The 72,089-nt window shown below is 41.3% G+C and overlaps 1 protein-coding gene across 1 annotated transcript; it reads left to right on the plus strand.

The window, feature by feature from the left end:
• Positions 1–226: 226 nt before the first annotated feature.
• Positions 227–53,378, plus strand: LOC114669693 (uncharacterized). The gene is made up of 6 exons (XM_051926718.1): positions 227–314; positions 9,243–9,464; positions 34,183–34,242; positions 42,794–43,144; positions 50,919–51,050; positions 51,758–53,378. The coding sequence occupies exons 1-6, from the start codon at positions 227–229 to the stop codon at positions 51,832–51,834; spliced, it is 930 nt and encodes a 309-aa protein (XP_051782678.1). The 3' UTR covers positions 51,835–53,378.
• The last annotated feature ends 18,711 nt before the right edge of the window (positions 53,379–72,089 follow it).

Consider the following 72,089-nt stretch of genomic DNA (forward strand, 5'->3'; position numbering starts at 1 on the left):
TTACAGGACAACATTAAGGTCCCTTGGATGCCCTGAGCTGAATTCATTAAAGAAGCAGTTGCAGGAAAAGTCTTCAGCAAGAAATATTAAAAAACCCAAGAAGGCTGAAGTGAATTGTCTTCCACCTTATCCAGCTGGGGAAATAAAACAAAGTCTTGAAAAAGAAAGAGAGGAGCTTTTGAGGGAGGTGAGGAAGAAAGATAATCACAGTGTTATCACCCAAAAAATGGCGAAAACATTTTCTCTTCGAAGGATTGAAGATTTCAAAGCAAGTTGGCCAGCTCTCTTCAATGCCACTGAGGCACTGAAAAAATGTAAGTAATTTATCTTCTAAATTATTTTGCATTGTTATAGTTTCTTTTTTTCTGTGTAATAGTGTAGTTTTAGAGCTTTTTAAAAAAACACCTGTTTGTTATCATTTCAGAATAGTTTGTAATTAGTTCCACTTTATGGTTTGTGTTCTATATGTGCAGATCAGCAAAGAATTCCAAAGAATCACAACAACCCATCTGGTTGCAAAGTTTACATCTTCCCTGGATAAATTCACACCAAGGCTGATAAGCATTTTCCGTAATAAGGGAGGTGCCGTAGAAAAAGGAATCCAGATGATGCTAGATATCTTATGGGGTAAGAAGCATAAGTAAATTCTTTCAGAGATATTTATTAAATGACCTGGTTTGGTTGCTTTTTCACAATGCCTCTTAATACTGATTTAAACAGGAAAATACTCTCCACAAGTGAAGAGAGCTTGTTCTCTGCTGTGTGATAAAGTACCTTGGTGAAAATGTGGAGGATCTTCTCAGAGTACAGTATGTGGTAAGTGGATCAGTTTTAGTGTTTTTCCTCTTCTGTTTGTGGAGATAGAGCCTGTATCTCAATATTGCATTGACTGAGTGGAGTTAAAAAACAAAAACTCTAATCTATACAATGACAACTTTAAGAAACTAATAAATAAAATATATACTACTATAATATGTTAGTAACACTATATTCTTTCACTCAGCAGTTTAAATTACTTTAATTTTTCTTTGCTTTGACAGTATATTGCCCTGTTGCATGTCAAAAATAACACATATGAATGCTGATGCATAAAACATTGAAAACCAAAGAAATGGCCAAGTCAAATTTAGAAAAGGCTTGAAAGAAAAGCAATTGATTTCATTTGTTGGGTGATGCCCTCTACGCTGGATGTCATCCATCCAGATTATAAAACATTAGTAATCTGAAATTTTTTCACGAACACTTTGATATTGTTTGGTACTATCCAGAATTAGTTTCTATTAAATTGTAGGGAACAGTTAAAGTGTTTATTTTTTGGTGGAGTATTCCTTTGAAATATTGATGTATTTGTTATTAGTATTAATTATGGCATTTTATTTTCTTTAGGATGTTGAAGCTGATAGTATTCAGTCTGACTGGAGTCAGTATGCTCTCAAACTAATTGTGGCAAAGCATGAAGGAGCTCCTGATGCAGAACCAGCAGATGTTGGTGTGATTGTTGAGTGAACTGAATCTGAAAATAATTTTGGTGAATTTACAACAGCATGTGCCATGTTACTATGTGTTATATATTCACTGAATCTAAGTTACCCTAAAGAGCTCAGATATAGTCAGTCAGTCATTTCCTAACCCACTATATCCTAACTACAGGGTCACGGGGGTCTGCTGGAGCCAATCCCAGCCAGCACAGGGTGCAAGGCAGGGACTAATGCCGGACAGGGCACCAACCCACCGCAGAGCTCAGATATACTTTAGAAGTATTCCAAAAATTATTTTTGGAATTGAATGGTCTCAAACGTAGCTCAAAAGTTCTTTCTTTAAAAAGCAGGTTAATGTGCTAATGTTAGTGCTTTATTTTTTGCATCAACTTTATTTACTGCAATACTGGAAGACCATATTGTTTTGTATATACAGGGTATGACCATATTTCGGTTAAAAAAAGCATTGTTTACTGGATTTTTTTTTGTATTTACCTACCAATATAGAGGCCCTATTTTACATAAGAATTTGTTAAGGTGGGAGGCACGGTGGCACAGCAGTAGTGCTGCTGCCTCACAGTTAGGAGACCTGGGTTCGCTTCCCAGGTTCTCCCTTCGTGGATTTTGCATGTTCTCCCCGTGTCTGTGTGGGTTTCCTCTGGGCGCTCTGGTTTCCTCCCAGAGTCCAAAGACATGCAGCTTAGGTGCATTGGCGATCCTAAATTGTGCTTGGTGTGTGTACCCTGCGGTGGGCTGGCGACATGCCCGGGGTTTGTTCCTGCCTTGCGCCATGTGTTGGCTGGGATTGGCTCCAGCAGACCCCCATGACCCTGTAGTTAGGATATAGCGTGTTGGATAATGGATGGATGGCCCTACTTTACACAAGATTTTGTTAAGGTTATTAAGTTTACAGCTTCACAGTTAACCTTATTTTGTAAAAGTTACATACTGTGACTAGCAAACATTTAGAAGGAAATGAACAATTTGGATTGTAAAGTAAATTTCAGTGTTAATGAGCCCATAAGATGGCTGTAGGCTTTTGCGAAGAGAAAATAAAGGTAAAATAAAATCTACATTGTAATTACTGTTATTTGTAAAGAAAAATATTGTAATAATGTTTTATACATTAAAATACAAAAACTATACTCTTGTGCTTTTTGTGCTTTTTTCCACTTTTATGACTTCTGTTTGAAAAGGTAAGAATATTGAGTTACGCTTACTCAAAAAAATTATGGCAATCGATTGCGTAAACCTTTTTAAGTTTATTCCAATTAAAATCTTGTGTAACTTATACATACACCATTTGAGTAGGGTTAAATTATGAACACTAGTTGTTTCAACTTAAAAAAGTAATAATTTTGTAAAAGAAAATGTTAGTTAATCCAAAAAAATCTTATCACATTTTTATTTTCACTCAACTCAAAAAGCAATGTTACATTTACATTAATACCTTTGTTGGATTTACTTAAAAGTAATGTTAGTTGAAAGAACTTAAAAAGGTGAATGCAATTGATTGCCATAATTTTTTTAAGTTTATCCAACAAGTTATTTTTTTCAGTGTTTGAAGAAGAAAACAGAAAGGGTTTCAGTTGTATTCGAGCATGGGATCGGCTCAAAACAATAGATATGTAGTGTGTACAGAGAAGTACAAGCAGTCAAAAAGAGTTTTTGCTCTTCTGCTCCATGGAAGGTTTATTTTCACCCTTAGGCCCACCTTAAGACATCTGCATTACGGTGTGACCGGTGTCCCACCCCAGTCAAATTCCCACCTGCCACTGTGCCCAGACCAGAGGGAGTCATGGAGCTTGATGCAAGAAGCCAGAGCCCCGCGGGGAACGGGAGATGAGAAGCGATTGATCGGAATACGGTGAAAATCATGAGGCGTTCTTGTGCATTGCTGCAGGCACTAAAAAATGTTTTGATGCACATCACTCAAAGCTGCAGTTTTATAATTCTGCTTAGGTGAGAAATATGCTCTAATGGGAAAATAAAAACATTTGTTTATTGATTAATTATTTTATATTGACATTGTCATTAGTCTATGCATAGCTCTGCTGTCACAATGATTGTCTAGCACTACTTTTTCATGTTGGTACTCTGCCATATAATCATATAAAATCACAACCAAATAAAATTTCGAAATTTGTTTCGGCAGTTGTAGTACAAAGACTAAAATAAAATAAAATACTATAAAAATAAAAAAATAATAATAAAAAAAACAGCAGTCGGTGCTGTCACTCTTAAGCCACTCAGTGGGGTTCAGATGTAAACGCGCCTCTGTCTTTTCATCTGCAGAAGCAGCGTGTGGCTCCTCCCACTGCAGGGGCGTAACCCTTTCGGGTAGGACTTTCGCACCCAAAACAGCTAGTGGTCCAAAAATAAAACTTAATAAGCGCCCAGTGTGCGTACCATGCCTTTTACGTTTTATTCAAGAAATACAAAATAGAATAAATTCGTAAATTAAAACCATTAAGCATAAATGCCGACAAAATTAATATCCGGCGAGAATCATCTGCTTTACGTATGATGTTGGGCTGTATAAATAAAATGTATTATTTTTTCATTGCCTGATAGCGGTGGGCAGAAACGTACCCATGGATGCATTCTAAATGTGATCCGTAAAAATTAAACACACATGCAGTGCCATATACCAGTGGTTCTCAAACTGTGGGGCGGGCCCCCTTAGGGGGGCGCGAAGATGTAAACAAAAGAAAACAAGAATCGAAAATATGAAAAATACATCTATTGAAACCAAAACAAATTAACTTAAACTACATTCTGATACTAGAAAAATAAAGATAGAGTTAGATAAATGTCGTTAAAAGTAAAGTAGGTATAATAAAATAAGCATCTATGATATATCATTAATTAAAAAAGAACAAATTGGTATTAGTGGGCTCCTTTCAAAAAAACCTTAGGGGGGCGCAATTAAAACTGTTATGAAAACTCGGGTCGCAAATATTTACAGAAACGCTGCCATATACTGTCTTTGAAAATTGTGAAAAATACTGGAGCGTATGGTAAAAAACATAAACTGATACGAATGTGAAGAGTAGAACTGTCAGGTCATTGTAGTTACAACAGTGGACGGAATCTGCGGGGTTTTAACGCAATTTTAAATGGAAGCCTATTTGGCAGACGCTTATAATTGGAGCCGTGTTGCGTGTTATATTTTCATTTTACTTAATTGCCACGCATGTTGTGTGTCCTATATACCAGTTTGAAAATTATTATTATTATTATTATTATTATTATTATTATTATTATTTATGGAAGAAGATGATCCGCTATGGCAACCCCTAACGGGATCAGCGAAAAGAAAAAGAAGAAGAAAATTATTATTGTTATTTATTGTTGTTGTTGGTTTTGATGATGTTGATGCTCGAGTATTATCTATGTTGTAACCTTTCATTTTTGCCCTTCCTCCCTAATATTTATGACTGCTCGGCGCCCCTGCATTGCGTTGTATTGTAATGACCCGGAGGGACGCACATCACAGGTCCTGACCCAGGGTTATGTTGATCATGTCATTTTGTAAAAAATTATTAATTTCTTTAACCTGAGTAAGGTTTCAGTCACAATATCTGTTAATTAAAGGGTCTCTTAAAATTCTCACTAAGCGTGTACTTAAAATGCAGGCGCCATTTAGTTTGCCGATCAATTTAAAACAGCCAAAGGAGTTTCAAAAAGGGGCGAAAGGAGAGAGAGAGAGTGAGAGAAGAAAAGGAAGCGATTGTCCCAGAACAGAGCAGCTATTCAGAAACTTAATAACTAAAGTAGGGCTTTCATATCGACTTTTCTTGTTCTGTGATGCATTATTACTTTAGCTAAGGTATTATCTAATTAGCAGCTCTCGTATGTTGCAAAGAGTGGAGGACACCGTTATCATTTGCTATTGTATACTGTATTTTGATGGTTACTAGTAGTTTTATGTCCCTTGCGATTCCAAAAGAATCAGGGATTTCAAACTAGGCTGACAATCACGATTTGCAGGAGCGTATGGAAAGCCATTTGAATCAAAATCAGAAAAACAGAAAGGTTATTATGAATTAATCACAAATGGGTCACTAAAGTTTTAAAATCTGCAGCCATGTATAAAGATTGATAGGCGATAAAACAGCTTAAAAGAGACCCTTTCCAATAAATAATAAGCGATTTTGAATTGTACTGTCTGAAAATTTTCATTGTTGAAAAAGTGCAACTATAAAATATAAACATCCATAAAAATAAATCCTGCAAACGTCAAATGAAAAATTACGTTATTGAAACTGATCCAAGCAAAATAACAATAAAATATATGAAATCAACAGGCAATTATTTTAGTCATTGAATGCGATCCAATGTTTAGAGTACAATTCGCGTTGTCCAGTGGAGAAGAAAACATTGTTTTTCTGATATACACTCTTAAAAGTAAAGATGCCAGAGCGGTTCTTCAGAGTGATGCCATAGGGAAGCCATTTTTGGTTCACAAAACAACCATTCACGTGAAGGTTCCTGAAAGAACCTTATTAATTTATTTAGATCGTTAACAGGCTCCATACATAGACGGTAAAAGATTTGTGAAATACCAATGGGTTCTGATTTTAAAAGGACTCTTGCTGCATACGTGTTTAGCACAGGCAGGGCTGGATTAACCATTAAGAAAAGTAAGCACATGCTTAGGGCACCAAGGTGTGTGTTGGGGCACCACAGAAATTTTCCATTGCCAGAGTACCATGAACCATATGGTGCAAAACTGCAAACGGTGCAGCCGAACCAAGTTCCACATAAAGGGGCTCCCATATTATATGAAAAACTATACATGTATAAAGTATAAATTATTAAAATAATAATAAAATAGTCATAATAGAGGTTAATGATAAATATTATTCTTGAGACTACAACAAAATTAGAACCTGGTAACTGCCAGACAGTCCACCAAGGCTCATATGATCGCTCGTTCTTGTCTTGGTTATGCCGGTTTTCCCATTCAGTCGTCCACTGAGAGTGAGTGCAGCTCATATACTGTATATGGGGGCACCAAAATCTTTTGTATTGCTTAGGGCCTCTAAAGTTCTTAATCCGGCATTGAGCACAGGCTTACACCAGGTTTTCCTAATCTGTTAGTGTGCTACAGTCAGGCCCGGTCTTAGGTATTATGGGGCCCTAGGCGAAAGGGGGGTCCAGAGCCCCCCTAGAAGCTCTGTGAAATGCGTGAAAATTAGACCAAGGAGTCGATCCGGGGCCCCCCGGACGCCTGGGCCCTAGGCGGTCGCCTACTTCACCTATGCCTAAGGCCGGGCCTGATTGGGACAAATAATGCTGTAGTATATTTAAGTATATATGACAATTGCTCACTCGGACAATTTGTTTTGGGGGCCCTAAGCTATAGCTTGTGTAGCTTATACGTAAATCCTGCACTGGCTACAGTCCACCATACATTAAAGATTTCAATGTTTTTCTCTATATGAGCTGTACAAAAGTCTGAGCACGCTGTCTGTTGCGTCATCACGCTCACAGGTTATGCGTGAGCATGCGCACTATTATTTCTGTATCTGATACGCGGAAAACGCTGTACTGCATGCACCCGCATTTATTCAATTGTTTGTTGACTTTGTGTGCGTCTGTTTGATGTAAGTTACGCTTTGCTGTTTATTTTATTAGAAATTATTTCTAAAAGTAATGATAAAGCTCGTAACGTTGTTTCACCAATAAGTTCAGACAATCCTTTATGTTAAAGTGTGTTCAGTTTAACATTCCAAACTACATAAGTACATTCATAAATGTTGCTTCTTTAGTAATATATAAGTTCTTGAAGAAATCAGACTTGGTAATAGTTGCTTAAATAGTGATTTGTTCGAGTCTGTACAGCGCTAACGTATTTGGTACATTTTATTTAGTGCCTTTTGTCAACGACAGCACGTCATAGCGCTCTGTTAATTTCTGCTGCCATCTACTGGCCCTTTTGGGCATTACCTGTTTTAGCATTCTCTGAGCCTTTAATTTGCGAGTTATGTTATGTAGTACTAGGGTGTTGTACCGTGTTAGCCATTATGAATGTAGAGAAAAGCCAAGCAAAATGACACCTTTTATTGGCTAACTAAAAAGATTACAATATTGTAATCTTTCGAGTTATGTTATTGTATTTGTTCTGTTTCAGAAACCACACATAAATATTTGTCTGCAAATAAACATTTAGTTCTACAAAGCCATTGCAACTATTCCTTCCTTTGTAACGTTCAGCAGTTAGTTGAGATCTTTCTACCTTAATTCTGGTCTGCTTCATCCTTCTTGTCGAGGATTAGGATTTGGTGCCACAGACACTCACCAGTTTGACGCACGCACTGTTTAACAGAGCAACTTTTTCAAAGCACAAAAAACAAGTTTATATGCAGAGATGACTTCTTTGAATGAAATGGTGCTTTGTCAAGCAATTGACCTTTGAGGAACCAAACAGCCAAGCAAGGAACCTCAAAATGGCACTAAAGAACTATTATTTTTAATTCATAGCTAGTATTAGTGTTTATTTTTACTCTGCACTATTGACTGAACTTCCCCGCCCGCTGCGCTGTCAAAGAGAACGTCGTTTGTTATCGTAGTGTTAAAAGATTGTTACTCGCAACCGACCAACATTTTCAAAAATTTGTACGGCACCCGAACCTACATGACATAACGTCCTAAAATGACTCGACACCTGCATTTTTTTGCCAGTACCGACGGTTTTTGAGAAGGAGAACAACTGGAAGAAAACAACACAGACATAAGTAGACAGCAGACTCCACACAAATCTATGGAGAAGTGCGATACCTGGACTAACAGCTTAGACACACTGTCAACGAAATACATAAAAAGACGTGTGATTGGGCTGCACAGTTAGCGCTGCCACCTTCTTGGTCCATCGTGCTGCATTTCAATTCCATGGCAACAGTCTTAGTGCTCTCCGCCGTGTCTCCGCCCACCTGCCGATTCAACGAATAACCACGCCTATCAACCCGTCTCTCCAAAACACAATGCTCGAGACACCGCCCTGCTTACTGCTAACAATACAATTGAATTTTTAGCACTGTTCCAATCTTCAAAGTGCGAACAACATTGCTAACAACAAAGTGACGTATTTGGCGTACTGTCTTACTGCCTCGCTTAGTGAAAACCGTTCAGACCGGTTCTTGAGTCAAAAATCCAATTGTACAAGGCGGACTTTTGTGCGGAAAGCCATATACGATAAAGAGCTTTCTCTGTGAGTGTAAAATTCAGTTCATTGTATTGTGGGTTGACGGCAAAGACGCATGTGAATTAAGTGAACTAATTCAGGTCTCTACGCTGCCTTTTTCATTATTTTTGTGAGTACGGATTCAACACAACAATGCGGAACTGTGGTCCCATCAACACGCAGCCGATCCGATTGCGCCAACTAAGTCCCAGGCGGCAGAAACAACAATGCAGTAGCGCGCCCTTCGCAGATACTGTATTTATTTCTCATTCGCAAGCATTTTTCCTTAATTTTAGCAGTATATCATAGAAGTGTAACCGCACACTAAGCATGTTTGCAAAATGCCACCAAGAGGCACCCAACCACCGACTTGAAGTGCGCACCTTTTGAACAATTGGTTCACGTCAGTTTCGGCTTTTGCGGGGTTGTGGAGATGACAGCCAAACCCCGAGTGTACACATTAGGCATCAAGTAGACACTATCCTATGGACACCATATTTTTCAGATTTTCCGAATAATAAAAAAAACAACAACATTGCATAACAGAAATCATATTCTTTTACTCACCCGAGCAGTTGTCGTTGCCCGTCCAAAGTTGAAGGCAACTCCCAATGGGGACAACCTTTTGAATTACGATTCGAATAAAAGCTTAACTGTCAAAAAGGGGCAATTCCGTACTGACCTTCCCGAACGTCACACTGTGAAAGTGAAAGTTAACTCGGAGAATGCGAGGCGGGCTCAACCAGGAGACCGCACCTCACTTGAACTGCAGCATCGGCTGGAGGCGGAGGGTACTGGTGAGTGGTCGATAGAAGCCTTTATTATTTATCGATTACAGTATATGATGTGCGCGGGGGTGCGGGGCATATAGAACTGAATAACGGGGGATATCGCAATTGCACCGATTTTTTAGTTTTTACTTCTTTTTGGAGAATCATAATATCGAGTTTCGGATCCGCCTGTTGATTACCGTACAAAGTGTAAAATAATAGGGTAAGAATAGTTTGATAGAAAAATAAAGATGAAGCCAGCGGAAAAAAAAAACATGTGGGAAGAAATCAATGAGCGGGAAACGCCCAAAGGAAAGGAACACCTTAGCAGGAAGTTTCAGCTTAAATTAGACAGAGGGCGGACTTTTACTAAATCTTAACAGTAAGGGAACACGAAGTTATTACCGAGCTCATTGTTACAAAGATGTGTTGCGGTAACATTTAACAGCAACTGAGAAACGAGTGAGTTTTTTTCTTTTACCTTCTTTCACCCGAACTGAAATACTTTACAAACCCAAGGGTGACCAGGTGGCTTTAACATGAATATAGTATCCATCCATCAAGCGATATCCTAACTACTCACACACCAAGAACACAATTTAGAAACGTGGGAGGGAACCGGAGCCTCCGTGGGAAACCCACGCGTGCAAACTCCACGCAGGAAGTCTCCTTACTGCGAGGCAGCAGCGCTACCACTGCGCCACCGTGAATATGGTATCATAGGCATCATATTCATAAAACGATAAAAAAAAAAGTGGAAACACAGTGACTTGTCTATAAAAATCCATCCATCCATTATCCAACCCAATATATCCTAACTACAGGGTCACGATGGTCTGCTGGAGCCAATCCCAGCCAGCACAGGGCGCAAGGCAGGAAACAAACCCCGGGCAGGGCGCCAGCGCACCGCAGTGTCTATAATAATTGTAATAGTAAATGGTTTACAATTACAGCAGTTCTGCAAAATTAAAATAATGTTTTAATTGTGAAATGTTATTTCTATTTGGATTTGCATTCATGAACAAAATAAAAATTATAATTAAAATGCTTCCATCACTTCACATTTAAGTACACAATTGAAAAGAAATGTCATTAAAATGTAGCAAATTAGATAATTTATCAATGCATAGAATATCGATCTATATCAATTTTAAACAAAATAATTTTGTCAATCTAATATTTTTAAACATGTATGCAGAGAAACCAACCATACATATTCACTGACTTATATAGAACTCACTCTAATCATTTGGTCCTGCTCTGAAAGGTTAAAATGACTGGCAGCTCATTTAACTGTCAAAAACACAGTCGGGTGCAGAGAACGATGTACCGGTTGTTTCAGTAAAATAAATGCTGTCAACAATTATACTTCTATCATCATTAATATTCAATTGGACTGTTTCATTCTGTTTTTAATGTACCCCTTATCCTCATGTCACATCAAACCAACTCAAGCTAAATAACTCAGTGATGTAACTTTTAACTTAAAATATACCTGCAATTCACAGTTCACTTATATGTATGAGATTAGCAAAATGACTAAACAGTAAAATATACAAGTGAAATCAACACACAATTATTTTAGTTATTGGACGTGATTCAGTGTTTACAGAGTGTAATTCATGTTGTCTGATGGCGAAGAAAACATTGATTTGTTAGGTAGAATGCCCAGAGGGGACTGGGTGGTCTCGTGGCCTGGAACCCCTGCAGATTTTATTTTTTTCTCCAGCCGTCTGGAGTTTTTTTTTGTTTTTTCTGTCCACCCTGGCCATCAGACCTTACTCCTTTTCTATGTTAACTAATATTGTCATATTTTAATTTCTTACTTTCTCTTTTATTTTTCTTTTCTTCATTATGTAAAGCACTTTGAGCTACTTTTTGTATGAAAATGTGCTATATAAATAAATGTTGTTGTTGATTTTCTGATATACACTCTTAAAAATAAGTTACCAGAGTGGTTCTTCCGAATGATGCCATAAGGGAATTATTTTTGGTTCCCAAAAGACTCATCCACATGAATGTTCCAGAAAGAATCTTTTATTTATTTAGATCCATAATAGGTTTTATAAGTGACCATGAATAGATGATAACAGATTTTTGAAATACCATTGATTCCAGATTTGAAAATAACTATTCATCAACACTGGCTATGTCCAGGTTTTCTTCATATATTAATGTCCTGCTAGGTAACCCACCGTAAAGGTTTCAGTGTTTTCTACATGTTTAGAAGTTTTTTCAAAGCACAAAGGATCACATTCATATCCAGAGAACCCTTCCCAGAATAAAATGGCTCTAGGTCAAGCAATCGTTCAACAAAGAACCACACAACCCAGTAAAGAACTACAAAGTTCCATTAAAGAACAAAGGATCTGCTAAAGTTTTGTCAGTCATATTGACAATAACTCTGCATAAACCACTTCAATAAGCACAAAACGCATTCAGAACACACTGAAAAAATATTTTGCAAAGGATTGTGGGTTATCAGGAAGAAGTTGAAACTTTCCCGAAAAGGGAGTGGCCCTTATGCAAATATATTAACTTTATGCAAATGTAGAATTCTGTACATTGAGTTTACAGGAATTTAGTCTTGCACATTGAAACAATTGATATTGACAGCTAAAACAATGATTAAATGTAAACATACATGTATTTAAACATGCAATATCATTATTTTAACCATTTATTGTATTACTTCCATCCATCCATTATTTAACCCGCTATATCCTAACTACAGGGTCACGGGGGTCTGCTGGAGCCAATCCCAGCCAACACAGGGCGCAAGGCAGGAAACAAACCGCAGGCAGGTCGCCAGCCCACCGCAGTTTATTGTATTACTTTATTATTGTTATTATTATTATTATTATTATTACTGTGTAAGTAGACAGTTAATGTAGTATATCCATCCATCCATCCATTTTCCAACCCGCTATAGTCCTAACTACAGGGTCACGGGGGTCTGCTGGAGCCAATCCCAGCCAACACAGGGCACAAGGCAGGAACCAATCCCGAGCAGGGTGCCAACCCACTGCAGGACACACACAAACACACCCACACACCAAGCACACACTAGGGGCCAATTTAGAATCGCCAGTCCACCTAACCTGCATGTCTTTGGACTGTGGGAGAAAACCGGAGCGCCCGGAGGAAACCCACGCAGACACGGGGAGAACATGCAAACTCCACGCAGGGAGGACCCGGGAAGCGAACCCAGGTCCCCAGGTCACCCAACTGCGAGGCAGCAGCGCTACCCACTGCGCCACCGTGCCGCCCTAATGTAGTATAGCTTTACTGTATTTTTTTTTTTACAATTTACATTTTGTCACTTCTTAATTATTTTTTTTTTGTGGCCCATCACTTGTACACTTTAATGACTCCTCCATGGGTAGTCTGCCACTGTACTGATATCCCGCTATCTCTTGTACCTTCTTTCCATGTTCTTGATATCCTGATGGAATCTTTCACCCTGCTCTTCACTTGCTGTTTCAGGGTTTTCTGGGAAAAATTCAAAATTTAAATCCAAAAAAAAAAACGATGAAACTTGTTTTGCAGCCCACTTCTTTAAGCTTAACTGATACATGTTTCATAATTTAATAATTAGGGTCTATATTGTTGCCTATAAACCTAGAAATTACTTCTTTGAATGATACTCGAGCCTCAAATTGCAGGTTGTTCATTGCACCACCAAATTTAGTAGAATTCAGAAATCAGTTTTCTAATATCAGGCCCTTTTTTAAATTTAACCCCAGGCAAACCTGGAAGTGTTTGGCACAAATCCATAAAGGAGGCTCCATCTTTACATGGGCCTGTTTCATTAAATGAAGCTCATTGGGAAGCAGTGGTAGTAGCAGCACTTGATCTGGATCCACCAAATAAGTTCAGATGATGCTTTTGGCACCAAGCTGTAGCTTTCTCCTGCCAGACATTTGTTCTGAACTCAATGTCAATTCTTAGGTCTGCGATCCCACTCACAGAAAAAAAAAAATATGGGAATTATGTCTGCTTCTAATGGCTTCACACGCTGCTACCTGCTGCCATGACTCATCACTGTGTTCAATTCCAGCTGTATTCTTACCTTACTATTGAGTGAAATAACTGTTTTGCTTTAAACATAGATTTTAATATTAAAAAATATTAAATTCAAGGAAATCATCATCCATCCATCCATCCATTATCCAACCCGCTATATCCTAACTACAGGGTCATGGGGGTCTGCTGGAGCCAATCCTAGCCAGCACAGGGCGCAAGGCAGGAAACAAACCCCGGGCAGGGTGCCAGCCCACCGCAGAGGAAATCCATCCAGTTTCCAACCCACTGAATCCGAACACAGGGTCACGGGGGTCTGCTGGAGCCAATCCCAGCCAACTCAGGGCACAAGGCAGGAACCAATCCCGGGCAGGGTGCCAACCCACCGCAGACAGAGGAAATCATCATTCAAATAAAATACTAATAATGAATTGTAATTTGAAAACAGTAAAAAAACTACATTTGACAAGTAAAAATTATGTTTTTTGAAACCCTTTTAAATGATGGAAAAGGTTTAGTTTTTGAATTCAGTGCCGAAAAATGTATAAAAGTTAAACGAAATAATCAAAATGATATTTTTAATTTAGCGCTGCTAAGTCCATTTTGTGGCCTGGAGACCAAAACTGCACCCAGGACTCCAGATGAGGCCTCACCAGTGTGTTATAAAGATTGAGCAGACCTTCCTTGGCCTTGTACTCCACACATTAAGGCACTATATAACCTGACATTCTGTGAGCCTTCTTGATGACTTCTGAACACTGTCTGGCAGTTGATAGTCCACTATGACTCCTAAATCCTTCTCATAAGGTGGACTCTCAATTTTCAGACCTCCCATATGCATATTCAGACTTAACATTTTTACTACCCATGTGCAGCACTTTACATTTACTGGAATTAAATGTCATTGTCCAGCCACAAATCTGCCCAAGCCTGTCTGCTGTCCCAGTCCTTCTATGATGAGTTAACTGATTCTCGATTTTCTACCAATCCACCCAGCTTTGTAGCGGTTACTACCTTTTATTTTCCATGTATCTGTTTCTGCCGCCTTGTTCCTCTTGAAAATATAGGTTATGGCAATTTAGTAATTGTAGGCTGTCACTTTGAGGGGAGAAGGGGGTCAAGCTGTTCCTGTGGGTCGTTATATTAAGGCACTGTTTGTGACGTAAGAGGGGAGACTTTTGACAAGAAAGTAGCCATGCTTTTTGAGAAGGAGTAGAGGAGGATCCTAGAGAGGAAAATCAAAGGTGTGGTCCAACAAGCAAGCAACTCCGACAATAATATCCAACTGCAGAGCCAGAACACCATATGTCACCGTGGGTCTACGCCAGTAGTTCTAGACCAGCTGTTATACAACGGAAGTTAAGGTTAGGGGTAAGTATGGTTAGCGTGTAGGATATATGGTAAAGGTTAGGGGTTAGTTTTGTTAAGGTTAGGGTATGGTGTGGTTAGCATGTCAATCAATTTGAATTGCGACAACCTACAAACACTTATTACCAAACTGTTGGTCTAGACATACGGTGATGTCACTTCCCGCCTGAAACTGTTGGCATAGACCTGCGGTGATGTATGGTGCTCTGGCTCTGCAGGTTGATACATCTCCTGACGTGTGGACTGGGTAGTGTGCTCGCGACTGCAAGTGCTGGTTAACCATCGGAGATTATCTGTCTGTACAGCACTGCCTTTTTTTTTCTCTTTTGACTTTCTCTTTTAATTGATGCCATGACTCCCGGGTGAGGCGGACATTGGCTTCAAGGACAGGTCTCGGCTCCTAACTGGCGAGAGTGCTCCATTACAACATAAAGGGAAAGTTCAGTGACTGTTTCTTTTTGTCATATAATCTGGAGTCAACTCTCGAATACCCACACGGGTGGGCTCAAGCACAGGGAATGGGGTACTTGTTAAACAGGGACTGGGAAAAAGGGAGGTGTGTGTATGTTTATAATATATACAGTTAGGTCCATAAATATTTGGACAGAGACAACTTTTTTTCTAATTTTGGTTCTGTACATTACCACAATGAATTTTAAATGAAACAACTCAGATGCAGTTGAAGTGCAGACTTTCAGCTTTAATTCAGTGGGGTGAACAAAATGATTGCATAAAAATGTGAGGCAACTAAAGCATTAGTTTAACACAATTTGTTTAACCAAAATGAGAAAAAAGTTGTCTCTGTCCAAATATCTATGGACCTAACTGTAAATATATACTGTATATGTATGTCTTGATTATATTCATGTCTTGTCTGTATTGTTTTCCTTTTCTTTTTCTTTTTTTTCTGCATAAGCTCAGTTTCATTATAGTGGAAGTTGTTCTGTTGTAGTCCCATTTAAATTATTATTTGTTTATTCATTCAAGGTTTATTATGTGGGATGTTCTAAGGGGCAATAAGTACAGAGTTATGTCTGGATTTATCCAATATAGGCACTATTTGCTTCGTTGAATGGTCTGGGTTGTTTTTTCTCTGTTTAAAAGGGACACCATCTAAAAAGGGATCGAATTAGGGCTAAGGTTCCATCTTTTTCCGAATCTATTAGAAGCAAACTCTTACTAAGGGTAGGAGTTTTGTTTATGTGTCATAGACTTTGCATAGTAATTAGGGGAACTCGCTATAGCTTGGTATCATCTGCAAAGTTAACCAGCTTGTTATTTATATTCCTGTCCAAATCATTCAGTCAGTCAGTCATTTCCCAACCTGCTATACAGGGGTCTGCTTGTGCCAATCCCAGCCAGCACAGGGTGCAAGGCAGGAACAAATCCCGGGCAGGGCGTCTGCTCACCGCAGGGCACACACACATACATCAAGCACACAATAGGGACAATTTAGAATCACCAATGCACCTAACCTACATGTCTTTGGACTGTGAGAGTAAACCCATGCAGACACGTGGAGAACAATGTAAACTCCACGTAGGGAGGACCCGGGAAGCGAACTCGGGTCTCCATACTGCAAGGCAGCAGCGCTACCACTGTGCCATCGTGCCGCCCAAATCATTCATATATATTAAAAACACGCAGACACATTAACATAGACAAAAACTCCACAAGGAAATAAATATGTTTCAGTGCAATGACATCCCATCCAGTGTTGGTTTCTCCCTTGCATGTGACAGTGCCAGGATGATCTCCAGGGTCCTGCCACACTGCAATGGAGAACAAAAGGTTGACAAACATGGATGGATGGGTACTTTTGATGATAACACTTGAACTGTTTTCCTCCCTAATGTCAGCCTCATTCTGCATCTCTAACCTCACTGGGCCACCTGGGAAAGCTTTTAACCCTAATGCTGATGATGCCCCTGGCTCAGGTTCTTGAATCACAGGTTGGGGTGCTGCATATGATTTCAGGGATGACAAGCGTCATCTACAGGCTCCTAGTTTAAAACACTGCTGGATTCTGATTAATCTTGGGAGAAGAGCAATTGTGCCGAAAATCATCCAGTCTGTCTGAGCTATTTTCAGTTGTCCAAAGAACCATTCACATGAAGCTTCCAGAGAGATCCTTTACTTATTTAGATCTATAAATCACCACAAATAGATGATAACAGATTTGTGAAATTTTAATGTGTTCATGATTTCAAAAATGTTTGTGAAGTGCCATCTTTTGGAATGACAGAGACATGGCAACCGGTAGGACACATAGATACACAGACACTTTACTTTTTATTAAGGTGAATAATCAGTGGGTGGCACTACTGCCACAAACTACACTATTTAGCAGCGATTTACACCGCATGGTTAAGGAATGTATAAACATAATTATTATAAACATTATCCATCCATCCATCCATTTTCCAACCCGCTGAATTCGAACACAGGGTCACGGGGGTCTGCTGGAGCCAATCCCAACCAACACAGGGCACAAGGCAGGAACCAATCCTGGGCAGGGTGCCAACCCACCACAGGTCAATATAAACATTATTAATAAATTAAATATTCTTGGTTTAACATGCTTTATAAGAATTGTATAAACAATTATCAGAAATGTAATAACCTTACCTATTTGATTTTTATTTGTTTCACTTTAACAGAGTTTACTCACCTAGACAAGACGCTGGTATAAAACAAAGGGTTTTTATTTTAAACAACATGCATCCAAACAGTGATTCCAAGCGTGATTCTTTGTTCATCATTTCCGCTGCTCCTCCCAAGAAATTGTTGCCTGTCTTTTCTTCTGGCTCTGACTTGCCTAGACAAGACAGTTTGGTCTCTTTAATTGAAGACCCAGGAGTAGTTCCGGTACCAGGGCTTCACCCATTTGGAAGCACTTCTGGGCCATACAGAAGTCCTAAACAGCAGGGAGCGCAACTCTCTGCAGCCCCACCTAGTGGCACCCACATATCCCAGCAGGGTTGCATTACCAGACTACAATTCCCAGAATTCCTTGTGGGTGTCCGAATGGGTACCGACAGCCAGGGATGCTGGATTTAGTGCATACAACCTTGAGACAGAGCCTCCTCTGATCCCTCTATTATATTGGCATCCTGGTCAGTTAAGGAACTGCCATGAATCTTGGCATGGAGGCCAGCCCATACATGCCTTCCATTACAATGTAAATGAAGTCTACACCTAAAAATTGCTGGAAACATCGTGTGGTGTGACAGGGCCTTAATGTGTTGTATGAATGCAGAAACCAGGCATGCTTGGCTACCCACAGTGGCTCACTTTGATTTTATACAACAGGGGTTTCATGTTAAATCTTGGCACCCCGCCCGTGGCTGCAGGTTTTCATCTCAACCAATTTCTTCCTTAATTTGGACTCCTACATTAATTAAGCAAGCTGTCTCTGCCCAGTTCATGTTTTGTGGATCAATTCATAAATTACAAACTGATTATACTAATTAATTTTTTGATTGAAGCAGAGGTTTCGATGCATAATAACTCTTTGTTGTTTTTAAGTGTTTTTTTTTTTTAAATATAATTTACTAGCTATTTTTTCATTATTTATTAATAAGTAACATAAGTGAGCAGCACTCCTTAGCAGTCAATGTCACATGTTCATGTGTCTGCTATGCTTGTTTTTAATTATTAGTGAATTAAAAAGAAATGACAGTTAAGACTTTATGGATTTGGCAAAAATACAACTATTTCTTAGTTTCTAATAAATGTAAATCTAACTCTTTTCTGAGTACAAGATATGAAAAGAAATAAAAAGATTCAGCTAATCAAACAATGAGAAGGTACAAATGACTGACTGATTGTGGAACTGGTTGGAACAAAAACCTGTGGGCACAGGGGATGCCAGCATTGAACTAGTGAACCACTGGCATATTACACCTGTCCTCTATGAAGCACATTCAAATGTCTTATAAAAGTACAGCACTGTGCTCCCCCTGTTTCTTCAATGTAAGAACAGAATGATGAAGTGACTGCCTTAAGGTTTTGTAGAACCTCAGTGGCAGAGACTAAATTGGTATTTGGACACTACACCACTAGAAGGACCCAGTGCCTTTAGACCAGGCATCATGTAACCTAACGCTAACAATACAGGAAGTTCAGTTGCAGCTGCTAAGAATGAGAAGATAATAAAAAAGCACCACTTGCTCTCTAGCACCATCTATACGGTGGGTTAATATTTTATTGTAGTTTAGCAGGACCATTTATACTCCCAGAATTCTTGCTAATAAAATAGGTTGCTAACTTTCTGCCTCACCAAGCTTTAGCATCTCAAGTAAGGCCTTGTGCCACAGGGCCTATAAAAAGTCTCCACTTCTCTTCTTCTTCTTCTTTCGGCTGCTCCCGTTAGGGGTTGCCACAGTGGATCGTATTTTTTCATATCTTTCTCTACATCTTGTTCTGTTACACCCATCACCTGCATGTCCTCTCTCATCACATCCATAAACTTTCTCTTAGGCCAGCGTTTCTCAACCTTTAAGTATTTGCTACCTGAGTTTTCATAAGTTTTAATCGCGCCCCCTAAAATTTTTTTGAAACCCTAATAAAATTTATTCCTATATTTTTTGCTGCCGATACACCGCTACAAGTGTAAAATTTTCCTATGAATAGCTAAATTACGCCACATATGGCAACATTCGCGCCCCCTTTTTAGTTACTTCAGGGCGCGCCCCACAGTTTGAGAACCGCTGTCTTAGGCCTTCCTCTTTTCCTCTTCCCTGGCATCTCTATCCTTAACATCCTTCTCTCATTATACCCATCATCTCTCCTCTGCACATGTCCAGACCAACACACTCTCGCCTCACTGACTTTGTCTCCCAACTGTCCACCCTGAGGTGACCCTCTAATGTCCTCAGTTCTAATCCTGTCCATCCTCGTCACACCCAATGCAAACCTTAGCATCTTTAACTCTGTCACCTCCAGCTCTGTCTCCTGTGCCACCGTCTCCAGCCCGTATAACACAGCTGGTCTCACTACCATCCGTAGACCTTCCCTTTCACTCTTGCTAATATCCGTCTGTCACAAATCACTCCTGACACTCCTCTCCACCCTGCCTGCACTCTCTTCTTCACTTCTTTTCCACAATCCCCATTACTCTGTACTGTTGACCCCAAGTATTTAAACTCATCCACCTTCGCCAACTCTACTCCCTGCATCCTCACCATTCCACTGACCTCCCTCTCATTCACACACATGTATTCTGTCTTGTTCCTATTGACCTTCATTCCTCTCCTCTCCTCTCATATCTCCACCTTTCCAGGGTCTCCTCAACCTGCTCCCTACTATTGCTACAGATCACAATGTCATCAGCAAACATCATAGTTCACGGGGACTCCTGTCTAATCTCGTCTGTCAACCTGTCCATCACCATTGCAAATAAGAAAGGGCTCAGAGCCGATCCCTGATGTAATCTCATCTCCACCTTGAATGCATCCATCACTCCTACCGCAGACTACTGTCACACTTCCCTCGTCCATTTTCACATTTTCTTGTTATACAACCAATCCAACTGAATTTGATTTGAAATATAAAACACTAGGAGCAGCACGGTGGCACAGTGCTAGCACCACTACCTCAAAGTAAGGAGACCAGGGTTCACATCCCAGGTCCTCCCTGCGTGGAGTTTGCATTTTTTCCCCATGTCTGTGTGGGCTTCCTCTGAGTGGTCCGGTTTCCAAAGACTTGCAGATTAGATGGATTGGTGATGCTAGATTGGCCCTGGTGTGTGGTTGGTGTGTGTGTGTGTGTGTGTATGTGTTCACCCTGTAATGGACTGGCGCCCTTTCCAGGGTTTGTTCCTGCCTTGCACCCTGTGCTAACTGGAATAGGTTTCAGCACCCCACAACAAACCTGTTCAGGAATAAGCAGGTTAGAAAATGATTAATATTATGGCACTGAGCAACAGAAAAAGACACATAAATGTGAAAATGAAAACAGATCTTTGCAAAGTGATCTACATTTAAACAAATATAAAATACAACATTATTGATCACATAAGTATTCACCTCCTTCAAGTCAGCATTTAGGGCATGGCAGCCATGACAAACTTAATTCTGTGTGCTCAGGTCTTTTTCTCTCAGTTCTGCCTTTCCTCCCCATTCAAACCTGCTCAAGCTCTCTGAGGTGTCATGGTGATCTGAGAACAGCCATTGTCAAGGCACACAGGCACACTCTACACAATAGTGCAAAGAAGAGTGGAGGCAGTTATTGGGGTCCAACTCCATTTTCATGCCCACAGTTTTGTCATGGGATGTCCAACAAACTCATATAGATGTCCACAAATGTTTTGCCATGTAGTGTTTGTGATAGGTGAATGGGGGATTTGATTTTTGTGTAGGTTGTGACGCTATAGCCTCACCATGACTCCAACGCAGCACAGTACAACCTGACAGAAGCAAGCGAGTGGAAACAAATAACTGTTTAGACAGTTTACAGTGGGAAAAAATAGCAATGTTTTGGCCTAAACGAGAAGGTTGTTTCTTAATTTTTCTGAGTTACCACTGTTACTTCCAGCCATGGGCCTCGTGCCTGTTATTCCATTTTTAATGGCCACAGTCTCGAATGGCTGGGAATCCAAACACATGGACATGGGGGAGTCTACTTTATTTATTAGTGGCTTTGTATTTTTATTTTATTAGGAGTAACCTGGAGGTTAGGTGGAATTATGTTTGGTTATGTTAGTTGGTGATTGATTATGTTTAGTTGTGTTTGTTGATGCTTTATTTTTGTTGGAAGTGTGAAGTTCCCCCCGCAGGACCAAAATGGTGTCTCCCTGTGTGTGTGTGCATTCATTACGGGAGCACTGAGTCGTTTATAAGGATGGCTGTAGCCACAACTGGGGGTTGATTTGATTGATCGTATAGATTGAGAGAGATGGAGTTAGTGTGTGTGTGTGTGTGTGTGACTTGCACCAGACCAGGGACATGCGGTCTGGGGAGGCAGGTGAGTCAGAGCCTCACCTGTCATCATGAAAAGTAAACAAAATACTAATAATGACAACATAAGATAAATGTGTCCACTGGTCTATGCTATAAATTTGTTTTCTGTATGATTCCAATAATTTTGATAATTTTTATAATCAAAATCGCTGAATTGGTGCATTTCCTGTTCAAATAAAGTGGAGAAACGCGAGGTGCGGCAGCGACAAGCCTCACCTCACCTCGGACTGCGCTCTCCCTCACACACGGGGTTGATGCGTTCAATTGGCACATGCCTGTCACTGTCTCTCTGTATGTCGCCAATACAATGTTTGTAGACACGTCATTTATACACCCTGACTTTCCAAATTCTGGCTAATATCTTTAATGAATAATAATAATTCTTTGCATTTATGTAGCACTTTTCTCACTACTCAAAGCGCTCAGCAATTGCAGATTAAGGGCCTTGCTCAAGGGCCCAACAGAGCAGAGTCCCTTTTGGCATTTATGGGATTCGAACTGGCAACCTTCCGATTGCCAGTGCAGTGCCCTAGCCTCAGAACCACCACTCTGCAATGACTGTGACATATTTAGTCTTTCAGATCGGACATAAAACTGCAGTGAAAAGGCACAAGTTGAGGCAGACAGTACCGTACCGCCCTGGCTTGCACCCAATCTGCCTACAGTCCTGTCACCCAGAACTGGATTAAACATGTTCAGAAATGAATAGACAGATGTAACTGCAATGTGTCAGGCTTAGTCTGTAACTGGAGATTCCAGTTATTATATTGTATTGTATTGTATCCATCAATCCATCCATTTTCCAACCCACTGAATCCGAACACAGGGTCACGGGGGTTCCACTGGAGCCAATCCCAGCCAACACAGGGCACAAGGCAGGAACCAATCCCAGGCAGGCTGCGAACCCACCGCATATTGTATTGTATTTATTTATTTATTTGCTTGCTTATTTATTTATTTATTTATTTATTTACTTATTTATTTATTTATGTATTAGTGTTGAATAAGCAAAAACGTTGTTCTGTAGTTAGATAGAAGTGCCAAGCCTCTGTTGTAAATCTCACACGTGAGATCCATACACAGAGCATGGATAAATCTCATTGTGAGTATGCTACAGGTGGCTGATGATAGCCCTTTAGGGGTCCTGCACATAGTCCCCTCTGTAGCGCACCTTAATGTCTTTAAGTACAAAACATGTCTGTAAAAATGTGAGTCTGTTCACAAACCTACAGGGTGTATTTTAAGAAGGACAGTGAAACGCTGATCAATTAAAGATGATAACATCAATGCTTGTTCAGGCAAGAAAGAAATACATAAACATCAATGAAGAAGGTGTCAGCAGGTCTGAACTTCACAAAGAATAACAATGTGCAAATCATATGGGATACTTATCCAAAGTTTGGTAAAAGTTCAAATATTCTTCATCTGTTTAATCAGATAATTAAGTGAACAGATTTGTCAACATATCCTGCAATGTTACCGGTTGTGACCTCTGCGGTGGTAGGCTTGTTAGGCATGCCCGAACCCAGAATAAAGTGCATTTAAAATTGAAGCCAGGAAGCACCTCTTTACTTAAAGAGATGTGAGAATCGGGAACAAACTACCAAGACATGAAGTTGAAGCAGAAACCTTCAGATCCTTTAAAAAGAATCTGGATGAGAAGTTGGGGCAGCTTAGCTATTAGCTATGCAAACAAGCTTGATATACTGAATGGTCTCCTCTCGTTTGTCAAGTTTCTTATGTTTCTATGAATAATACCAGGGTGACTAAGGTGAAATAAAATAAGATGACTTGCAAAGAAAACAAATACATACACTATGGTCAGTGCTATATTAAAAAAAATGCATCTCCTTCTTGCTATCTTGTGTTTTTGCATATTTTATGTATCTTTAGTCCAAAAATAATATTTGAGTCTTGGAACCAGAGTGAACAAATAATACACTTTTTAAATCATCATGTTCTTTATTAAAGGGACAAAGTTAACACCCCATCACCTAAGTGAAAAACTCATCGCCCTGAAAGTTTCAATACATGGTTACATCACCTTTAGCAGCATCTACCCGCTTCCAATTATTTGATTTCCGCTTGTCACATCACCTACTTTTCTTTTCAGAATGGCTTTCATTCAGTCAGAATGCTGGGTTTGCAAGTGTCAGCTGCTCATTTCAGCATCTCCATTGGGTTCAAGTCAGGAGTTTGACTTGGCCACTCCATTCTGTTGTTGACTTGCTTTACTATGTTGTGTCTTTGTCTTGCTGTATAACCCAGAGGTGCTTCAGCTTCAGAACAATGACTGAATGTGAAGAATATTCTGGCAAAATGTGCAATTAATGGTTGCTTCAATCATAACAAGTCTTCCAAAGTACCCCCGTCCTGATCACACCAGCACCCCCATGTTTAACTGTTGGCCTGTGTTATTCACAGAGGCCAACTTTTGTCTCACCTGCCATTATTTCATTCTGAGGTATTACTGTGCACTGATGTTCCTGTCAGATATCAGATTTTTCCATGTTACTCCTCTCCCATTTTAATTCTTGTCTCTTTCTGTTGATGGAGTCCTGAACACTGACATGTGCTGAGGCTGCAGAGGCCTGCTGTGACTTCTTGAATGAGTTATCACTTTGCCCTTGGGGTCATTTTGGCAGGCTGGCCTTTTCTGGGACTGTTCCAAATGTTCTCCATTTGACATAATGGCTGTCAGTTGTGAAGTCTTAGAAATGGCTTTGTAAGTCTTCCTGACTGAACAGTTTCAAAATAATTTTTGCTCATGAAATTTCTTTCGATCAAGACCTAGTGTTCTTCTTGTGGTGACAGCTTCATTCTCACGGTCAGGGTCAATATATGAGGAGGTTTAGACACAATGTTAATGGCTGTGCTTAGTCAATGGAATCAATTATCAATGAACTTTGCTTAGTTGTTTGAGTTAATAAGTAGGGGGCAATTACTTTTTCACACATAACTTTGTTTGCTCGGGATTCTTTAATCTAATATTACATTTTGTCTAAACTCTAACAGTAACCTAACTCTGATTTACCCAAGTTGTTACTGTTAAACTTCCCAATGCCAAAAAATTAATGTTTCTTCTCACTCTCTCACTCCAACACTCCACTCCCAACTTCTTGCTTCCCTGACAAGTTGAGGAGATCCTCTTTTGAACCACTTTCGATCAACCAAAGGTTCACTTTCTGGGCTCTGCTTGTCCTATAAAAGTCATAGGTTCATACAGCAGAGCGCCCTCTGGTGGCCTACAAACCTGGGTCTTCCAGACTTGCAGGAGCCCTCTGTGTAATCTCGTTGTGCATTTCCCATTGCTCTTCCATGACTTTGACCTCATTGCCAAGAAAGGTTAGTAATGGCTTTCTCTACAGGGTGCCACCAAAACCAAATTTGAGGTGCATAACAGCAGATGTCCGCCTCACTACTTTTATGTTTAGCTCTTGGAATTCTAAGCAGACACACATTTGAAGATCTAAGGTTACGATTTGGAGTTTAAGGTGCAAGACATTCTGAAATATAAGATGGAGCAGATTATTTAAGGCTTTGTAGACCATAAGCAGAATTTTAAAATCAATTCTGAATGACACAGGTAACCAGTGTAGTGACATCAAAACTGGAGAAATGTGCTCGGATTTTCTTTTCCTAGTTAAGATTCTAGCAGCTCCATTCTGCACCCGTTGCAATTGATGTGTGTCTTTTTTGGGTAGTCCTGAGAGGAGTGCGTTACAGTAATCTAGTCGACTGAAAACAAACGCGTGAACTAATTTCTCAGCATCGTTCAGTGATATAAGAGGTCTAACATTTGCTCTATTTCTTAAGTGAAAAAATGCTGTCCTAGTAATCTGATTAACATGCGATTTAAAATTCATATCACAGTCACCAGTTACCCCTAAATTCTTTACCACCGTCTTGAGTTTTAATCCTAATGCATCAAGTTTATTTCTAATAACCTCATTATATCCATTATTGCCAATCACTAAAATTTCAGTTTTCTCTATATTTAGTTTGTGAAAATTACTACTCATCTATTATGAAACACAAGCGAGACATTGTGTCAGTGAATCAACAGAGTCGAGGTTATCAGGCGCTATTGATAAATACAGTTGTGTGTCATCGGCATTGCTCTGGTAGCTCACCTTATGCCCTGAGATAATCTGAAGTAACAGAAGCATGTAAATCGAAAAGAGCAGCGGACCCAGAATAGAGCCTTGTGGAACACCATATAGAATTTCAGGGGTCTTTGAAGTATAATTACCACAACTAACAAAGAATTTTCTACCTGCCAGGTAGGACTCAAACCAATTTAAGACCCTGCTAGAGAGGCCCACCCATTGACTAAGGTGATTTTTATGAATATTGTGATCAATGGTATCAAATGTGGCATTCAGATCTAAGAGGATAAGGACTGATAAATGGCCTCTGTCTGCATTTATCTGCAAGTCATTGACTACTTTAACGAGTGCAGTTTCTGTACTGTGATTTGTTCTGAAACCCGACTGAAACGTATCAAGAAAAGTATGTTTATTGAGGTGATCATTTAACTGCATAATTACTGCCTTCTCTCAATTTTACTTAAGAAAGGCAGTGTAGAAATACAGTACTGTGCAAAAGTTTTAGGCAGGTGTGAAAAAATGCTGTAAACAAAGAATGCTTTCAGAAATATAAATAATGATTGTTTATTGGTATCAATTTACAAAATGCAAAGTGAACGAACAAAAGACAAATCTAAATCAAATTAATATTTGGTGTTCCTACCTTTTGCCTTCAAACCAGCATCAATTCTTACAGGTCCACCTGCACAAAGTCAGGGATTTTGTAGGATTCTAGTCAGGTGTCTGATTAACCAATTCTACCAAACAGGTGCTAATGATCATCATTGTCACACGTAGGTTGAAACACAGTCATTAACTGAAACAGAAACAGCTGTGTAGGAGGCTTAAAACTGGGTGAGGAACAGCCAAACTCTGCTACCAAGGGGAGGTTATGGAAGACAGTTTCATGTCATGGCAAGATTGAGCTCAGCAACAAGACACAAGGTAGTTCTATTGCATCAGCAAGGTCTCTCCCAGACAAAGATTCAAAGCAGACTAGGGGTTCAAGATGTGCTGTTCAAGCTCTTTTAAAGAAGCACAAAGAAACGGGCAACGTTGAGGATCGTAGACGCAGTGGTCGGCCAAAGAAACTTAGTGCAGCAGATGAAAGACACATCAAGCTTATTACCCTTCGAAATCAGAAGATGTCCAGCAGTGCCATCAGCTCAGAACTGGCAGAAACCAGTGGGACCCAGGTACACCCATCTACTGTCTGGAGAAGTCTGGCCAGAAGTGGTCTTCATGGAAGAGTTGCAGCCAAAAAGCCATACCTCCGACGTGGAAACAAGGCCAAGCGACTCAAGTATGCATGAAAACATAGGAACTGGTGTGCAGAAAAATGGCAGCAGGTGCTCTGGACTGATGAGTCAAAATTTGAAATATTTGGCTGTAGCAGAAGGCAGTTTGTTCGAGGGGCTGGAGAGCGGTACAATAATGAGTGTATGCAGGCAACAGTGAAGCATGGTGGAGGTTCCTTGAACATTTGGGGCTGCATTTCTGCAAATGGAGTTGGAGATTTGGTCAGGATTAATGGTGTTCTCAATGCTGAGAAATACAGGCAGATACTTATCCATCATGCAATACCATCAGGGAGGCGTATGATTGGCCCCAAATTTATTCTGCAGCAGGACAACGACCACAAACATACAGCCAAAGTCATTAAGAACTATCTTCAGTGTAAAGAAGAACAAGAAGTCCTGGAAGTGATGGTATGGCCCCCACAGAGCCCTGATCTCAACATCATCGAGTGTGTCTGGGATTACATGAAGAGACTGAAGGATGTGAGGAGCACATTTTGCAGCACGTTTTGCACCTGTTGACCGCATTCTTTAATTAAAACAGTAAAACAGCGTGTACGTTCCATTCTTCTTTATTTTCTGGTTGGTAACACCAAAGGCTATGCATAGGTGGCTTATTAAAAAGCAGACATCTTCAACTTCTGTCCCTCCACAAGCTGCTGGCTCCACGGTTGAGCCCAGCACCGCTGCTACCAACACGGAGCACAGCGCACCCACGTCGGGAACTGAAACTCCAAAAGATGTAGCTAAGCCTACACAATCCTCCAGCTCTGCGCCCGTGTCGGGTACTCCAAACCTCTGCCTTCAACAAAATATACAGTCCGGTCTGCCTGACTTAAATATGGATAGCCCATCCCAGCCCATTTTAATTAATTATCCCAAGCGCGCATTCGGAAAGACACTCAGATGTTTTAGTGCAAGCTGGTATCAGTCTCGACCATGGCTTGAATATTCTGTTGTCCATGATGCCAGCTTTTGCTTTGCCTGCCGCAAATTTAGTGTTTCCAATTCAGACCGCGAGGACATATTCACCAAACACGGCTACACTAATTGGAAAAAAGCTCTAGAAAAAGACGATTTCGGCTTCCACAAACACACGTCTAGTATCCCGCACGTCAGAGCCATGTCTGCATCACAGCACTCATCATTGGTGTGTCTTCAGCTGCATGCGAAAGCTCTTTCTCTACTTTGAACCGCATTCTCACGCCACTCCGCCGAACAATGCTACATTCAAGGAAGAGAAATGTAGTCATTCTGGCACATGAGAAAAACGTCACAGAAAATCTAGACATGAATGAATTTATTTCAGAATTTGCCAAGAGAAACCGCAGACTGGTCCTGTAGATAATATCCTGGTTAAACACTGGAAACTGATGTCCTATAGCCTCCCATGACTACAATAAACCACGTTTCTGTTCATGCTCTCATATGTTGTATACATTTGACTTTATTGATATTTACCTTGTAGATGTAGTTCTATATTTGTTCACAAAAAATAATAATACAAGTTCCATTGCCTCTGTTAATTTTATTGAACAATAGGTTACGATTTATGCCACAATTTTTGCTTTCATATGTTATATAAAACTATGTTGTTATTATTATTTGACCCCACCTACAGAAACGGGGATGGATGGATGGATATTTTTTGCCCCCCCAGACAAGCCAAATGCCCACCCACACATGACGTTCTGGTCACACCTCTGCTGTAGGTCTAAAATTTTCAAAAGCAGAGGAGTCAAGATTATTTGTCTTGAGCAGGGGTTTAAGTACAGCAGTGTTTAAGGGGCATATGGCAGTCCTGATGTCTCTCTATTATATAAAAAATCTATGGATGAGACGAGACTTTTTTAAAAGATTTTTTCAATTCCCACGAGAAGAGACTTTGTCCATGAGAAATTTTTCAAATCCCACCCTCCTCTCAACCATATTCAACCACACACACAGAAGTATCAGCTCTCATTCGTGTGAATGCTTTTGACAGACACAGATCCTGCTCTCTTACCTGTTATAAATTTTAACGTTTTCATCACTTTAAGTTTCCAATTAAAGAAGATGTATTATGTCCAAACCTTATTGAAGAAATTCATCATTGAATTTCAACAGAAAAAAAGAGTACACGGGCAATCCTAGCACCGAAAAATGAAAAAGTCAAACGAATTAAAGCCAAAAATATCGATCGGTTACACAGTGTGATGGACGGCCAGCAGCTCAACCCAGCCGACACACCCAGAACACTTGATGGCACTGTCCCTGTAGCTTAGTGGTGCCCCGGATTCCCGCAGGGCACTATGGGAGATGGAATTCAGTTGCACAGCCCTGCTGGGTACTGTGGGTGCCACCAGGTGATGCTGCAGGGAGACAGGGGGATTTCTACTTCCCAAATAGCCCGGAAGTACTCCCAAGTCATGGGGATGGAAGGACAGAAGTACTTCCAGGCTGAAGAAAAATGCAATTCTCCATCTGACCAGGTCAAGGACTATAAAAAGGACTGGTGGAGACCCAGCAATAGAGCTGGAGATGGGAGTAAGTGAAACACAGCTTGCTGGGAGGAGAGGAAATTTATCAAATTGATTTGTGGTGTGTTTGGTGGATGTGGTGCCTTGGAGGCACTATATTGAAAAAAAGATTAAAAATCTGCTTAGTGCTTTTAAACTTGTGTCTGGAGCATCTATCTGTTGGGTTTCACGGGGCAACAGTGCCCCTATCATCTACAACGGCAAATTGGTTAAATGCATAGCAATAAACTATGCTGAAACTGTAGGTGGTGATCGTGCGGAAGATGAAAACAACAACTTACAATATCCAGAAGAATTACTGTAGAAAGAAGGATGTATCCAAGAAGGGTAATGTAGTACATCTTCCGTGGATAACATTAGAATTTGAAAAAGCCATTTTATTTAATAGAGAGAGAAATGAAATTCAATCACAGCCAGTTACTGTATATGTTGCATTGTCACTATGAAAGTCCAAACACAGAATCAAAATTCAATGCAATATTTAATTAATTTTAATTAAATTTAATTTAAAAAAATTGTTTTAACTGAAGTATTACAGTAAAAGTGTAAGTTTAAAAAGTATTTGCATGTTAATTTCAAAGCCAAACAGAATGAAAATGTATTACGCAATGAATAACTGTAACGCAACATGAAACATAATTTACTTTCAAATTGTAAAGTGTTAATTATGGTTAATTACTTGTGGTAATGTAGAATAGTTATTTCTATTATACATATGTAACAATTCCAATGAAAATAACAATCTGTTTAAATTGTACATCTGAAGCCCCATAAGCGAGTGGCAGAACCACAAAGAGGCTAGCGTGTAGCGGAGGCATGGGGGTTGGCAAGCGAAGCGAGCAGAGGGCAAAGCAAAAGGACAAAGGTCCAAGTCTTTAGCATCTTGGTGCTTCCTGTCTTGCTTTATGGTTGTGAGACATGGACGCTATCCAGTGAGCTGAGATGAAGACTGGACTCCTTGAGTGCTGTGTCTCTTCAGAGAATCCTTGGGTACCACTGGTTCGACTTTGAGTCGAATGAGCAGTTGCTAATGGAGTCCTGAATGAGGCACATTATTTGCATTGTGAGGGAGCGTCAGTTTTGGCACTACGACCAAGTGGTGCGATTCCCAGAGGGTGATCCAGCTCGCAGCATCCTTATTGTTGGGGACCTAAGTGGCTGGACCAGGCCATGGGGTCACCCACGTAACACCTGGCTGCAGCAGATAGATGGTCATTTCTGGAGGTTGGAACTGGACTGCGTGTCTACCTGGGGAGTTGCCAGCTGGGATCCTAAGCTGTTTCGTCATGTGGTGGGTCCAGCAACGCACTGTACCAGTGCATGCTTCCTAACTTGACTTGACTGGAAACTTTCCTTTCTTGCCAGGCTAACTGCCACCTGCTATGCATTAAGATTCTTACAGGCTGCTACCATTCAAATGTCTAGCCACATCTGAAGTGATTAGACACGCCCACTCTCAGACTACCATCTTTCAGTTACTCCTGCCTGTGCAGTACTTTCTGCAATCAATTCAAATATTTTCTTTCCTCAGTAATGGATAGTGACTGATTTTGTATACTTTAATATGTTTATAAGTTTATTTTCAGGGATTCCCTAACCACAATTTTGGTTTTCAGCCTTTAAATGGGTTCCTGGGGTTAAATAAAGGGGTCTTGGCCTCATCCTTATTGCCATGCTCTTCACCAACCAATCACACAAGTATGTGTTTGGGAAGGCAGCAGAACAGACAGGCAAAAATAGTTAATTTATACTGTGCCATACTATGTGAAGAGCAAACCAGGACTCTACAAGTCCAAGAACTCCTTCAATGAAAAAACTAAAAATCTAAGATCCCAGATCTCTGCATCACAGTACAAACCAAATACTAGTTTAGCAGACGCTGCCTCACATTGTATTCAACACTTTAGTAATTTTAAATCTGTAACTGAGCAGGAAGTCTCAGGTTTAATTTCTAAAATGAAGCCCACTACTTGTTCCCTAGATCCAGTGCCAACAAAACTAGTAAAAAGTGCAATGGATGTTCTTGCAGTGCCTACTCTAAACATTATCAATAGTTCATTATTGCATGGCACAGTACCTGATACACTAAAAGTGTCAGTCATTAAACCATTACTTAAAAAGTCAGACCTAGACCCACATACAGTATACTAAATAATTATAGGCCTATTTCAAATTTACCCTTTCTCTCTAAAATGTTAGAAAAAGTAGTCGCCAGTCAGCTTCAGACACACCTTACGCATTACAATTTATTTGAGAAATTACAGTCTGGTTTCCGCACTGGTCATAGTGCAGAAATGGCACTAACACGGGTTGTAAATGACATTCTGATATACTCTGTATGAAGGAAACTCCACTGTAATTATGTTGTTGGACTTAAGTGTAGCATTTGACACCATCGACCATTCTATTTTACTGCACAGGCTAGAAAATGATATTGGGCTTACAGGCACTGTGCTCACTTGGTTTAGTTCTTACTTATCAAATCGATTCCAATATGTACAGAAATGTGCTGACAGTACTCCATCATTATACACAGAAGTGAGAAATGGTGTCCTGCAGGGCTCAGTACTGGTGGCTCTGAGGCTAAGGATCTGCGTTGGTATCCCAAAGGTTGCCGGTTCAAATCCCCGTCACTGCCAAAAGAGATCCTACTCTACTGGGCCCTTGAGCAAGGCCCTTAACCTTCAATTGCTCCTGGGGCGCTGTACAATGGCTGACCCTGCGCTCTGGCCCCAAGGGGTATGTGAAAAACCAAGTAATTTCCTTTGGGATTAATAAAGTATAATAAAATAAAAAAAATGAATAAAAAATAAATTAAGGTGCTTTCTAAATAAACAGCATTCATGCATTAATTTCTAGTAGGATTGACTACTGCAATGCGGTGTTCACTGGATGTTCAAACTGTTCTTTATACAGCCTCCAGTTAATCCAAAATGCTGCTGCAAGAATTATTACAAGAACAAGAAAATATGAACACATAACTCCAGTTCTTAAATCCTTACACTGGCTCCCAGTTAAGTTTAGGGCAGATTTCAAAATCCTCCTTTTAACATATAAAGCATTAAATGGCTGAGGTCCGGCTTACTTGTCTGAACTTTTCATGACTTACAAACCAAAGCGCATATTAAGATCTCAAGATGCCGGTCTGCTTATGATTCCAAGGATTAATAAAATAACAGTGGGAGGTCGAGCTTTTAGTTACAGGGCCCCTAACTGTGGAATGGTCTGCCTGCTACTTTAAGAGATGCCCCTTCGGTCGCAGCTTTCAAATCCCGGCTGAAGACTCACTACTTCAGTTTAGCACACCCCGACTAGAGCTGCTGATTAACTGTACAGACTGCATCTCTGTTGTTAGTCATTAGCACTTAAACATCAGTAACATGACAGCTATAATTTGTTACTAACCCTCACCTATTCTGTTTCTCTTCTCGGTACTCAAATGTGGCACTTGGTGACACGGCACACCTGCCAAGATGTTTTGCCTGCCTAAGGTAAAGTCATCCATGATGGAGGATCGCAGAAATCGTGGGGTAGAGGGGTCCTTTCATTGGTTTGGCTGGCCCAGCACTGTTTCAGCTGTGGAATGGCCAAATCGGGGAGGCAGCTTGATGACTGAGGTCTCCAGGACTCTAAACAAATTCCAATTCATATTATGGGATATCATCTACTGTTAAATTCTGCTCCTTACTTGTAAAATTTTTATTTTTATACTGTATTGAGGATTTGTTCTGTGTATTGTATTGTATTGACCCCCTTCTTTTTGACACCCACTGCATGCCCAGCCTACCTGGAAAGGGGTCTCTTTATGAACTATCTTTCCCAAGGTTTCTTCCATTTTTACCTACAAGGTTTTTTTTTTGGGAGTTTTTTCTTGTCCTCTTAGAGAGTCAAGGCTGGGGGGCTGTCAAGAGGCAGGGCCTGTTAAAGCCCACTATGGCACTTCTTGTGTGATTTTGGACTATGCAAAAATAAATTGTATTGTATTGTACAAGCGCAGAATGATGTGCTTGCCTGCATCTGGTTAATTCTTTGTAGAAGGGACTCATTTCAGAGGTTGGGATTGAATTTGCAGCATACTTTTAGACACAAATGAATTTTCATAAAGTCCAAGAGTATTAAACTTCTTCTCTGACTGATATGTTTGTGACTTTTGCAAATATTAACAAATTGATTTACTGTGAGTGTTCACAATCCATTGCCTTGTATTGAGGTTAAGTGTGCAGGATTTCACTGCAGGCCCTACTTAAAAGTTTAGTCTTCTCCTGGCCTTCACACTTTGATGATGGTTCTACTTCAAGCTTCAATGGCTGACTTGTGCTGTCCTGACAGCATCTCTCAGATTTTACAGGCCAGCCATGTCACAATTGAGGATACCCAATGAATCTCAACTGTTGTTACTTTCAGGGACAGTTTTACTTGACAAATGCCTAAAAACTTCACCAGTAGATTACTGATTGTCTCTTCAACTTCTCTTATGTCTTTTTCAGGTTATAAAATCATGCCATCCACATTTCTGCTTGGATTGTTCTTGCTGATGTCTGGTCAAGGTGAGCAAAAAAAAAAAAAAAAAAAGACTTCCTTAACACTTTTACTTGAAGAGGGAAAATGTGTGTGGGGGTTTAAATAAACTGTTCAAAAATTAAAGGAACACATTTTAATCAGAGTATAGCATCAAGTCAATGAAACTTCTGAGATATTGATCTGGTCAGTTAAGTAGCAGAGGGGGTTGTTAATCAGTTTAAGCTGCTCTGGTGTTAATGAAATTAACAACAAGTGCACTAGCGGGGCAAGAATGAGACGACCCCCAAAGCAGGAATGGTTAAACAGGTGAAGGCCACTGGCATTTTTCTTTCCTCGTCTGTTTCTTCACTCGTTTTGCATTTGTCTACAGTCAGTATCACTAGTAGAAGCATGAGGCGATACCTGGACCCTAAAGAGGTGGCACAGGAAGTCCAACTTCTCCAGGATGGCACATCAATACATGCCATTGCCAGAAGGTTTTCTGTGTCTCCCAGCACAGTTTCAAAGGCATGGAGGAGCTGGACAGGGCCCCTCGTAGAAGGTCCTTAATCTATCAGCAGGACCCACCGGTATCTGCTCCTTTGGCCAAGGCGGAACAGGATTAGCACTGCCAGAGCCTACAAAATGACCTCCAGCAGGCAGGCCACTGGTGTGAATTTCTCTGACCAAACAATCAGAAACAGACTTCATGAGGGTGGCCTGAGGGCCCAACATCCTCTAGTGGGCCCTATGCTCACTGCCCAGCACCATGGAGCTCGATTGGCATTTTCCATAGAATACCAGAATTGGCAGGTCCACCACTGATGGGCACCATGCACTTTTCATATATGAAAGCAGGTTCACCCTGAGCACATGTGACAGATGTGAAAGGGTCTGGAGAAGCCTGTAACATCATTCAGCATGACCGGTTTGGTGGTGGGTCAGTTATGGTATATCTGGGGAGGCACATCCATTGAGGGATGCACAGACCTCTACATGCTTGACAACAGCACCTTGACTGCCATTAGGTATAGGGATGAAATCCTTGGACCCATTGTCAGACCTTATGCTGATACAGTGGGTCCTGGGTTCCTCCTGGTGCACGACAATGCCCGGCCTTATGTGATGAGGTGAGAGGATGAATGAATGGATTCCATTGACTGGCCCCCCCACACTCACTTGCCTGACCTCAATCCAATAGAACACCTCTGTGTGGGACATTGTTTTGTTCCATCCGACGCCGCCAGGTTGCACCTCCGACTGTCCAGGACCTCAGTGATTCCCTGGTCCAGATCTGGGAGGAGATCCCCCAGGACACCATCCGGTGTCTCATTAGGAGCATGGATACAAACTGAGTATGATTTGGAGTTGCTGCAATGAAATTTCAGCAAAATGGATGAGCCTGCATGCCGCATCATTTTTTCACTTTTGGGTGTCTTTGAATTCAGCCCTCTTTAGGTTGATCATTTTCATCAAACAATGTGGCATCATTTCGTTCCTCACATCACCATATCAATCCATAGCAGTAGAGATATTCAGCAGGACTTTTTTTCAATTGAGATCTGATGTGTTTCCAAAGTGTTCCTTTAATTTGTTTGAGCAGTATACATGTGCATAGTGGGCAGTAGCAGGTGAAAAGACCCAATGGAGCATGAGTGGAAATGACACAGGAACCATGTCATTTTATATAGCACCTTTCCATATTTGAATGAACTTCATTACAACACGTATTGCAGTTCAGGTTCTTTAAAGGCCTTTGTAACTGACTAAGACTGTACCTGAGTGACAGGTCTGAAATGAACATGGGGACAGGCTAAAGGGCAGGGAGTCATCAAGACCATTTACATATTATCTATCTATCTATCTATCTATCTATCTATCTATCTATCTATCTATCTATCTATCTATCTATCTATCTATCTATCTATCTATCTATCTATCTATCTATCTATCTATCTATCTATCTATCTATCTATCTTTTTTCCATGGGTAAATGATGTTTACATACCCAGCTGTCCAAATGATCTAAAAGAAAATGTGATTCATCACAATTACTAGATGCTAAAAAGTCACTTAAGAGCTGGAAAGCAGCAGGCCCTGATGGCTACCTTGTCGAATTTTGTATGAAATTCTCGACTCATCTAGCTCCCATCTTATTAGCAACATTTACAGAAGCTAGAAACAATCAAATTCTGCCTCAAACTTTTCGCCAACCATTAATCACTGTCTTTCCTAAACAAAACAAGGACTTGTTACAATGTGCATCATTCAGACCAATTTAACTTCTGAATAATGATAAGATACTCTCCAAAGTCCTTGCTAGAAGGATGGAGAAAGTGCTGCCTACGGTAATATCACAAGATCAGACTGGATTTATTAAAGGCTGACACTTAGCTTCCAATCTCCGATGCCTGTTTAATGTAATATATTCACCTGCAAAGATAGATAGATAGATAGATAGATAGATAGATAGATAGATAGATAGATAGATAGATAGATAGATAGATAGATAGATAGATAGATAGATAGATAGATAGATAGATAGATAGATAGATAGATAGATAGATAGATAGATAGATAGATAGATAGATAGATAGATAGATAGATAGATACTTTATTAATCCCAGGGGGAAATTCACAAAGTCAAACACCCCAGAGATATTATTATCATTGGATGCAGAAAAAGCATTTGATATGATTGAATGGAACTCCCTTTTTATAGTATTAGCGAAATTTGGGTTTGGCCCGAAGATTTGTGCATGGATCAAACTACTGAATACCAATCTAGAAGTTTCAGTTTGTATTAACAACATTTGCTCAGACTACTTTAAACTAGAATGTGGTACCAGACAAGGATGCGCCTTGTCACCACTGCTGTTTGCAATCACCATTGAACCACTGGCAGTTCACTGTCAAAATGCTTATCAGATAAAGGGGATTATCAGAGAAGGACTAGAACAGAAAGTTTCCCTAAATGCAGATGATATGGTGCTGCATATATCAGACCCACAAAATACTGTGACTGCAGTCCTAACAGCACTTACAGAATTTCAAAAGATCTCTGGTCTCAGAATTAATTTGAATAAAAGTGTGATCTTTCCAATGAATTCTCAAGCACACAATATTAGATTGGACACCTTCCCTTTTATCATTGTAGATCAGTTTAAATATCTAGGGGTAAACATCACAAGTAAACATAAAGCTCTTTATTAACAAAATTTTGCTGTCTGTATGGCTAGCTGGAAGAATTAATGTTGTTAAGATGAATATCCTTCCTAAGCTTCTATTTTTATTTGAAAACATTCCAATATACATTGACCTAATACAGAAGGTGGCATGGCTCTACCTAACTTTCAGTTTTATTACTGGGCAGCAAACGTACAAGCTATAAAAACCTGGACACAAATAGATGAACGTACACAGGCTTGGTCCGTAATAGAAATAAAATCCTGCAGTACTTCTTTATATTCCCTGCTTTGTGCCCCAATAAATGCAAGTTATTGCCAATATACTAATAACCCAATTGTGCTTCACTCACTCAGAATATGAACCAATGTAGGAAGCATTTTAAAATGGAGAATCTTTTATCTGTGGCACCTCTGTATGAGAACCACCTTTTTCAACCCTCGCAAACATATGCAGTTTTTAACATCTGGAAAACATTTGGGATTAAATTGCTTAGAGATCTTTATATAGACAATATCTTTGCATCCTATGAAGAATTACAATCCAAATTTAACTTTTCAGCAACACATTTCTTTCACTATCTTCAAATTAGAAGCTTTGTCAAAAAGAACCTGCCCAATTTTCCTCATCTCCCACCTTCCTGTATGCTTGAAAAAATATTGCTCGGTCTCGAGGACTCAGACAACATTTCTGCAATATATAAAAACTAGCCAACCCGCGCCGTAACATACGCCGCATAATTATGTATTGATGGGTGAACACTTGCTGAATGACACAGTTGTCCAAATGGGGTAGGTTTGTGGATACCACTGTGAGTGAATGAAAAGATGGACCTCTGGAAAGAGCAACATACAATTGTCGGTGACTGAAAGCGGGATCGTCTGTGACGATGGAGGCCACGCTGGTGAAAGTTAATTCGTCGGTAAGTTTCAGCACTTGTTCATTAAGGTATAGCGAATCTTCGTTGTTGACGCTTAATATAGCTTGCGTACTGAGTTGTTCTGGAGTCACAGTTGAGAAACACTTTTTTAATGTCTTTTAAGCACAGGGAAAAAAATTAACATGTGAAACATCCGTAATGTAATAAGCCACCAAGAAAAGTAACATTGCAACAATGCACGCTACGATCTGATCGCTGTAAACAGAAGTGAAAACAAAATCGAGGCCGGTGCATTCTTTAACTGCCTTATAGCGCAATGGTAGTGCTGCTGTTTTGCAGTAAGGAGACTGTGGAAGATTTTGAGTTCGCTTCCCGGTTTCTCCCTGTGTGGATAGCGCTTTGAATACTGAAAACACCGGTATATCAATGTAATGAAGTATTATTATTCTTATGCGTCCAGCGCTCGCTCTCTCTCATGCGCCTGTATGCGTGTGTGTGTCGCTCGCTCTCTCTCGCTCGCTGCACGTGTTCCTGCAGGCATACCAGTAAGTGAATGAAAAGATGGAACTCTGGAGAGAGCAACATACAACTGTCCGTGACTGAAAACTGGTTTTGGCAGATACATGCACATCTTTTTGAAAGTTTGGCCCTGTGCCTTATGAATTGTCATCGCAAAGGCAAATCTAACAGAAAATTGTCTTCGTGTTAAAGTAAAAGACAAATTATCCGTGACAACCTGTTTTACACGCTGCATACCAACCCGCGGCGTAGTATACGCCGCATAATCACGCCGCTTTTTTAATGTTTTTCAAGCAGAGGGAAAAAATGAACATTTGCAAAATCCGTAACGCCGCTTTCAGTAAGTACAATGCACAAGCGTTTAATTTGTCAGTCACTTTTTGCCAGCCGTCTTTTCTGGTTTGGGCTGCTTTTGCAGTGTTACCGCTTGTGCATAATAAATCTTTAAATCCTTCGAGTAACTAATTAACTAACTAACACCCACCCACCCAGCTTGTGAGAAAAAAATGTGTCCGTTCTTTCATCATTTTGTTGCAGCCTATCAAAGACTTGCTGATCATGTTTTCTAGACTCAATATACAGTGGAACCTCGGTTCACAACCATAATTTGTTCCAAACCTCTGGTCGTAAACCGATTTGGTCGTGAACCGAAGCAATTTCCCCCATAGGATTGCATGTAAATACAATTAATCCATTCCAGACCATACGAACTGTATGTAAATATATATATTTTAAAGATTTTTAAGCACAAATATAGTTAATTATTACACCATAGAATGCACAGTGTAATAGTAAAAACATTGAATAACACTGACATAAACACCCAGGCTCCCTGCTCAGCTGCATGGCATGTGCAGTGCATGCACAGGCTATCTCTCTCAGCAGCACGCGAGCCTCCCCAGCCCCCCCTCTCTCTCTCAGCAGCACGCGAGCCCCCTCCCCCTCTCTCAGCAGCACACGAGTCTCCCCAGCCCCCCCTCTCTCTCTCTCAGCCTCCCCAGCCCCCCCTCTCTCTCAGCAGCACGCGAGCCTCCCCAGCCCCCCCCCCCCTCTGTCTCTCAGAAGCACGCAAGCTCCCTCTCTCTCTGTAACATTGCAGCAGTTGTATAAACACTTTTTTTTAAAATGAGTTTTAAGCACAGGGGGGAAAAAAGGAACATTTCATCAAATCCGAACTTTATTTAAAAGCCAAGCAAGATAGTAACATTGCAGGAGTTCACCATTTTTAATCAGGCGACTGACAGTAGTGGAGTCAGGCACAGAGAAGGTCAGCTGCTGAGAAAGCGTCTCGACTGTTGCAGGGCGGTGAAGCAGGTGAGACACTAATGAAAAAGAGGCACAGGGTTTATTGGTTTATAAAGACTGCTTCATTGTGTTTTAACCTCAGTTTTAAAGGATTGCACGGCTCTCTCTCTCGCGCTGCCTCTGTGTGTGTGTGTGTGCCTCTGTCTCTCTCTGGCGCTGCCTCTGTGTGAACCAAGGTTCCACTGAGGTTGACTAATGAAAAGTCAACGTGTCTCAGAGCTGCAAGTGGACTGTGGCACAGACAAACAGAAATGACGGCATGTTTTCCGAGGCGTTGCGTCCGAGTTGGTGGGCGTGGCTCTGATTTTTTCGTCGTATCCAATGGTCTAAGAGTTGGAGGGCATGGCTCCTTCCTGCGTGCGCCATTGGCGTCTTACTTGTCGGCGGTTTAGTGAATCCACGCCCCTTCCGGCGTGCTTTCCATGGGTGGCTACTTGTCTCCCGGCTTAGTGAATTATATATATAGATATTTTACAGTCCCTCCCTTTCAAAGATCCAAGAGGACAATGGGAAAAGGATCTCTCACTCAACATACTGTATCAGAAAAGGAGTGGAAGGTAGCAATGCAGAGAATTCACTCGAGCTCCATATGCGCAAAGCATAGAATTATTCAACTCAGTTATATATCAAGCAAATCTGTCTCGCTTGAAATTGTCCAAAATGTTTCCAGGGCGAGATCCAACCTGCGAACGCTGCAATCAAGCTCCAGCCTCACTGGATCACATGTTTTGGCCCTGCACCAAATTAACATCATTCTGGACAAACATTTTTAAGTGCCTTTCAGACAGCCTTGGTGTCACAATCCCTCCTAATCCACTAACAGCTGTGTTTGGTGGGCTCACAGTGGGGCTTAAAGTGGAGAAGGACAAACAAACTGTGATTGCCTTCACTACACTATTGGCACGCAGACTTATTTTGCTAAACTGGAAGAATCCTAACTCTCCTCTTTTAAGTCAGTGGGTAACTGATGTTTTATTTTATTTGAACCTGGAAAAAATCAAATTCTCAGTCAGAGGATCTGTGCAGAACTGTTTCAAAACCTGGCAGGATCTAATCAATGACATTTTAGAATAAGCTCTTAAAGCACTGAGGAAGCAGATTCTCTTCCCATTTCTTTTTCTTCTCCATTTATCTTTATCCGCTTATTAAACTCATCAATTTATTTATTTTTACTATTTTTAAGTTTTTTTCCGTTGGCCACGCTCTCTTTCTCAGGGGTGGGGGCTGATTTGTTTTCAATCCTTTTTTTTTTTTTTGTAAAAATTGATCTGTTTGTATGGAATGATTACAATAAAATCAATAAAAGAAAAAAGACCAGGCCACCTTTCACTGGTGGACAGGGGGTCAGTATGGGCACTCTGACCGGTCTGTGTCTACGCACTAAGCTGCAATGCATTGTATGTTCTGACACATTTTTCTCATGCCAGACGTTTGTGCTACAGTAGCTCTTCTGCGGGACTGAACCAGATGGGTTAGTCTTTGGTACCCACGAACATCAATGACCCTTGGGTGTCCATGACCATGTCAGTGGTCCACTGGTTGTCCTAGCTTGGACCAATTTTGGTGGGTACTAACCACTGCATACCAAGAACACCCCACAAGACCTGCCATTTTGGAGATGCCCTGATCCAGTCATCCAGCCATCACAGTTTGACCCTTGTCAAAGTTCCTTACTCTTCCCCATTTTTCCTGCTTCCAACACATCACCTTCAAGAACTAACTGTTCACTTGCTGTCTAATTATTCCCACCCTCAAAGGTATTCACCATGGAAATGGTTTGAATATTCTGTGGCTGATTCTTATCTGTCTATCTGTCTGTCCGCAGGATTCTGAAGATCTCTAGTACAATTTTTCTCACATTGAAACTGGCAAAACACCAAGGCAGTCAAAGTTGCCATAGTTAGTTTTTAAGGCAAAATATACATTACAGAGATAATTTAAAATAATTGTAACTGTACCATGCAATGGGGGTGTTTATTAAACTGTAATAAACTGTACTTTTAAACCTTAACAATCTTGTTACACATTTTTACTGTTATAATGCCTGGCAAAAGAAGGCCCACTGCTAGTCTTGCTCTGTCCTCCTCCTTATTGTGCTACTGCCATCAGTGTATCTGATTGCCCCTTCACACTGTCATACTTGCTGTCAACCCTCAACTCCTACATGGGGTTATTTATCCTCTCTCTGAAAGTCTCTACCTGTTGCCTTGAATGTTCTCGAGGCTAGAAAAATTCGAGGCCTCCCTCCATATTCCCTTCTAATGTGTTATTGTCACTCAAGCACTTAGTCACACCAGTCTGAAGAGCAGTCTGTCAGCTTTGATATGACCCTGTTTTAAGGCAAATTAAAAATACACTGGGAAGACCCGGTCAAATGAGTGCTTTACAAAAAAATGTTCTTAGCACCAAGTCCACATTGAATGTCACCTGAAAATGTCACCTAGAACTTCCAGCCTCAAAACTTTAATGTGTTCCTGTGTGATTTCACAGGCATTTTCTGCACAATGCAAGAAAACATTTTGTCTGGCATCCAGAAGTGTCTTGACAAAGCAGTTGATTGTGATAGAGATTAGAGGAAATGTCTGGGGTAACTAGTAGAAGAAATTGCACAGGAGGAAAGGAGTTGAAACAGGGCAGAGGGGCCATAGGTAAGATAGTCCAAGGGTCCCAGGTGAGCCATCAAAGCTGATTTTTCTTTTTTGTTCCAGAGTTGGACTCAGTTGATAAAGTGGCAGAGGTCACGGCCATGGAGGGCTCCACTGTCATTCTGAACTGCAGTGTTCCAGTGAAGGGCAGCATGTCAATTTCAGTGGAGATACTTGACTGGCTCTTCAACAACACCACAGTGGTCCACAGGCACGAGAAAGGCGCTGATGATCACGAGTATCAACATGAGCACTTCAGGGGAAGAACAGAGTTGTTTACGAAGGAGCTGCCAAGTGGAAACTTTTCATTGCTTTTGAAGGATGTCAAGCTGAATGACACTGGACTCTACACATGTCAGGCTTATATGTCTACTGGGTCCTCGACAAATGATTGTCAACTTCAAGTCATCAAACGTAAGACTCACTTGCTTAGTGTTTCATGGCCTATTTTATGTGAGATTATGGGTTGGGGTGTGCAAGGTTGTTAAGAACAACCAGATTTATTTGGGGAAAACAGTTGAAAAATAAAACAAGCAGCAAGGCGACTGACTAACCACCAGAGGAGACCAAGCCCAAAATTTGGGCGAGGCTGGAAGTGTGGTAGATAAAGAGCCGCAGATTAGCTGCTGGCAAAGAAAGGGCTGTGAATGAATAAGGGACCCAGTGGAAGTGCAGTAAAGTTACTGGGATGAAGGATCCATGTGCCTGTAGAAGAGTCTGAATCCCGTAATATAGGAAGTTCCTTCCTGATTGAAGCATGGAACGTTGCGATTGTGGTAATGCGTGAGCCCAGTGGAAGGAACTGGAGATGTGTCAGCTGTGCTTGGCTCTAGAAATCCTGCAGACAAGAAAAATGATGCTGCAGATAATGGAGGTCATCATTTTTCATCTTTCCATTTTAGTGACCATCTGGTTGTTCTGTGGGAGTGATGGTAAAGGTAATAGTGGCTGCAGTAAAACCTCCAAAAATCTCTTGGATAGACTCTGGGATTGTGTGGAGGTCTAGTCCAGTGGTTCTCAATCTGTGGGGCAGAAAGATGTGAAAAAAAGAGAACAAGAATCAAAAATATGAAAAATACATCTATTGAAACCAAAACAAATTAACTTAAACTACATTCTGATACTAGAAATATACATATAGAGTTAGATAAATGTCGATGAAAGTTAAGTAGGTATAATAAAATATGCATCGATGATATATCATTAATTAAAAAAGAACAAACTGGTATTAGTGGGCTCCTTTCAAAAAAACATTAGGGGGGCGCAATTAAAACTGTTATGAAAACTCGGGTCGCAAATACTTAAAGGTTGAGAGACGCTGGTCTAGTCAATGGCTTATTTTTATTTTTGTGCTTCGCTTTTCTTTATGAGAACTGTTTTCTTTCAATAGCTTTCAAAAAGAAAGAGGTAAAAGAATCGGATTCTCATTTATTTATTTGTTTGTTTGTTTAATCATTTATTTATTTGTTTACCTTTTTGCACTTTAATATTTTTGATGGTGTCATTGCATTTTGAACAGTTTTTATCGATTATTGATTGTTTGACTCACGACCGGAATTGTTTTGACACTAGATGGATTTATTTACTTATTTTTATATATTCTGTGCCTATTTCTCTCTACCACTCTGGTTTTAGCCCTTTTCATGAAATACAATATTCCTGGAATGTAAATATGCTGGGGTTCAAGGAGAACTGGACATTATAGCTTCTTTGTTCCCTGCCTTGCCTGTCTGATTCTGCTTTTTCATTATTTAAGAAAATTAATGACATGCAATGGTAAATGGTTTTCAATAATCTGTTAAAGGCAAGATGTTTGTGGTTACACTCAACCTTTAAAGGACATTTTTGTGAAGTGGCTTAACTTTAGTAGACAGCCACATTTTGGCTTGTGCAGGCCAGGAAGCCTGCCTTTTGAATTAAGGGCCAGGCCATCTGAGGTGAGGCTTTCCTCTGTGGGCCAAACTTGCTGGAGTCCTGTGACGATGCAGGTCCTACACCATGTACCCATCACTCTTATGGGAGCTTCTTGAACCCAACACCATCAGAAATGTAACTGGATGACCTGGACAATGAGGACACTAAACAAAGCAAAGGGATGGTGCTAAAGGTGCAGAAGTGCTTTAATTACAAAACATTCAAACAGTGTCCAATTAAAGTGCAGTTCATCAAAACATCAATAAATAAATAATCCAAAAAAACAAAAAGTGGAGGTTAAAAATAATTCAATCCCAAAATAAATAAATCCATAAAAACTAGGTTAAAAAAACAATGGCTGGAAACAGTCTCTTTTATAAAAACCCAGTGCCTTCTTCCTGCTACTTGGCAGCTCCCCTGCTTCTCCCATCGGGCTTTGCAACAGGGAAGTCGGCCTACCTGCAGCTGCAGCTCACCTTCCCTTGCTGATCTGGTAGCCTTCCGTCCCCTGGCTCTGTATAGCTGTCGCCAGACGGAGGCTCAGGTTCCCTAGTGACAAGGGCGCTCATGCTGGGGCTCACACTCCTAAGCCTTCCTGATTCCCACTGCCTACCGTGGCTTTATGCGGCGAGCCAAACACTTTCTGGATCACTCCAGCTCCTGAGATCACTCAGCTGGAGCAACGCTTCCTGTTGCCCCCACCGAGTGTCGGGCAAACACTCATTCCAGGGCTCTTCTACCAGCTGCCTGCCTCTGCTCAAGTGAGCCTACTCTCGCTCACACCAACTCTGCACCTCTCCAACATTCTTCTCTCTTAATCACTGTTCTCTCCCTTTTTCTGATCTCTCCCTCCACACTCACGCTCCTCCTTTTTATAATGGGGACGTGGCACAAGTGCGGTGAGTAGCAGCTCCCGGCATCAATTACGGACACGAACGCTCCCACACCTATGCACTTTAGTGCGGAAACGCCCATGCAAGTATCACACCTGGGAACTGCTCTGGCCACACTACCACACCCCCTCTTTAAGCTGCGAGTACGGCGATTATTTATTTAAAATAGCAAACAGCCGTGGACCTCACTTTATCACAAGTCCTGATCTGTCTTTGGTGTATTTTGAAGTTCTTTTTGCTATTTTGGTATTACCAAAGGGGTGGCACGGTGGCACAGTGGTAGCGCTGCTGCCTCGCAGTTAGGAGACCTGGGTTTGCTTCCCGGGTCCTCCCTGCGTGGAGTTTGCATGTTCTCCCCGTGTCTGCGTGTGTTTCCTCCCACAGTCCAAAGGCATGCAAGTTAGGTGCATTGGCGATTCTAAATTGACCCTAGTGTGTGCTTGGTGTGTGCGTGTGTGCCCTGAGGTGGGCTGGCGCCCTGCCTGGGGTTTGTTTCCTGCCTTGCACCCTGTGTTGGCTGGGATTGGCTCCAGCAGACCTCCTGTAGTTAGGATATAGCAGGTTGGATATAGCATGGATGGTATTGCCAAATTACAACATATAGTCACACACACACTTATTCTTTGGGAAAGTATGCACAATCTTTGAAAGTCTGCTGGGTACTCAACAAAATAATGGTGACCTTATACTATTGCACCTATAGCATAATTAAATGCAAGTTCTGAAGCCACACCCTCTAGTGGTGGATCACCGGGTCATAGCAACCATTATCTAAAATGGAAGTCCCAACTAAATAAAAGGTGGGGTTACAGAAAATTCAAAACAAACCAAAAAGTATATAAATACAGCTTAAACAGAAGTTTTATTATCAAATAATATAAAATATGAATGTCATTTCAAATGTTAAGTAAAACTAATAAAGACCCTAAGAAAAATTATTAAAGCTCAAAATTAATTTAAAGTACAAATATAGTCAGTGCTAATTTATAAAAATATTTCTTTAGCAAAAGTTCATGTACCTTTTTTCATATTTGCACCAAATGTTAAATATGTTTTGTTTTTCCTTTATGGTATAATTCTGTCATTTAAAATGTCATGTTTATTAATTATTTTTTAATTATGTTCATTGTGTTTTATATACTGACCCCAAGTGGGGAGGACTCTAATGTATCAGATATGGGAAATGCCCCAGCCGTTAGAAAAACCTGAGAGGCCTCAGTCTACTGCCAAGACATTCATTTTCACACTTATGCTGTTCAGCCCTCATTATTGGATTTGGTATTTGTCACAAGCCGTCTACTAAAGCAGATGGCCCGCTAGTAGTTCGGGACCGACCAGTACTGAGGGAGTAATAAGAGAGGCAGATGTACAATAAAAGGTAGGTTTTTATTCCACAGTAGGAACAAAAAAAAAACAACAACAGTTGTTGGTGTAAAAATTCACACATTGTTTTTGTCATTGAGCCAGGGGTGGTACAGTTTCCTTCTCACTTTTTGTGAGAATTTAAGCTTTGGCTCCTTTTGACACGTGCAGGTCACCAAGCCTGTTTCTTCAATTTTGGAGACAGGCTTGATAGGCCTACCATGTGTGGGGAGTACAGATCTGTGCCCGTATTTGTCTCAGAATTACTCCTAGGTATAAAACTAAAAGTTGGAGTAGGAAAAGATTTCGTCATACTTCAGAACAGGTTACGAGAAGTACTTATGAAGCATCTTATACACTCTCCCAGTGAGGACTAGGAGGTCATGTTTGAGAATGAATGACATCACAATTTTACAGCATCTGAGCCACAAATTGACAATCATGGTAACATTTTATAGTTTTCTTATACTAACACCATGGGCCCTTTCACACCTAAGCATTTTTCTTGTGTGTTAGCACTTGACCAGAATGCAACGAAACTTCTTGAAAAGTTATTTGGTATTACAGTAATCCCTCCTCCATCGCGGGGGTTGCGATCCAGAGCCACCCGCGAAATAAGAAAATCCGCGAAGTAGAAACCATATGTTTATATGGTTATTTTTATATTGTCATGCTTGGGTCACAGATTTGCGCAGAAACACAGGAGGTTGTAGAGAGACAGGAACGTTATTCAAACACTGCAAACAAACATTTGTCTCTTTTTCAAAAGTTTAAACTGTGCTCCATGACAAGACAGAGATGACAGTTCCATCTCACAATTAAAAGAATGCAAACATATCTTCCTCTTCAAAGGAGTGCGTGTCAGGAGCACAGAATGTCACATAGATAGAGAAAACAATCTCTAGCAAACAAATCAATAGTGCTGTTTGGCTTTTAAGTATGCGAAGCACCGTGGCACAAAGCTGTTGAAGGCGGCAGCTCACACCCCCTCCGTCAGGAGCAGAGAGAGAGAGAGAGAGATAGAGAGAGACAGAGTTTGTTTTTCAGTCAAAAATCAATACGTGCCCTTCGAGCTTTTAAGTATGCGAAGCACTGTGCAGCATGTCGCTTCAGGAAGCAGCTGCACAGAAGATAGCAACGTGAAGATAATCTTTCAGCATTTTTAGATGAGCGTCCGTATCGTCTAGGTGTGCGAACAGCCCCCCTGCTCAATCCCCCTACGTCAGGATCAGAGAAAGTCAGTGCAAGAGAGAGAGAAAAGTAAGTTGGGTAGCTTCTCAGCCATCTGCCAATAGCGTCCCTTGTATGAAATCAACTGGGCAAACCAACTGAGGAAGCATGTACCAGAAATTAAAAGACCCATTGTCCACAGAAATCCGCGAACCAGCAAAAAATCCGCGATATATATTTAAATATGCTTACATATAAAATCCGCGATGGAGTGAAGCCGCGAAAGGCGAAGCGCGATATAGCGAGGGATCACTGTATGTTCAATAACACTGTTCACAATGAGCAGTTTAGAAAACTCCTGCATGCAGAAGTTTTTTGAGCATTTACATCCCCACACTTGTTGTATTGAAATCAATAGTAATCAAGTCAAAAGTCAAAGTCAAAGTGAACTTTATTGTCATCTCAACCATATAAAAGTATACAGATAAATGAAATTGAGAAGCTCAGGGTCCACAGTGTAACAACATGACGTGCAATAAATAAATTAAAAATAGAATTAAAATTAATTTAAAAATTTAAAAATTAAAAATTAAAACACAAACAAGACAAGACATTGTGCAAAGATAGGACAAAGAAGTAGCATCAATATTGATGTGTAAGATATGTAATATAATAAATAAATAATAAATAGATATAGATAATACAGAAATTATCAGTGTATGATAATAATTGTTTAAGACGTGTGTAAACAATGACAGGTCAGAATGTTTCACAGCAGAAGGATAACAAGAGTGTCAAAATACTTAAAGGTCAGTATGAGATTTCCAGTTCTTCTCTACCTGCAGTGTTTTGGATTCACATCCTCCTCTTGCCTGAGCAGCTCATTGAAAAAATAATGCTGGTGCTGTCATGCACATGAAAACATTTAGTCGTCTAGTAGCAGGAACTGAAGAACAAGCACACACATAACTTGCAATACGGTGACAAGAATTCAATTCAATTCAAAAGTTCTAGGTATGCAATTAGTTGTAATCAGGTTAAAGTTCAGTACAAGTGTTCTAACATAAAGGTAGAGTGTTAGTGAAGATCTGGCATTTCTTCCCTACAGAGCCAGCGGTATGCGGTTTTCATGTTCTTTCCTCGTGTATCTGTGTATTGATTGTTATTACTGAGTGTGTTTAATGGACTTTAATTACCTTGTTGCAAAAAACAGACATAAGAGTCATAAAAAGGTTTGGGGCAGCCACCCATATATTTGGTATCCTGGCTGCAAAGTTGCAAAATGTATAACAGCACTGATGTGCACTAAACCGAGTCCAAAACTGAACTGAGGGAACAAGGAAAAGGTGGAGGCTTTTAAAGGGGAAGACAGGAAGTGAAGTCAGATGGGTCGGGCTAATAAGGGTCTTCAGCCATGCTTCTGACGACACCTGCTCATCAGGACTGTGATTTCCAGCATTAAGAGCGTTAAAGTCCGAGAAGACATTCTGCAAACATAACAATCGTCTCACAGTACAACAGCGTCTCACAACCTACAACATTCATATGATGTCATTGATATCTTCCTTGCAAAATGTTTCTTTGAAAGTGCTAGAGAAATGCTTGGAAATCACTTCATTTTTCATCGTTATTCAGTGTTTCTAAAACATTCTGCATTTCATTGGATGTGTGTGCCAATCTCTGCACAAAATGCCATCTTTTGGCAGCTCCTAAGTGAGTAAGAACAGCTCACAAGCTCTTTCAAATCCTGATGAAGTTAGAAGTAGTTTTCTAAATTAGGAGAATTGATAAAATGCTTTTGTTTTTTTTGAATCAAGACCCTCCGCCTCTTTATTCTTTAAGAATATCTATGGTTTGATCCTTAAGTCAGATATGTTTTCTTTTTATTTAATCTTTTATTATCCTTCTGTACATTTTTTGATATGTTTTTTTTACATTTTATTTTTATTATAGGTGTATTGTTTTGTTGCACAATGTTAATTATGTATTTATTAGTCCTTTATGTTAAGTACCTCACCCTCTTATTTAGAGTCTAAGTTGCTGGGACCACTTGATACTTTAGCTGTAAGACCACCCCAGGCCTGTCAAATTCTAACTATGCCATAGGTTGGCTGCAGTGGCAGTTTATGTTCTTAGGTTCACTTTTTGAATACCTCCTTGTAGTGATTTTTTTTTTTTTTTTGATATTTTCACTCTAGTTTTTGGTTTTGTTCTTGGATTTCACACTTGAATTTATTTACTCAGGTGTGTCTGTTTAGAAATGTCACCTTTTGTGAATCATTTTTGCTTTTTGTCTTGTTTTTACTTTTTTTTTAAATAAATTCTTTAAATGTAAAGGAACATCCATCCATTACCCAACCCACTATATCCTAACTACAGGGTCACGGGGGTCTGCTGGAGCCAATCCCAGCCAACAATGGGCGCAAAGGCAGGAAACAAACCCCAGGCAGGGCACCAGCCCATCGCAGGGCACACACACCAAGCACACACAAGGGACAATTTAGAATCACCAATGTACCTCACCTGCATGTCTTTGGACTGTGGGAGGAAACCCACGCAGACACGGGGAGAACATGCAAACTCCACACAGGGAGGACCCGGGAAGCGAACCTCAGGTCTCCTAACTGCGAGGCAGCAGCGCTACCCACTGCGCCACCATGTAAAGGAACATTAGTTTGTTATTGTTTTTCCACTAAGCCTGTTTCTTGACTTTGAAGTAAGGCTGAATTTGATTTCTAGGCCTCAGTGAAGCCTCGTTTTGTGAAAAAGCCACTATTTTGAGTTTTCTGGAGCCCCACAGATTACAACATTGTGAACTGACAGACTTTATTTGTATTTTTTTTTCACAGGTTCTGAAACAGAGAGAACAGAATCCCCACAAACTATGTTGAGCCAGACAATGGATAGTATGGCAAGGGGGCATATGTACCCCATTGTGGCAGGGCTGCTCTTTCTGTTAGTAGTCATCCTAATCTGGACATGTAAGTATGTCTGTTTAGACTTGAATCCCACCTGACTCATGACTCACGCAGGGACCTTTAGGGGCTGTAGACTCTGAACTGAAGCAGTAACTGGTGCCCACTATGGACATAGGGGAGGAAGGTGGTATTGCAAATGGGATAGGGAAGGCCACCATTCTGAAGTTCTAGCATTGGAGGTGCACTCCTAAATATTGTAGAAGAAAGATGTTCTCCTGAGCACCTTGTACTCTAAGTATTTGGTGACTAAAAACTTTCATTTCAGCAATGCTTGCAAGCTCTGGCTATGAACTGACAAAAATATATTGTGCAAGGGCTCAACAAAATCAGTTTCTATATGATTCAAACTGTTTTCTTGGTTAACTTCCTCAAAGTAAATGAGACAGGGTGAAGAAGTCACAAGGTCGCAGGGGGTACGTAACATTTGTCTTTTGGCCAATATTGGAGACTGTAAGAAAATGCTTAGTTAGAGATATAAGAAAAAGCTTAGCTTTTATATATTGTTTTAAGGAACTAACCATTGTTGTTGTTTTGCAGTACTTGTGTAATAAAATCACAAGACAAAGCGCTATAAAAACTTTGGGATACCCTGGCCGGGGGGCAGATGAAGGGCGGTGTCCTAGGACTGCGCTTCTCTGTCATTTTACCTTTGCCTGATGTGTTTGAATAAAAGATTTTTACTAACTTTAAATATATCTCTCTGTCTTCAGTCACGAGAAACGACACCAAAGAAAAAGTGTCCACAGTTTTCTGGCGCCCGAACGTGGGACAGGAGAGGACTGGCTGACTCCTCGAGCGGGACCACCTCAGTGATCCGTCTTACCAGCGGACTGCTGTCAATCTGAGCTCCGGCAGCAGAGTAAGCAGCTCCGGCAAAACTTAGGACTGCCCTGTCCTGAGAGGGCTCCTGCGAGAGGAGCCTCCGGTCTCCTCTTTGGCTACATCCACGGTGACTGAACGGATTTCCAGACAGAGTTTAAACACTTCCAGGCTGGGGTAAGTTTCGGGGATTTCCAACCGCCTGGGAGGACGAGTTTCCTGTTGGCCGTCTAGTCATACTCATATCTCAACGGGTTGCTTAAGGTGATGGAGACTTGACCCAAGCAGTTTGACGCATACGAAAGGTCTGACGAAGGGATACTGGCCTCACCCATATCCTAGACTCGGCTGGACGTATTGATGTAGTATTCTGCTGAACCGAAGCGGACACGAAGTCACCTGAGCTGGAATCCGGGGATGTGAGAGGACAGGCTAACGGAACGTGTAATGGGGTGGATGGAAATATAAATAGAAAAGGGCACAGATCTTGCAGGTTTACTGTTAGGACGGGATAAATAAATCTACATACAAATAGGGAAATACCGTGTTCTCCTGGGAACTGGGACAGGACCGATAGCTAGTGTCTCCCCTTGGGACTAAAAGAAGGGAAGGTGAGGGAACAGTGAGTGGCACACTTAATACCTCGCTAATTCATACGCACAAGGGATTAGACGAATCAGTACATAGTTGGAAAATTAATACAGGACTCAGGAAGAACAAGGGGACATAATGGGAACTTATAACAGTAAGCCTGCTAGTTGACGCTCTGAGGGCCCGAAATCATTTATGTTGGAAGGATTATTTTCGGAGGATCAGCAGATGCCACATAAAAATGGGTCCCCTAGAAGCTCATTGAAAAGAATACAGGTTTAGATTTCAAGAAAGCATGCAAAAAGTGGAATAAGCACAGTGGGGTTAGATGAGTGAGAAACAGGAAATTAGAAAAATATTATGTAGAAATGCACAAGGATGTTGTATGTAGAAATGTACGAGGATGTTGTAACAAAGGTCCGTGTTATGTATGACAGATGGCAGTTGGTTATTAAAGCCTGTATTTATTATAAGGCAGTACAGAAATGAATTATTGGCCGCGGAAAGTTAAAACCAGAAAGGAAAAAGAATAGTTATTTATAGCATCACAGAAAGTGCAGATTTGGGACTGCAGTCGAATGAGAAGTGGAAGAAGAGCGAAAAAAAAAAAAAGACCCGTTATATCCCGTACCTGCTCCCCCACCTTTCCTACACTATCCACATCCACAGCCCCCACCTTCTCCTCCAGCGCCCACCGCACCAGAATTAAAAGATGATCCCTCGGGGTCTGGTTTCTTTGAAGAATATCATTATGATCCCTCATTACACACTGATACGGGGGATGACAAAAGTAACGTAATTTTTCACGATCCTAGAACCTCCATTTCACAACGCACTAGAAGTCAAACCCTATTCCATCAGCCCCCTAATCAAAACACCACCTTTCAATCCCCCTTAAAGTCCCCCAAACCCCCAGGCCCCTTATTCGAATGCCCCCTGATTGAGATCCCAAACCCCCCTCGACATGATTCAATGCAACCTGCAGGAGCCAATTACCCCACTACTGTAATGATACATCGTAACTGGGACATTCAAGAGCTGAAGGACGTTGTGTCCGAATTGCCTGATCCCAAAGTCATCGGTGGGTTAAAAAAAAAAAAAAAAAAAATTCATAGAACTATTGCAGCAGCTGTTGATATGTATAAGCCCAATGCCGCACAATGGACTCAGGTGCTGCGGAGAAAGCTTCTCACCACATGGGCAACTGTAAATCATGGACAGCATAACGGAAACCTGTGGCAGTGGAACGAGGCGTTGCCTCAGGGCTGAGATGAAGGTCCCTTTATTACGCAATGGGAACGTGTTAAAAATAATATTAAGGACAAGTATAAGAAAGGCACAGACTGGTCTCTTATCTCGGCTGCTAAACAGAAAAAGAAGGATGAGACAGTAGACGAATGGGCACATCGTGTTCAAGATTTAATAACAAATCACTCTGGCTTAGACAATCCAGACAATTGCAGTAAAGCTGCAGTTCCCCTTTTCGTGTCTGATCTGCGAAGTGACATTCAAAATAAAGTACGCACCTCCTGTATTGGATGGGAGGCTGCCACGTTTGAGGAAGTAAAACGTCACGCAGCGCATGCTGAACGACAAAGAAAGCAGAAAGAGTCAGACACCCAGACAAAGCTGATTGCAGCACAAATGAACTATTACACTGGTGGGGCCACTCCCGGCAGAAGTCGTGGACGTGGAGGATTTTTCCGGGGACAAGGGCGTGGACGGGGACGAGGTCGCGGATATATGTTACCTAATCCAAGTGGATCACCCACTCAGTTGCCTCCCCGTCCAGATCCAAATGCTACACCTTATGCTTGTTCCAGGTGTGGTGAAATGGGACACTTCCACCGCAATTGCATTATTGACTTTAATGGTGAATGGCACTGAAACTGTTTTCCTCGTGGACACAGGAGCCACGCGCTCAACCCTTTCGCTGAAGGAGGTTCCTGCCTCTCAAGAGACTGTTACTCTGCTTACTGCTTCCGGACAACCACATGTTTTACTGGTTTCAAAGCCTCTTCGAGTTCAGCTGCATTCCAGTGGTTCCATTTTAACACACCGATTTCTTTTAAAACAGCTCTGTCCAGTTAACCTTTTAGGAAGGGATCTCATGACAAAACTTTCTCTCTCTATTTCTATGACTGAAAAAGGCTTTTTCTGTTAAACCCCCAAGTTGTTGTGTCAAATCACCCCCCATCCTAAACCCTCCTTTGCAGCATGGACTTTAAATATTTCCCCACACACCATTCTCCTCAAAGCCCTACACTCCTTTCCCTCCTGTCTTTTTCCCCATTTACAGGTCCCTGACACCTTACATTGCACTGCCCAATATTTTCCTACAGAAGTAGACACCCCCTGGCTAGAATCTTTCCTTACTTCAGGTACTTGCCCTGAAACCCTTCACATCCCCTGCATTTTTATTTCATCCACAAAGGCAGCTGCGTCTGTCCATCTCACATGCTCACAGAATATTTTCTATCTAGGCGGCTAAGTGCCTCATATTTCCTTAGCCAAATCACACACTGTTAAATGGGTGGAAATAGGACCATGGGTAGAACAATGTCTTAATAGAACAGACTGGTTACCTGTTGCTCCGGGTATTTTTGATACTTCAGACCATTTGATAACTAAAGTGGTGCTTCAAACTGATTTTTTAGTAAATCGTGCTTTGTGCCGTCCTTCCTCTTTTGCTTTTTCATTGCAAACCACTTCCCCTTCTTGGTTATCTATGCTCCCTGATTCACTGTGGTCACAGGGAAAGAATGATTATGGAAGGATAGCCCATTGTGAGCCTCTGGTGATCTACCCAGAATCCTCCTTCCGCCCGCACCGTGCCCAGTATCCTCTGTCTCCCGAAGCAGAGGCTGGCATTTCCGCCGTACATTCTGATCTCGTACAACACGGTGCCATTATTCCAATTAAATACTCTCCAGTTAATTCCCCTATTTTACCTGTAAAAAAGGCTGATGGTTCATGGCGTTTCGTACAAGATTTGCGACAAGTCAATTCTGCCGTCTTCCCTAGGGCTCCTATCGTCCCTAATCCTTCCACTATTCTTTCTACAATCCCTCCCTCTGCTCGTTATTTTTCAGTGATTGATTTAGCCAATGCTTTCTTTTCCATCCCTGTACACCCTGATTTTCAATTTTGGTTTTCTTTTACTTTTCAAAACCGCCGCTGGACATGGACCGTCATGCCTCAGGGATACACTGAAGCCCCTTGTGTATATGGACAAGCCCTTGCTCAAAATTTAGTAGGCTTTTGGCCGGACAGAGGTAGTATATTAATACAGTATGTAGATGATATAATGCTATGTAGCAATAATAAAGAGGACTGTGCACGAGATACCCAGAAGTTATTGTTGTATCTGGGGGACAATGGCCATAAAGTTTCTAAAGCTAAGCTGCAGTTAATTCAAACAACCGTAAAGTACCTAGGTCATGACATTACGTATGGAACAAGAGCTCTCTCTAGTGATCGCATTAACACCATTCAAAATCTTCCCAGACCTGTCACAAAACAGCAGGTCATGTCTGTATTGGGCATTCTAGGGTACTGCAGACAATGGGTTTTAAATTTTACTGAAAGAGCACAGCCGTTGCAACAATTGGCTAATACACCTGGCGTTCCTCTTTCGGGCCAGGTCCAATGGAATGAACAGGCTGAGAAGGCTCTCCGTGACTTAAAAAACTGCTCTTCTTTCTGCGCCTGCGCTTGGTTTACCTGATCATTCTCGTCCATTCACTTTGTTCGTGGACGAAAAGCAGGGATTCATGAATGCAGTATTAACGCAACTGCATGGGGATAAACAGAGACCGGTGGCCTATTTTTCTAAAAAACTGGATCCAGTAGCCGCAGTGCTTCCTCCGTGCCTTCGTGCTGTGGCTGCAACAACAGAAGCTGTATTAGCAAGCACGGATGTAGTTCTCATGAGCCCCCTTACAGTACAAGTACCTCATGCTGTACATTCCATATTAATACAGGCTAAAACCTCGCATCTCACCACTGCTAGGGCAATACACTATCAGAATGTACTCTGTACTTTGTCAAATGTTACAATAGAAAGATGCTCTACTTTAAATCCTGCCACCCTCCTTCCAACCGAAAATGAAGGTGAGCCACATAATTGTCATGATGAAATAGCAAAGGTTGTAAAACCTAGAGTAGATCTACAGGAAACACCCTTCGAAATTGGAGAAATAATTTTTGTGGATGGATGCTCTTTAAGATTAGAAAACGGAGCACCCTCGACCAGTTACGCAGTGGTCCAAGGGGACCGCCTGCTGGAAGCAAATCGAATTCCATCAAACTTAAGTGCACAAGCAGCTGAACTCATAGCACTCACTCGAGCATGTCAGCTGTCCGAAGGAAAGATCGTAACAATTTATACGGATTCCAGGTATGCTTTTGGAGTCTGCCATGATCATGGAAACTAAGGGGATTTAAGACCAGTACTGGCAAACCCATCCAACATCAGAAATTGATCGAATCTCTTTTAGAAGCCATAACCAAACCATCGAAGCTAGCAATTGTTAAATGTCAAGCCCACACAGGAAAACAGGATCCTGTTAGCAAAGGAAATGAATTAGCTGACCACTTTGCTAAAAAGGCTGCATATAATAACACACCAATTTCTTTATTCCAACAGAGAAATGACCAGGGCCCTGATAACCAAATTATTTCTTTACAGAGTGCAGCCACGGACACCGAAAAAAGAAAATGGTCCAAAGAAGGATCCCTTTCTGATGGAGTCTGGACTCATAAACACACTAACAAACCTTTTCTCCCAAAAGCCTCTTTCCCAGGAATGGCAAAAATAGCCCATGGCCTCGATCACGCAGGTAGAGATGCCATGGTTCGAGATGTTGAAAAACATTGGGAAGCTGTAGGTTTCTCTACATATGCAGAGCAATTTTGCAGACGCTGTGCATTATGTCAGAAGTTTAATGTAGGAAAGGGCACCCAGGTAAGTCCCGCCGTTACCCCTAACCCAATGGGTCCGTTTGAACATCTCCAAATGGATTTCATTGAACTAACACCGTCTAAAGGTTACCGTTATTGTCTAGTAATTGTTGATGTGTTCTCCCGATGGGTAGAAGCTTTCCCTTCAAAACACAACGATGCCAAAACAGTAGCTAAAGCACTAATTAAAGAGATTATTCCAAGATGGGGTATCCCTCAAAAGTTGCAAACAGATAATGGCACTCACTTTGTGAATTCCATTATAAATGAATTAACTACCTGGCTCCAAATTAATGTGAACCATTATTGTAAATACCATCCCCAAAGCAGAGGCATCGTAGAACGATGCAATGGCACCTTAAAAGCTAAGCTCGCAAAAATTTGTGAACAAACTAATTTATCATGGCTGGATGCACTACCCTTGGCTTTAATGGGACTAAGGGGACGGACACACCGACAATTGGGACTATCGCCGTTTGAAATTCTGACCGGACGTCCCATGCCCGTTGGCATGGTTGTAAGTAATGTGAGTTTGCATACTGTGGACAATGATCTTCTCTCTAGTCTTTCAGGTCTCCGAACCTCGTTGAAGGAAGTCCACCAGCAGGTTAATCAGGCCTGGAGGACCAGCCCACCTTCTAAGGATTCACCAATTCCCTTGGGCACCTGGATCCTGGTTCGAGACACTCGGAGGAAACACTGGCATCAGCCTAGGTAGAGAGGACCATTCCAAGTTCTTCTGTCCACGCCACATGCTGTGAAAGTTGAAGGATTGCCTGCCTGGATTCACGCTTCACACTGCAAAAGATGGCATCCCTAACATTCATACTCATTTTGATTACAGTTTTACTGTTCTTCCTTCCATTATCCATTTTACGAGTGACATTGACTTTCCAGGTGGGGAAGACTGCCTCATTCCAGGTTGACTTTTGTGTAATTGTCCCCTGTAGTGGCAAACAAGAACAATGGGAAGAGTTTGACAAAATATGTCTGTGTGAGCTACCCTTATTATGACTATGATTCAAGTTTTGATTCATCTGACTCTGAATGTGCCTTCTGGAGTGATGTGTTTGCAAATACAGGACCACACGACTGGGGTTATGAACCCTGGCAGGCCACACAGTATGGCCTAAAGACTCGATTTTCTATTATAAAAGGACACGTCCCTCATGACTGTGCTGAGAACCATTGTAACCCTTTGATTATTACTTTAAAAAATCCCTCTTTGCATGATTCAGGAACTTATGTTTTAGCTGCATATGCAAGTGGTTCCGATCCACTAGGATTTTTTTCAAATTAAGGTTACTAATAATTCCCATGCTACTAAAACTTGCCAGCTTTCTTCTACCTTTCCTCCTGATTCACAACAAACTCTTGTTAAAATAATGAATGTTTCTACTCTTTCATCCTCCTTTTCTATTGTGTCCAAATATTTCACTGCTTCCATGGCTAAGGCTTATATGTTACACGAGGAGCGAATGCTCCAATTCTCTTCCACCTCTACTTCTACTCCTTCCCCTTCTCCTATTCTTTCCTGTTCTGCTCCTATCTAACCTATATTTTTGTCTGTTCAAAAGGGGGGAGTGTAGAAGAAAGATGTTCTCCTGAGCACCTTGTACTCTGAGTATTTGGTGACTAAAAACTTTCATTTCAGCAATGCTTGCAAGCTCTGGCTATGAACTGACAAAAATATATAGTGCAAGGGCTCAACAAAATCAGTTTCTATATGATTCAAACTGTTTTCTTGGTTAACTTCCTCAAAGTAAATGAGACAAGGTGAAGAAGTCACAAGGTCGCAGGGGGTACGTAACATTTGTCTTTTGGCCAATATTGGAGACTGTAAGAAAATGCTTAGTTAGAGATATAAGAAAAAGCTTAGCTTTAATATATTGTTTTAAGGAACTAACCATTGTTGTTGTTTTGCAGTACTTGTGTAATAAAATCACAAGACAAAGCGCTATAAAAACTTTGGGATACCCTGGCCGGGGGGCAGATGAAGGGCGGTGTCCTAGGACTGCGCTTCTCTGTCATTTTACCTTTGCCTGATGTGTTTGAATAAAAGATTTTTACTAACTTTAAATATATCTCTCTGTCTTCAGTCACGAGAAACGACACCAAAGAAAAAGTGTCCACAATATCTTATTTCACTGGTACCTATGCTATAAGATGCCTGCTCACAAGGCTTTGAGTCTTACAAATGTGCAAAAACATTTACTGTTGCTGTCATATAAAAAAATAGGTACACTCCATGGAAACTGTTGACTGTTTAACAAATTTGAACCGGCAAAGAGCTGATCTTCATGCAAACAGAGCCCACAGATAAAGATGATCTACCTGAATAAAAACACAAGGAAAAATTGGCTTTTCGTTTCTCTAACAAAAATGGGGGAAAATCCACCCTTGGCCTCAGAGGCTGGCGTGATGGAAAGCAGGGGCTCAGCGGCCCTAACCCACCAAAAAGAACACACACTGAGTCCCAGGTTCAAATAAAGGATGGTTTATTCACCAATTCCTCCAGAAGTAGCACAAGTACAAGTGATCTCCCTCCCTCTCTACAAATCATAATTCCTCTCTCCACAATACTCTTATCCCCGCACTGCCCTCCACCAGTTGAGTGTCGCCTTCCTTCCTCCCAGCTCCGACTCTCCTGGACAAGGGAGTGTGGTCCCTTTTACTGAGGACCTGGGAGTACTTTTGGTGTCAGGGCCACTGCCCGATGGAAGTACTTCTGGGTCATGCAAAAGTCCTATTGTTGAGAGCACATCTCCCTGCAGCCCTCCTTTGCAGAACCCAGGGACCCCAGCAGAACTGTGTTGCCAGACTACATTTCCCAGCATGCCCTAATGTTTCCATATCCAAGGCCACTGCCATCTACAAAGAGTACCCAACAACGTCTTCTTCTGGTGGGCTGTCCAGCTGTCTGTTCGGAGCATCCCATCCAAGTAAGGAACCATCACCTCCTCTGGTTGGAATGCCCGTCCAACCCCTGTGGCATTTACACTGGTAATGCCCCCTTTAGCAGAAATGACTTCTTGTAGGTGTTTTGTATAACTGCCCACCAGACTCTGACATCAACACGATCAACGTGGTGACATTTTTGACCACTCATCCATGCAAAATCTCTTCCATTGCAAGATGTTTGTGGGTTTTTTGTGCGTGTCGTGCCTCTCCTACTACATTTCAAAGAGAGTCAATTCAGGGCATTGACTAGGCCAGTACATAAACCTCCTTTTCTTCTTTTTGACCCATTTATTGGTGGGCTTGCTTCAGATCATTGCTGTGTTGAAAGGTCTGTTTCCAGTTCAGCTTTCAGACAGATGGCCTCACATTCTCCTCAAGCACACTTTGAAACAGAATTTGTAATTGACTTGAGGCAGCAAAGCAGCCCTAAAATCAGGACATTTCCACCACCAGACTTTACAGTGGCATGAGGTGGTTCTCCTGAAATGCTGTCAAAAACATCTACTAGTAGGGCCAGTTTATACTTCACACTCAAAACGTAAAAGCACACTCATCATGGCTGCCTCGTGTTCCCAGCATTCTTTTGACTGGTCCTCTGAGGACTTTGTTAGAAATTAATGCAACGTGAGTGCGAGTTGCAGTACCAGCAAAAATATGGGTGGCGTGTGTGTTCAGGTTTGTATGTGACACCAGCATCATCGTTTACTATCAACATGTGACGGATGCCGAGCAGCAATGCAGCTCCAACAGGATCAATGTGCGTGCTTATATTTGATGAATGGTTCGATGTGGCGAAGCAAATCATCAAATTTAAATGCAAATGTATTCATTGTGCTTTTCTTCATCCATTTCACGTACAGTGGAACCTTGGGTTACGACCGTAATTCGTTCCAAAACTCTGGTTGCAACCCGATTTGGTCGTGACCCGAAGTAATTTCCCCCATAGGATTGTATGTAAATACAATTAATCCGTTCCAGACCTTACGAACTCTATGTAAATATATTTTTTTAAAGATTTTTAAGCACAAATATAGTCAATTATACCATAGAATGCACAGCATAATAGTAAACTAAATTTTAAAACATTGAATAACACTGAGAAAACCTTGAACAACAGAGAAAAGTAACATTGCAAGAGTTCATGCTATAGCCTTACGAACCGCTCGCTGTAAACACTTTTTTAATGAGTTTTAAGCACAGGGAAAAACATGAACATATGAAAAATCCGTAATTTAATAAACAGCCAAGAAAAGTAACATTGCAACAATGCACGCTACGAACCGATCAATGTAAACAGAAGTGAAGTGGAGGTTAAAATCCAATAGAAAAAAGTCTTCATTAAATACTACGAGGTTAAAATAATGCTCGAATCAGTCTCTTTAAAAACAAGCCCAGTGCATTCTTTAACTGCCTTCTCGGCCTTATGTGGCCAGCCCTCTCTCTCTCTCGTTCACTGCACAGGGAATGCACAGGGAGAGACTGAACACATGCGGCAATCATCGGCGCATATGAACCGGAAGAGAAACTGGCTTGTTCATCGCCGGACTGTGTGGTCGTGAACAGATGCAAAAGTTTGGCGAACTTTTTGGTCGTAACCCAATTTGTACGTGTTCAGAGACGTTCGTGACCTGAGGTTCCACTGTATAGGCAATACAAGCATCGCATATCTCTTTAAAGGGCGGTGTTCAGTGTAACTAACCACTGCCCATAAAAGCGCTTGCTGTAGGTGGTTAGTTAGGTGGTTCTGCTTTTTTACCGTGCATTTCACGGGCGGCAGCATTCCGTACTAACCACACTCCTGGGTTGAGCTATGACCCGCCAGATGGCAGCCAAAGTACTGGACCACGTTTCGGTCACATGTTTACAACTTGAGTGGAAGTTTGATGCCAGGTGGACGCCATTGTAGTTACTTCTGAGGTTTTATGAATATTTCGCTAGTACTTCTAATATTTTGGGTGAGTAAATGTTTTATTATCATTAAGTATTCATTCAGGAAATGCATAGATGTCATTTTCTGTATTTACAAAAGCGTTTCTTCTCTTTAGAGCCATATTTCCATATGGTCAATGCAGCCAACCACCACCCTTGAATAACATCAGTTAGGTTTGTCTGATGAAGAAATTTACCGTTTGCTTTGTGAGGAAATACCTTCCGACAATGAGAGTGAAGTGGATTCCAACGATAGTGACAGTGATCGTACGTAATTTTATAAATAATAATATGAATGATAGTCAGTTACGCTTTCGACAACGTATCAAATAGGAGTGATGACAAATGTGATGTGCTAGCCTCAAGAATAGTGTCAATCACAGCAGCAGCTTCCACTGCAAGTAAAGGGAGCTCTCCGGTGGCAGTCAGCTCACAGAAATATTTTGTAGACAAAAGTGTCCGCAATGAAAGCAGCAAGCACCAGCGTGAACATTCAACATCTCAAAGATGTGCCTATTGAAGCACAAGAAAAAAACAGTGCGCACATTGCGGATATGCACTGTGTTTGAAAGCAGGAAAGGAATGTGTTAAAAACTATCATATCTGACTAAATAGCCACCGTTAGGCTTCCTCTTCGGAACAAGAATGATTTCTTTACTGTTTCTGAAGTGAATAGCCAATAGAGACAAAATTAGGATTAAACTATGTAGTAATTTTTGAGTGGATAGACAACATTAGGTTTTCTTTTAGGGATAGTTTATATTCTCATTTAATTGCTACAATTAGGTTTTCTTTTTGAAATAATACTGCCTTTTCAATGTTTTCATTTTTTTGCTGATCTATTAATACTAAGTTTTTTATTTTTTGGTGTCTTTCTTTTCTGCAAAAAATACATGGATGATAGTTTACTGGGGTGGTGGTTATTTAAAAGACCACATTTTATACCCTCTGTGGACACTTTTTGTGACTGAAGACAGAGAAGAAAATTAAAATTAGTAAAAACCTTTTATTGATACATACCAGACAAGGGTAAAATGACAGAGAAATACAGTCCTAGGACACCGCACTTCATCTGCCTCGAGCGCAGATGTCCTTGTTCTTTTATACCTTTCTAGTCTCCTGATCGTTGACCACGTAAGCAATAAAAATAGCGTCCTGACTCATTTTGTATTATTCCAATTGGTAAAGTCTTTACCCTAAAGGTATATTTTCTTGTCACACACATCATTGAAAGAAAACTTCCAGAAAGTATATATGCTTTTTGTCACGTATGCAAAACATAAACAAGTTTGATCATTCTGTTCTATTTTCTGTACTTACACACATACATTTTGTTCAATTACATCATTTTATGTTTTTACACTCCTCCCTTTTTGAACAAAATGATGTGGGCAGTAGAATTAAATTGAAATGGTTGATGAAGGGGAAAGGGGATGGGGAGGAGAAAATGGAAGAAGCTATACGAGACATGTGCTCCTCATGTAGCATAAATGCCCTTTCCATAGAGGCGGTAAAGTACTTAGATAGAGATCACCACCCATCCTTGGGTAGCCTAAGAGGGTGCGGGTAACAGTCAACAGAAAAAGTATTTTTAAGATAGCCATTTCTTGCAATGCGATGCGTGGAACCAGGCAGGCAGTCCTTCAACTTTCACGGCATGTGGTGTGGATAGAAGAATTTGGAACGGTCCTCTCCACCTAGGCTGATGCCAGTGTTTCCTCCGAGTATCTCGAACCAGGATCCAGGTGCCCAAGGGAATTGGTAAATCCTTAGAAGGTGGGCTGGTCCTCCAGGCTTGATTAACCTGCTGGTGGACTTCCTTCAACGAGGTTCGCAGACCTGCAAGACTAGAGAGAAGATCATTGTCCACAGTATGCAAATTCACATTTCCTACAACCATGCCAATGGGCATGGGACGTCCGGTCAGAATCTCAAACGGCGATAGTCCCAGTTGTCGGTGTGTCCGTCCCCTTAGTCCCATTAAAGGTAAGGGTAGTGCATCCGGCCATGATAAATTAGTTTGTTCACAAATTTTTGCGAGTTTAGCTTTTAAAGTGCCATTGCATCGTTCTACGATGCCTCCGCTTTGGGGATGGTATTTACAATAATGGTGCACATTAATTTGGAGCCAGGTGGTTAATTCATTTATAACGGAGTTCACAAAATGAGTGCCATTATCTGTTTGTAACTTTTTGAGGGATACCCCATCTTGGAATAATCTCTTTAATTAGTGCTTTAGCTACTGTTTTGGCATCGTTGTGTTTTGAAGGGAAAGCCTCTACCCATCGGGAGAACACATCGACAATCACAAGACAATATCGGTACCCTTTAGACGGGGTTAGTTCAATGAAATCCATTTGGAGGTGTTCAAACGGACCCATTGGATTAGGGGTAACGGCGGGACTTACCTGGGTACCTTTTCCCACATTAAACTTTTGACATATTGCACAGCGTCTGCAAAATTGCTCTGCATATGTAGAGAAACCTATAGCTTCCCAATGTTTTTCAACATCTCGAACCATGGCATCTCTACCTGCGTGATCGAGGCCATGGGCGATTTTTGCCATTCCTGGGAAAGAGGCTTTTAGGAGAAAAGGTTTGTTAGTGTGTTTATGAGTCCAGACTCCATCAGAGAGGGACCCTTCTTTGGACCATTTTCTTTTTTCGGTGTCCGTGGCTGCACTCTGTAAAGAAATAATTTGATTATCAGGGTCCTGGTCATTTCTCTGTTGGAATAAAGAAATTGGTGTGTTATTATATGCAGCCTCTTTAGCAAAGTGGTCAGCTAATTCATTTCCTTTGCTAAGAGGATCCTGTTTTCCTGTGTGAGCTTGACATTTAACAATCGCTAGCTTCGATGGTTTGGTTATAGCTTCTAAAAGGGATTCTATCAATTTCTGATGTTGGATGGGTTTGCCAGTACTGGCCTTAAATCCCCTTAGTTTCCATAGTGCTCCATGATCATGGCAGACTCCAAAAGCATACCTGGAATCCGTATAAATTGTTGCGATCTTCCCTTCGGACAGCTGACATGCTCGAGTGAGTGCTACGAGTTCAGCTGCTTGTGCACTCAAGCTTGATGAAATTCGATTTGCTTCCAGCAGGCGGTCCCCTTGGACCACTACGTAACTGGTTGAGGGTGCTCCATTTTTCAATCGCAAGGAACATCCATCCACAAAAATCATTTCTCCAGTTTCTAAAGGTGTTTCCTGTAGATCTACTCTAGGTTTTACAACCTTTGCTATTTCATCATGGCAATTATGTGGTTCTCCTTCGTTGTTAACCCTTTAACCGCCAACTCCCTAAATATTCCCCAAGCCAGGCGAAATCTGAACAATTTTTGTTTTTTTACTTTTTTACATTTTTTTTACATTTTTTACATTTATTCAAGCAGTATTGACCACTAAATGTTGTGCAAGTTGCCAGTGTATACACGAAATCTATAAATGTAACCTGAATTCTCAGCTAAGCAAAACATCTTGATACCAAACCGTGCCCTTTTCAATGGTAGATACTGTCGAAACTGTAAGCGGCCCTTCCACGACAATAAACTTTCATCAACTGCAACTGACGGTCCTGGCATGTAGGGCAACTGAAATGCTTCAAATAAATGATCAATCAAAGGACGTAGCTTGAACAAGTGGTCGCGGTTTGGATCTTTCTTATCTGGCTCGTTTCTGTTGTCATTCAAATGAAAGAATTTCAGCAGCAAAGAGAATCGGTTACGTGTCATGACAGCTGCAAAAATAGGTGTTGCATACATAGGATCTGTAGACCAGTACATCTCAATATCTGGTTTTCTGATTATTCCCATCAACATCAAAATCCCAATGAATTTTTTCATTTCGTTTTCATCAGTGTCAAACCAAGCACGAACACGGGAATGTGGAGGTAAATTGGGATTTTTCTCAATAAACTGTGCTGCATACAGATTTGTCTGATGAACAAAATGTCTAATCAAATCAGGTGACACAAACAGCTCATAAAACTGCTCAGCAGTGTAATTGTTTACATCAACAATAAAGCCACATGTTCCCTCAAACGAATGCAGAAAAGGTAGTTCACCACGGGCAGCAGCCCAGCTGAGATGCTGGGGATACACCCACTCAGCGCCGTCATCCGATGCGTCTTCATTCACAATATCATGCAGCGCACGTTGCTGCTCATCACTGTCACTAAAATCTTCTTCAGAACTGCTACAATCATGATCAGAACTGTCCAAAATCGCCTGCAAAGCCTCACTTGAAGTCAGTTTACGTTTCACCATATTCACAGCTGTTACATGCGAATCACGTCACATGACCGGCCAAAACAACCACAGACTTGTCGAAATACAACGTAGTAATAATACCCACGCCAAACCGTCAGTTATACTACTTGCCAGGCATTCATATAACCACAGGCAAATGTGCCGGATAATTCCGGCAGTATGGCGTTAGCATTAAAACAGCGGTGCCGGATATATCCGGCAGAGGGCGGTGAAGGGGTTAATTGGGAGAAGAGTGGCTGGATTTAAAGTGGAGCATCTTTCAATTGTAACATTTGACAAAGTACAGAGTACATTCTGATAGTGTATTGCCCTAGCAGTAGTGAGATGTGAAGTTTTGGCTTGTACTAGGATAGAATGTACAGCGTGAGGCACTTTAACTGTTAGGGGGCTCATGAGAACTACATCCGTGCTTGCTAATACAGCTTCTGTTGTTGCAGCCACAGCACGAAGACACGGAGGAAGTGCTGCGGCCACTGGATCCAGTTTTTTAGAAAAATAAGCCACCGGTCTTTGTTTATCTCCATGTTGTTGCGTCAGTACTGCATTCATAAATCCCTGCTTTTCGTCCACGAACAAAGTGAATGGACGAGAATGATCAGGCAAACCAAGCGCGGGCGCAGATAGAAGAGCAGTTTTTAGGTCACAGAGAGCCTTCTCAGCCTGTTCATTCCATTGGACCTGGCCAGAAAGGGGGATGCCAGGAGTATTAGCCAATTGTTGCAACGGCTGTGCTCTTTCAGTAAAATTTAGAACCCACTGTCTGCAGTAGCCCAGAATACCTAAAACAGACATAACCTGTTGTTTTGTGACCGGTCTAGGAAGATTTTGGATGGCTGTAATGCGATCGCTAGAGAGAGCTCTTGTTCCATACGTAATGTCATGACCTAGATATTTTACAGTTGTTTTGATTAGCTGCAGCTTAACTTTAGAAACTTTATGGCCATTGTCCCCCAAAAACAGCAACAATTTCTGGGTATCTTTTGTACAATCATCTTCCGTAGCGCTACATATCATTATGTCATCTACATACTGTATCAATGTACTACCTCTGTCCGGCCAAAAGCCTTCTAAATTTTGGGCAAGAGCTTGTCCATATACACAAGGGGCTTCAGTGTATCCCTGAGGCATGACGGTCCATGTCCAACGGCGGTTTTGGAAAGTAAAAGCAAAACAAAATTGAGAATCAGGGTGTACAGGGATAGAAAAGAAAGCATTAGCTAGGTCAATAACGGAGAAGTACCGAGCGGAAGGAGGGATAGTAGAGAGGATAGTGGAAGGATTAGGGACGATAGGGGCCCTAGGGAAGATGGCAGAATTTACTTGTCGCAAGTCTTGTACGAAACGCCATGAACCGTCAGCCTTTTTTACAGGTAGAATGGGGGAATTGACTGGAGAGTATTCAATTGGAATAATGGCACCGCGTTTGACGAGATCGGAATGTACGGCGGAGATGCCAGCCTCTGCTTCGGGAGACAGAGGATATTGGGCACGGTGCGGGCGGAAGGAGGATTTCGGGTGGATCACCAGAGGCTCACAATGGGCTATCCTTCCATAATCATTCTTTCCCTGGGACCATAGTGAATCAGGGAGCATAGAGAGCCAAGAAGGGAAAGTGGTTTGCAATGAACAAGCAAAAGAGGAAGGACGGCACAAAGCGCGATGTACTAAACAATCAGTTTGAAACACCACTCTAGTTATTAAACGGTCAGGAGTATCAAAAATACCTGGAGTAACTTGTAACCAGTCTGTTCTTTCAAGGCATTTTTCTACCCATGGTCCTATTTCCTCCCATTTAACAGTGCGTGATTTAGCTAAGGAAATATGAGGCACTGAGCCGCCAAGATAAAATATATGCTGTGAGCATGTAAGATGAACAGAAGCAGCTGCCTTTGTGGATGAAATAAAAACACAGGAGATGTGAAGGGTTTCGGGGCAAGTACCAGAAGTAAGGAAAGATTCTAGCCAGGGGGTGTCTATTTCTATAGGGAAGTATTGGGCAGTACAGTGTAAAATGTCAGGGGCCTGTAAATTGGGAAAGAGACAGGGGGAAAAAGAGTGTAGGGCTTTGAGGAGAATGGTGTGTGGGGAAATATTTAAAGTCCAAGCTGCAAAAGAGGGTTTGGGGTAAGGGGCAATTTGACACAACAACTTGGGGGTAGAACAGAAAAAACCTTTGTCAGTCATAGAAATAGAAAGAGAAAGTTTTGTCATGAGATCTCTTCCTAAAAGGTTAACTGGACAGAGCTGATTTAAAAGAAAACGATGCAGTAAGGTATGTCCGCCAGGACGTGACTGGACTTGAAGAGGTTTTGATACTTGGAGAAGGTGAGGTTGTCCAGAAGCAGTAAGCACAGTAACAGTCTCGTTCGAGGCAGGGACCTTTGCCAGCGAGAGGGTAGATCGAGTGGCACCAGTGTCGATTAAGAAAATAGTCTCAGTGCCATCAACGAACAATGTCAGTAAAGGATCAGTCTCTGAATTATGGGTGAGCAAAGGTAGTTGAAAAGAGTGGCTGGAGGTCCCTGCGTTTTCCTATGGCCAGTATTGTTGGTCAGGGGTGTCAGAAAAAACAGGTGGAATAGGGGGAGGCGGGGGCTGTTGCTGTCTGTGAGGGCACTCCTGACGAAAATGTCCAGTTTCACCACAGGCGTAGCAAGAGTAGGAATTAACATTGGGATTAAAGGGAGAGGGAATAAAAGGATTCTTATTGTGGTCAACAGGAGGAGCTCCAAAACCACCTCGTCCTCTTCCTCGTCCTCGTCCCCTTCCTCTAAGGCCATATCCTTGGCCTCGGTCAGGAGCATTCCTGGTATAATAGTTCATCTGTGCTGCCAATAATTTGGCATGAGAGTCCGATTCCTTCTGCTTAGTTTGTTTTTCAGCATGTTCAGCATGTCGTTTGACTTCATCAAACGCGGCACTTTCCCACTCAATACAGGAAGTGCGGACCTTGTTTTGTATATCAAGGCGCAAACCGGAAACAAAAGGTGGAACTGCAGCTCGGGTGCGGTCATCAACATTTTCCAAGCCCGAGTGATTAGCCATAAGGTCTTGAATCCTATGTGCCCATTCATCAACCGTCTCGTCTCTCTTTTGTTTTGCAGCAGAAATAAGGGACCAGTCCGTTCCTTTTTTATATTTTTCTGCAATATTTTGTCTCAACACCTCCCATTGTGGGTTAAATTCGCCTTCTCCACCAATCCCCTGTCCTCGAGTTAAAGCTGGGTTCCATACCCATGGAACGTCATTGCGGACACCCCTGCAAACAGTGGCCCATGTGGTCCCAAGCTTTCGACGAAGTACCTGGGTCCATTCAGCAGCGTTAGGTTTATACATGCTATCTAACTGATCAAGTTGTTCAACAAATTTTAGTCCTCCTACTTCCTTTGGATCTGGAAGTGCATTTACGACATCCTTTAGTTCTTGGATGTCCCAGTTCCGATTTATCATAACTGTTGTGGGATTTTGGGGTCCGGCTGGATGGGCAGGGTTATAATGGGGATTGGGAACTTCTATTAAAGGGCAAGTAAGTAAAGGTGAAGGATTTGGAGAGAAAAAAGTTGGAGCTGGTTTGTGAGTGGAGGTTTGACTTCGAGTGCATTTGGAGACGGGGGTTTGTCTAGTACAGGGTGGGTCATAGTGATCTGTGCCTGGGGGATCATCGGGGGAAACTTCTGCCAGTTGTAGTGTAGGGGGGGCAGTCGGAATGGGGGATAGAGGAGGGGATAATGGAGGTGCCTGAGGTTGGTACTGAGGAGGGGAAAAAATAATAGGATAAAGGGGGTCTTTATTTGGATTATTCTTCCTTTTCCTCCCGTCTGCCTGTGGTTCAGTGCCTGTCTGAACTTTCTGTAATGTAATTAGTAATTCCTCTTTCTCCTTTTTAGCCTTTCCCTCATTTGCCCGCAACAATTCATTCTGTTTCTGTACTGCTTCTAAATTTCTGTCTTTTATTACTAATTCCCATCTATCGAACATATCCATTCGATACGGTCCACTATTATAACAACCCTGCTTATTCCTACACAGGATCTTCCTAGCTTCCTGTATTTCACTTACATCTCCTGTCCCCTCTATCGGCCAACGCCCACCACTCTGTCTATTCCATTTCCTACATGCCTTCTTGAAATCTAAACCTGTCTTCTTTTCTATAAATTTCCTAGGAGACCCATTTTTACGGGGCGTCTGTTGATCCTCCGAAAATAATTCTTCCAGCGTTAATGATTTTGATCCCCCTGTGCGGCGATTAACAGGCTTACTGTTATAAGTTCCCATTATGTCCCCTTGCTCTTCCCGGGTCCTGTATTTAATTTTCCAACTATATACTGATTCGCCTTATCCCTTGTACGTATGAATCAGCGAGGTATTAAGTGTGCCATTCACTATTCCCTTACTGTTCCCTTCTTTTAGTCCCAAGGGGAGACACCCAACTATCGGTCCTGTCCCAGTTCCCAGGAGAACACGGTATTCCTATTAGTATGTAGATTTATTTATTCCGTCCTAACAGCAAACCTGCAATCTGTGCTCTTTTTTCTGTTTATGTTTCCATACATATATATACCACCCCGTTACTCGTCCCGTTAGCCTGTCCGCTCACATCCCCGGATTCCAGCTCAGGTGACTTCGTGTCCGATTCGGTTCAGCAGAATACTACATCAGTACGTCCAGCCGAGTCTAGGATATGGGTGAGGCCAGTATCCTTTCGTCAGACCTTTCGTATGCGTCAAACTGCTTGGGTCAAGTCTCCATCACCTTAAGCAACCCGTTGAGATATGAATATGACTAGACGGTCAACAGGAAACTCGCCCTCCCGTAATTTAGAAAATAAAAAATGTTCGGAAATTCCCCGGTGCTTACCCCAGCCTGGAAGTGTGCAAGCTCTGTCTGGAAATCCGTTCAGTCACTGTGGATGTAGCAAAGAGGAGACCAGGGGCTCCTCACGCAAGAACTCTTTCAGGACAGGGCAGTCCTAACTTTTGCCGGAGCTGCATGCTCTGCTGCCGGAGTACTCAAGTTGACGGCAGTCCGCTGGTAAGACGGATCACTGAAATGGTCTCGCTGGAGGAGTCGACCGGCCGTCTCTTGCCCCACGTCCGGGCGCCAAAAAACTGTGGACACTTTTTGTGACTGAAGACAGAGAAGAAAATTAAAATTAGTAAAAACCTTTTATTGATACATACCAGACAAGGGTAAAATGACAGAGAAATACAGTCCTAGGACACCGCACTTCATCTGCCTCGAGCGCAGATATCCTTGCTCTTTTATACCTTTCTAGTCTCCTGATCGTTGACCACGTAAGCAATAAAAATAGCGTCCTGACTCATTTTGTATTATTCCAATTGGTAAAGTCATTACCCTAAAGGTATATTTTCTTGTCACACACATCATTGAAAGAAAACTTCCAGAAAGTATATATACTTTTTGTCACGTACGCAAAACATAAACAAGTTTGATCATTCTGTTCTATTTTCTGTACTTACACACATACATTTTGTTCAATTACATCATTT

The sequence above is a fragment of the Erpetoichthys calabaricus genome, chromosome 4 (assembly GCF_900747795.2).
Source record: "Erpetoichthys calabaricus chromosome 4, fErpCal1.3, whole genome shotgun sequence".
Lineage (NCBI taxonomy): Eukaryota > Metazoa > Chordata > Cladistia > Polypteriformes > Polypteridae > Erpetoichthys > Erpetoichthys calabaricus.

What these genes read in the sequence shown, in the direction of transcription:
- LOC114669693 (XM_051926718.1), top strand. Translation starts at nt 227, where the DNA reads ATGGCGAAAACATTTTCTCTTCGAAGGATTGAAGATTTCAAAGCAAGT. An exon ending in CTTGCTGATGTCTGGTCAAG is followed by an intron (nt 34,243 to 42,793) that starts GTGAGCAAAAAA and finishes TTTTTGTTCCAG; the next exon opens with AGTTGGACTCAGTTGATAAA. An exon ending in TCAACTTCAAGTCATCAAAC is followed by an intron (nt 43,145 to 50,918) that starts GTAAGACTCACT and finishes TTTTTTTCACAG; the next exon opens with GTTCTGAAACAGAGAGAACA.